General features: G+C 43.0%; 2 protein-coding genes across 2 annotated transcripts; both read left to right on the forward strand.

Moving 5' to 3' along the window:
* Positions 1-4,640: 4,640 nt before the first annotated feature.
* LOC127578794 (acyl-coenzyme A diphosphatase NUDT19-like) lies at positions 4,641-8,281 on the forward strand. The gene is made up of 3 exons (XM_052031248.1): positions 4,641-4,788; positions 5,871-6,025; positions 7,056-8,281. The coding sequence occupies exon 3, from the start codon at positions 7,061-7,063 to the stop codon at positions 8,231-8,233; it is 1,173 nt and encodes a 390-aa protein (XP_051887208.1). The 5' UTR covers positions 4,641-4,788; positions 5,871-6,025; positions 7,056-7,060; the 3' UTR covers positions 8,234-8,281.
* Positions 8,282-15,707: 7,426 nt separating this feature from the next.
* cstf1 (cleavage stimulation factor, 3' pre-RNA, subunit 1) lies at positions 15,708-49,607 on the forward strand. The gene is made up of 6 exons (XM_052031249.1): positions 15,708-15,835; positions 23,696-23,893; positions 28,654-28,931; positions 32,865-33,062; positions 35,769-36,159; positions 47,594-49,607. Exons 2-6 carry the CDS (start codon positions 23,725-23,727, stop codon positions 47,851-47,853), a joined length of 1,296 nt encoding a protein of 431 aa, XP_051887209.1. The 5' UTR covers positions 15,708-15,835; positions 23,696-23,724; the 3' UTR covers positions 47,854-49,607.
* Positions 49,608-72,089: the final 22,482 nt, after the last annotated feature.

The following is a 72,089-nucleotide window of genomic DNA, read 5'->3' on the forward strand; positions in this document are numbered from 1 at the left end:
TGCATTGATGTAGTACAGGTAAAAACAGTAACAGTACAGAATAAAGTGTCACAGCTACAGAGAAAGTGCAGTGCAATAAGGTGCAAGGTCACATCAAGGTAGATTGTGAGGTCATAGTCCATCTCATTGTATAAGGGAACCGTTCAATAGTCTTATCACAGTAGGGTAGAAGCTGTCCTTGAGTCTGGTGGTACGTGCCCTCAGGCACCTGTATCTTCTACCCAATGGAAGAGGAGAGAAAAGAGAATGCCCCAAGTGGGTGGGGTCTTTGATTACGCTGGCTGCTACACCAAGACAACGAGAGGTAAAGACAGAGTCCAAGGAGGGGAGGCTGGTGTCCGTGATGCGCTGGGCAGTGTCCACAACTCTCTGCAGCTTCTTGCGGTCCTGGGCAGAGCAGTTGCCGTACCAAGCCATGATACATCCAGATAGGATGCTTTCTATGGTGCATCAGTAAAAGTTGGTTAGAGTCAAAGGGGACAAACCGAATTTCTTTAGCCTCTTGAGGAAGTTGAGGCGCTGGTGAGCTTTCTCAGCTGTGGCATCTACGTGATTCGACCAGGACAGGCTGATGTAGTTTTGTTGACATTGAGGGAAAGGTTGTTGTCATGACACCATTCCACTAAGCTCTCTATCTCCTTCCTGTACTCTGACTCATTGCTGTTTGAGATACGGCCTACAACGGTGGTATCATCTGCAAACTTGTAGATGGAGTTAGAGCAGAATCTGGCCACACAGTCATGAGTGTATAGGGAGTAGAGTAGAGGGCTGAGGACGCAGCCTTGTGGGGCACCAGTGTTGAGAATAATCGTGCCGGAGGTATTGCTGCCTATCCTCACTGATTGCGGTCTGCTTGTTAGAAAGTCAAGGATCCAGTTACAGAGGGAGGTGTTGAGTCCTAGGTCTCGGAGTTTGGTGACAAGCTTGCTTGGAAATATTGTATTGAAGGCACAGCTGTAGTCAATAAACAATAGTCTAAAGTATGTGTCTTTACTGTCTAGATGCTCCAGAGCTGAGTGTAGGGCCAGGGAGATGGCATCCGCTGTAGACCTGTTTCGCCGATAGGTGAATTGCAGTGGGTCCAGGTTGTCCGGTAGGCTGGAGTTGATGTGAGCCATGACCAACCTCTCAAAGCACATCATGATGGTGGATATCAGAGCCACTGGTCGGTAGTCATTGAGGCACGTTACCTTACTTTTCTTTGGTACCGGGATGATAGCGGTCTTCTTATAACAGGAGGGAACCTGAGATTAAAGCAGGGACAGATTGAATATGTCTGCAAATACTCTGCCAGCTGATCAGCACAAGATCTGAGCACGGGGCCCGGGACACCATCTGGGCCAGGTGCTTTCCTTGCAATAATATCAGCATAATTTCCTTGCTGTTAACATTCTATATCTTGGCTAATAAAGGAAAAGGATGAGAAAATTTGAAATAGAAGCAGCTACAGACCCTTTGGCTCCTCATGCCTTCTGTGTCATTCAATAAAATCATCACTGATCTTTTGCCTCATCACCCCTTTCCTACACTAACCTGATTACCCTTGATTTCCTTAATATCCAAAAATCTATCAAACACTGCCTTGTAAATACTCAGCGACTGAGCCCCTAGGCCCTCTTGGATAGAGCTTTAGAAAGATTCATATACTCTCTAGGAGAAGAAATTTCTTCTCCATGGATGATCCCTAATTTTGAGTCTTACCCACTGGTTCCAGACACCCCAACCAAGGAAAACAACAACCCTGCATCTCGCCAGTCAAGTCATATAAGCACTTAATATGTTTCAATGAGATCACCTCAGATTCTTCTAAACTCAAGAGTGTATAGGCCCAAGGCTTTATCTCTCCTCATAAGCCAAACCTCACAACCCAGCAGTCAAGCTAGTGAATCTTTGTTACATTATCACAAGTATATCCTTCCTTAGGCAGGAAGATGCAGTTTCATTCAGAATCTTATGTAATTACAGGAAGACATCTTTATACTTGCACTCTTGCAATGGAGGCCATCATACTATTTATCTTCCTAATTACTTTCAATACCTCCACATTAATTTTCAGTGATATATGTACAAAGACACCTAGGTGGCACTGAACACTAATGCCTTTCAATCTCTTACCATTTAAAAACACTCTAGCTTTCTACATTTCTACTAAGGTGAATGACCTCACAATTTTCCACATTAGAGTCCATGTGCTGTGTCCTTCCCATTCAATTAGCTCTATATATTCCTCAGAAGTATCTCTACATCCTCCTCACAGCCCACATTACTATGTAGCTTTGCATTGTCAGCAAACTTATACGTTACACCTGGTCACTCATCCAACTCACTGATATATTGGAAAAGTTTGGAACTGAAATAGTTGGGGCCCTCGCAACAATTCCTTCATTATACCACTTGTCACAGCCTCTTAAACCAAAAATGACTCATTTATTCCAACTCTCTGTTTTGTTTCCCTTAACTAATCTGCAATTCCCAACAGTATATTACCTCCAATCCAACTTTGTTTGATAATCTTACAGATGACTTTCTGAAAATCCAAGAACTCCACATCAACTGATTCCCCCTTATTGATTCTGCTAGTTACAATCTCAAAAGATTCCAACATAATTTCCCTCTCATATATGCATGTGACTGCTGAATTCTATTATATTTTCCAAATGCCTTGTTACTACTTTAATAATAGATTGTAGCATTTTCCCTATTGCTGTCGAGCTAACTGCTCTGTAATTCCCTATTTCCCCCCTCCTTTTTAAATACTGGGGTTATAATCTGTGACTATGGAGTTTTGTAGGATGATCTCCATTGCCAGCTCTTTTAAAACCTTGTGATGCAGGTTATCATTTGCTGGGAAAATGTCAATATAATTTCTCCAATACATTTTTTACTAATGCTGATTTATTTGAGTTCCTCATTCATGCTATACCAGTTTTCCATTTGATTCCTAATTAACCACCTTCCCAACCTGTCCTACCTTTAAGAATCAGTGGACCCACACCTAAGCCTCATTTAATGATTCTTCAAACATATGATCCTTTCTCATGGCTGTATTTTTTCACCAATTGGTAAATTGGTTTATCATTGTCACATGTTCCGACATACGGTGAAAAACTTTGTTTTGCATGCCATCCATACAGATCATTTCATTGCATTAGTACATTGAGGTAGTGCAAGGGAAGAGCAATAACAGAATGCCGTATATAGTGTTACTGTTACAGAGAAAGTGCAGTGCAGGCAGATAATAAGGTGCAGGGCCATGACGAGGTAGATTGTGAGGTCAAGAGTCCATTTCATCATACAAGAGCCAACCATCCCCTTCCTATCTTGTCTGAAAACCTTGAAGCCAGGAACTTAAAGCAAGGCACAATTCAGTAAGATATCAAAACTATAATATTTGCCTGTTTATATCAGTACCTTCTGCTCATCTGTCTTATTCACTTAACTCCTTGTATTTAGGTATACACCATTAAATAAAGCCAGGCTCACTTTTTGTCTTTTTTAAAATTCTCTCATTAATTTTCTGACTTCCCAGTTCTGCTTTGTATTCTTAAAGCAGCCTATTTCACAGGGGCGAGAAGAAAACAACAGGTTACTGCTGTGAAGCCCCATTCTCTTAAATTACTAGCAGGAATTACTGGATGGTAATCAGGATTAATGTCTTCCTCTGGTGTGATAACGGATGCTGAAATTAACTGTGAAAGCTTATACTATCAAAGTTCATTCTGACATTTGCCGATGCAATCCCTATGATTTGGCATTCATCTCCAAACCCTTCTACTGCTCTATCTTCCTCACCTCACTTAGACTCTCATTCCAAATCCATCTCCTTGACTAGGTTATAGGCTATTCCGTGCAACTTGGAATCTGATTTTCCTTGACTAATGTGAAACACTTCAGTAAGTTTTTATCCAATATTAATGTAAGTTTTCCACTTGTTTTATACAGGCAGACAAGAGACTGAAAATTGAAGGCTGAAGAATTTCATTTCTTTGAGGGCAGCACAGTGCACAGCTGGTAGAGCCTCTGCTTCACAACACCAGATACCCAGGTTCAATCTTGACCTCAGGTGCTGTGTGGAGTTTGCACATTCTCCCTGTAATCGTATAGGTTTCCTCCAAGTACTCTGGTCTCCTCCCTTATCCCAAAGATGTGTGGGTTGGTAGATTAATTGGCCACTGCAAATTGCCCCTAGTGTGCAGGTGGGTGGGTGGTGGTGGAGTCTGAGGGGAGAATTAAAAAAGTGGGATTAATGTAGTATTAATATAAATAGGTGGTTGATGATCGGCTTGGGCCGAAGGGCCTGTTGCCATGCTTTATCTCTCCATGACTCTGACTTTAAAGTAGTCCCTTTCAAAGTAATCCCGTAATCATGAACCAGGGCAATTAAAATGCATTACTTTTCCCACTATTCAGCATTGCTTACCCGATCATGGTCCTGCTCATCTGAGCGATGCAGCTGCCGGAAGCCATTAAATACGCAACATTGAAAGATCATGCAATTTGCTCTTCTTGCCCGTGCTGACCCGTACTTGGAGTCACGAGTGGGGAAGTCTGCGGACTCCGCCATGAAAACGGCCATTTATATCCTTTGAAGTGTTTGTTTCCGAGCAAAGGAGAATTAGCTGCTCCGCAAAAATATATGCGGGGTGTCTCATCAGTTTTTTATCTGCCCATTGTAGCGAGAGCTTTGACTTTATTAATTTAAGGCTAGGTGGGTGCCAGCGTGGATTAACAGCGGACGATCCCAGCAGCTGAGGAAATTTGGAGTCAACGAAGGAGGCAGCGCAACTAGTTAAGTGGCTTGGTGATCAGCTGGCGACTTGCCGTAACCTCAGTCACACATTATTTGTTGCACGGCCTGTACTGGGGTTCGGGGAGAGCTGGGGGAGTCTGCACAAACGTCCCGCTGCTTGCACTCTCACCGAGCGGGTCAGGCGGCTGGAACAGGCTCCGGCGGGCACTGTGGACAGGGAACCGAGGGGGTTGATTGCCTCCGGGTCTCAGAAAAATCCCGGCTTTAAATCAACACCGGTCCGTGCTTCTTCCGTTCGGTTCCTTATAGCGAAGCCGTTCATCCCGGCTGAAGTCTCCGATTAATGTTGCAGCCCAGAAATTCCTCCCTCCCCCCCAAGAAAACTTTATTCATAAAGTCTAAAGCAGTACAATCCGGACATGTCATTACTTTCTTGCAATATGTTAACATCACTTGCACGTACACTTGCAATATGTTAACATCACTTATGTTCCATTCTCATTCTACCCGTGGAGCGTTTGAGAGGCTGTTACACACGGCCTACACCCTCAGTGTCCCGTAGTGACAGGATCCTCGTCTGTGGCCTTTGCTCAGAGAGCCGTTGCTGCACCGAGCTTCATTGCATCCTTCTTGAACCCTTAAATGTGCCAGTGACAGGATTCTGTTGCGGACATCTTACACGGGAAGCCCAAAAAGTTTCGGCAGACCAAAGTGTGTCTTTCGCCGAGTTGATGATGATCTCCCAAGAAGCAATCAATCTCAGTAGTGTTCCTCAGAACTGCCTTCAGAATACAGAGTAGTTAGTATATTATGCAGCTGCTCAGGACGAAACAGGACAAAAGTCACTGCATCCCTTTCCAGACCTCGGCAACCACACAGCCCCCCAGAAGGTGGGTGACCATCTCATCAGCACCACAGCTGTTTTGATGGTTGTGGGGAGGGGGGGGGGCATTGAAACTCCAGCTGTGCATGAATGATCCAATAGGGAAGGCCCTTCTCACCGCCAGCCAAGCAAAGTTTTGGGCTTGTTTGGGAGTTTAGGTGAAGAGACATTCTGCCAAATGAGTTTGCCAGTCTGCAAGGGGAACAATCCCACAGGTGCCATTGTCTTCTCTTGCAGGGTCTCCAGGATTTTCCATGCTGACCATTGCCTGATTGGCTCGTGGTCAAAGGAGTTTTTCTGCAGAAATCTCTCTACAAGGAACAGAGAGTCTGGCACGGTCTGATTGCATGAAACATTCCACAGCCACAAGGTCATACAAGCACTGGATGCAGGTAGAACCTCAACATGTATTGACCCTTGGTGTTTGCGTATGCAGGCCCTACACACACTTTGCACCCACACACAAAGGTGTCCATTAGGATGAAGGCCATTGGGAATAATTTTCCTCTTTCACTCGGGCCTATACTTCACATCCCTCCAGACATGAACATTTTGAATCATCAGATGAGATGGAAGATGTCTTAGGTGTCTTGATGCAGGACCAGGAAATGGACCACATATGAGTCACGGACAGCAGGATTATGAGCACCGTGAAGGTCCTTTCCTGTCATGCTGTTGAGAGAGATTGCCACTCCTACCTTGCCAGCTTCTATTTCACCTTGGCTATTTGCTCCAGCCAGTACTTGCTGCACATCCCAGATCCTCTGAAACAGATTCCTAGCACCTTCAGGTAATCCTTGTCAGTGGAGGAACAGAACAATGGTTGGATCATTTGCCAAAGAACAACTCCTGTATGGGGCCTTATCAAAAGCTTCTGAAGTCCAAATACACCATATCCACAGCTTTCCCCTTATCAATTCTACTGGTCAGATACTCAAAGAACTGCAGTAGGTCAGTGAAACATGGTTTTCCTTTTGTCAGTCCATGCTGACTATGCTCAGTCCAATTATTCTTTTCAAGATATTCTGTTATTACATCCTTGATTATAGAGTCCAGCAATATCCCTTGTACTGGCAGTAGGCTAACAGGCTTTCTCTCACCCTCCTTTCTTAAGTAGTGAGATTAGATTAGATACCCTCCAATTCACAGGAACAATTCCACTATCTATAGAATTTTTTTAAAGATGATAACCCGAGTATCAACTATCTCCACATCAACCTCTTTCAAAACTTTGGGATGTGGCCCTTCAGGTCCCTGGGATTTATCGACTTCTGGTCTCATCAACTTCTCAGTTCACCCTCTCCACATATCCCTGCAAATTCGTTCCTTTCAATTGAATATGTGGTTCCCGATGAGCTGTATCAAATGAATAGTTCCACCAACTAAAGATACAGTAAATTAATAGGTTATTGTTTCTTGCAGCAAAGATGAATAGAGACTTAAGATACTGGAAGGAATCAGCGACTGTGATCCTGGCTGCTGGTATCCGAAAGCACAGTTTGAGTAAAATCGCTACAAATACGCAAACCTGTCAACCACCACAAGGAAAGAATCCACCTCAGTCACGCTTGGAGAAGTCAATATTTGATTATGCCTTGCTTATGTTACAACGGAATATGAGGAGCAAATTTTTACCTAATATGTATGTGTTCCCAGGAGGTCAAATCAGCCCAGCTGATTTTTCCAGTGAATGGATACAGTTGTTCCATCCTTTTTGCCAGCCACCCAACTTTAAGCTGAATACAGTCAAACAAACTGCTAGGAGGTCTCCGATCTTTGCAGTAGACAGGAGAAAGCTAGGATCTCAAATATCTGGGGAGGTAGCTTTCCGTATTTGTGCCATTAGGGAGACTTTCGAAGAGTCAGGAGTACTCCTTGTGAAGCCAAATCACCCTGATAAAGACTTGAACAGCCAAGGGGTCATACAGCTTACACAATACAACCAAAACAAACTTGCAAGTTGGAGATCACTTGTGCAGGAAAATGCAGTGAATTTTATAAGACTGTGCAAAGAGTTGGACTGTTTACCAAATATTTGGGCATTGAAGGAGTGGAGTAATTGGTTGACCCCCACTTTTCAGGGAGGAAGGAGGTTCGATACTGCATTCTTCATTTGTTGTTTGGAAGAAATTCCTTTTACTGTACATGATGGTTGTGAAATAAGCTTTCACAGTTGGATGACCCCTACTGAGGTGATTGAGCATCACCAATCTGAGAAACTCTTCATTCCTCCCCCACAATGGTATGAGGTAGGAAGACTTTGCCGATTTCCTTACCTCCAAGATTTGGAGCAGTTTAGCCAAGATCGTTCTGTGGAAGGTTGTGAGCGATGGTTTCCAGTCCGTCTACTTGCATCTGATGGTTTTGCTACCTTGTATCCTGGGGATGAACTTTATCCAGAAGATCCGGATTTCACAGGGGAAACAGAAATAAACTTGACTTCCTCCAAATCTCTGAAACAATTACGGCTGGAAGTTACCAGACTGCACCGGACAGAATTGCGAAACCTGTATGATTATACTCTGTATGTGAATATTGAACCCCGATATAAACATGTGCACCCATTAATGATAAACAGTCATCCCAATAGTAATCTCTGAATTATCTGACTAGCAAGCAAAATAAATGAGTCTAAAATAAAATATACATGTCTCTTCAAAACATTCTGTTTAATTTTGAATATTATTTTCCCTCACACAGAACAACAAAGATAGCAATATCAATGAAAAATAGACTCAACGAGGCTAAGGCCAAATGATTCTGTGAATTTGAAAACACTAAGTCTGTCAGAATATTTTAGCAACTCCTGGGGTCTGTACAATATGGAGCATTCAGAGTAGGGAACAAATTTCCTGAGAATATCAAAAGGTCAGAGGAAAGTCCAAATGAGAATACAAAGAAGGCAAAATTTTTTTTAAAACCAGCTGATCTCATTCATACCATCTCCAGACTGTTCGTTTGCAAATGTCCAAAATTTACTCTCTCTCAGCAGGCACCATGTCATTCAGTTTCTTCTGGTCTCCATCCTGTTACAGACATTCCTTTTCTAACTTTTTTCAGTTGTGATGAAAGGTCATCAACCTAAAACATTAACTCTTTATCTCCCCACAGATGTTGCCTGCCTTGCTTATTATTTACAGCATTCTTTCTGTTTATAATACTCACATGCATCTGCAGGCAATGATAATTGAAACATAGGATATAATAATAATGTCAGTGCTCTGGGAGAGTCAAGGGGGCAAATTCCGCTATCCAATGACAAATAAAAGAGATAGATCAATCTCCGCAGAGTGTTTAGCTACACTGAGCTAGTGAGTACAATATCAGCCACTGTATGTAAGGGAGAGGACAAAATTCAGCCCAGCTGTGATGCTGGAATTTAGAATTGGTTTATTTTCAAGGAAAGTAGGATTTATTACCTCCAAAGATGAATTTAATGTCAGAGGTAGTTAACCAGGAATCTGACAACAAGGTACCATCCAGGCTGTGGTCTTGCAAATCCCAACAGTTTACATTGTTTGATTGTTGGATGAGTGCAACTCCTAAGAACACTGAAGGAGCCTGATATTATCCAGGCCATCTTTCTGGGCACATGTTCATGTACTGTATGTGTAATCAAACTTGGTTCCCAATTGTATTGGGACTCCTGCCTTTGGACCAGGGCTTCATTAGGTAGTAGCTGGTGTGCAACAGCCAGACCAAATTAAATAATGCACAAGCATCTTCTCACCAAAATGAAGCTCCACACCTGAAATATTAGGATCATCATGAACAACTTTAATTGTGACGGTCCTGAGCGTTACACTGCTAAGGAACTCAAACACTTCAACACTAACATCACTGCAATCAAGAATATCTGTGGCTCCATCTGTGTGATAAATGTATACCCCATGACCCTTCAGGTCATTCTGTCATGGAGCCAGCAAACTATGGTCATCAGAGCACATTCTGGAATCAACAGGTGTGTCCATAGCGAAATCCTGCTCCAACCGAGGGCAATCCCTGACTTGAATCCAAATGATTTGACACCTTTAACAGAGGAAATATGGAAAATCCTTCTCAAACATAGCTGTTCACTAAACTTTGTCACCATCCTCTGTTTACTCCATGATGAAAGCCATGACCCTTACAAATAGATCCAACGCAGACCCAATGCGAGAACAAACTGGTAGGGCAAAACTGTATTACTGCATCAACTCACCTCTCATTCACTCGTGGTGCAATATTACCTCCAGTGGAGTGTATGCATAGGAATCTGTTCAGCCGTCGTTGCCTCCACTCCAGAGCCAGAGTCACCACATACAGTCAAGTTACAACACCCAGACGGCACTTGCTCATCTGCATTCTCTGAAACTGAACAAACTTTATATCTTTCCTTAGACCAAACATCCAGAAAACAAAAGTTTTTCACCAAGCTGCCCAAGATACACAGTACCACCCCTGACAATCAAGATCCTTGACAAACTCTGCTCAATGTCAATCACTTCCCATACATCAGTAGCCACCTCTCTGACATTGACAATGAAACTCACCACTGTCTCCAATGCTGCAGCACAGCCTCCAGCTGCATGAGGAAGAGTGTTAGAAGATAAAGACCTCAAACATGGCAACGAGCCAGTGGTCTACTAAGCAGCAGTGATCCTCACTCTCCTACAAGAGTCTGAGGCATAGTCAACTTAGAGTAGGTACTTCAAAGCACCGGAGAGATACTATGAGCACTAATTCTGCAGAATCTTTCAAATTCATTGGCAGGATACATGGACCAACGTCAGTATCATCTCCCAGGCCAATACCTCCAGAATTAAAGCTCTGAACACACTCTAACTGCATCATCTGCCTGTTTGACACCAGTCTACTGAGAAAAGCACTTCAATCTCCATCATAAGGAATCAATTCCAAGCGGACAGAGAAAACACCTCAAATCTTCCTTGAAAGAAATAAATCCTCACTGATCCATGGGAATACTTGGCCTAAGACCACTCAAACTGGCAGTGACGCACATAGAGAGGCCCAGGCACACTGAGACTTTGTGGCTGGAGGACACGGAGAACAGATGCAAACAGCGGAAAGGGCACGCAACAATCTGAGCAGCTTGTCACTGGCAGACCCCACAGAACTGGGGCGGAGACATGTCATCCTTGACCCTGAGGGGCTGCCTGAGAAGAGAAAGCTGTAAATCTAAATCTTACAGTAACACAAGTATAAGTGATATCATAAGCAGTGCAGGTGGAAGCAATAACTCACAAAAAGGTACCAATACAGTGAATAGGCAAAACATTTGCAGATGGGCTTCTGTGCAGGTAGATGGGAGACCATCTCATTTGGACCTAACCTGTATAGAATAAGGTACTTCCTATATCTGCAAGCTGTGGAGACAATGGAACTTGAGGTTCGTATATCATATATCAATCTTAAAATTGCCATGGAAAGATATAAAAATAATCAAAATGTAATCCTCTCCTTCAGCATAGTGGAGTGCAAGGGGGTAAGGAAAAGCAGTGCATACCAGTTTTCTAGGATTGTTTCATGAACGATTCAAAACTGGGCGCGAATTATACATGGCGTGGATATTGGTAAGTCTTTCCAATCTGTGGGCTGCAGTGTCCATTCACTGTACAGTTTCCTCAGATATCAAAAACATCCCAGGCGGACTAACTCTGCTGTCAGGCCTGTTGTCCCACACCCCCCCAACCCCCCACCTGCACCACTTTTCACTGATCCTCCACCTCCTTCCTGCTGTCTCAATGCCAGGGATATGTTGGGTATAGGTCAGGAGAAAGAGGGATAGTGGGGAAGGTGGTGAAAAGGAGAGACTGGAGAAGGGGATGAGGATGGGCAAGGGTGCAGGAAGGATAGGGAAGTAGGAAAGGGGTGAGGGAGAAAGAAAGCGAGTAGGGAAGCAGGGCGAGGCAAAATGGGGACAAGGTGAAGGAGGACTAGATAAGACGGAACTGTGGGAGTGGGAGAGATTGGCGTCAGTGGGAAGGTGTGATATGGAGAGAGTGGGGTGAAGAAATAAGAAAACATGGTGGAGTGCAGCAAGAAACAAAAGCACTGGAAGGGATAGAAAGTCGTGTGAGCTAGTGACCCCTGGCGTCTTCCCTCTTCCCCTTCCCTCCAACCCAATAAATGTCTTTCTATCCCACCACTGCCCCTTTTCCCTCCTCCACCCTTCTCTCTCAGACCTACACCAGACCCACCTCTCTGGCTCCTTCCTGCTCTCCCTCTTGTAATCGTCCTGCACAGAATTCCCCAGAGTACATCCATTCCAGTTTTCCAAACCTTGCAGGTGGCAGCAAATTTTCCCATTGTGTAAAGCTCAGCAGTTCTAGGTCATGTGAACAGAGAACAGTGTCTAAAAAGGTGCTGGTGAATTTTTAAGAATTATCTGTTTCTCAAACTGAAATCCAGCAAAAGGGGTGAAGCAGCTTATGTACATGTGTGACCTATACACCAGATACATCACACATGTACAGGTGTTAGGTATTATGCTTCAGCTAAGTCTTAGTTAAACTGCAATTGGATTATGTTGGCCAGTTCCAGGTACCATACCTTGGGAAGGATACATTGGTCTGGGATGGAATGCACAGTAGATTTACCAGGATGATATGTTGTCTTTCAGGAGTTAAGTTACAAGGAATGATTGCACTAATTATGGTTGTACTTTCTACAAATTAGGAGATTGAGGATTATTAAGGGGAACTGAGAGAGAGAAACAATCTTTTTTATTCACAGAATTTGCAACCATGTAAGATGGTACATTCATATTTTATTTTTATTTATTTTATTTTATTTACAGCGTGGTAACAGGCCCTTCCGGCCCAACGAGTCCGCGCCGCCCGTTTTAAACCCAATTAACCTACCTGTACGTCTTTGCAATGTGGGAGGAAACCGGAGCACCCGGAGGAAACTCACGCAGACACGGGAGAACGTACAAACTCCTTACAGACAGCGATGGGAATCGAACCCCGATCGCTGGCGCTGTAATAGCATCGCGCTAACCGCTACGCTACCGTGCCATATGTTTTTATTCACAAGAGAAATCATTTCACATGCAAAGTTTGCATTAAATTGTCATGGCATCATTTTTTCTTTTACATATTCTGCATGACCAAACAGTAAGGGGTTTTACACAGGTTCCAGCTCCTCAGTTCACTGTGGTGGGAGGGCCTTAATCTGTGGCCTTTCCTCAAAGCGACTTCACGGTGGCTGCACCAAACTTCAATGTTTCCTTCAGCATGTAGTCCTGCATTGCGGAGTCAGTCTGCGATATTCAGTCAAAGAGAACTTCTTGTACAAGAGGACCAGCAAATTTCAGACAGACCAAAGTGCAAGTTTCAATGGGTTGATGGCCTTTCAGCAGCAGTCACTGTTTGTCTCAGTGTCTGTCTCTGTAGAGTGTAGAGTGAGTTATGCAGCTATACAGCATGAACCTCAACAGACACTACTGCATCTCTTTCCAGACCTTGACAGGCACAGACTGCGAATGGAGATGGATGATGGTCTCAACCCTATTGATTTGCCTCAGGAACAGTGTGCGATGGGATTAAGATTCAGCCTGTGCATGTAGATTCCTGCTCACAAGCAGCCAAGAAAGATACTGATGCCCATTGTCAAATGGCTCCGCTTAGGGAAGCATCCAACAGGATCCATTATCTCCTTTTCTCATAGGGCCTCGGGGACTTTCCATGCCGACCATTGTGTTGGTCAATGTGTTTATCTGTGCAAACTTTCCTTTGAGGCACAGGTAGTAGGGCACAGTCCAGTCAGACCCATCCTTTGCAACACAGGGGACAGATAGAACCTCAACAAGTAATGATACTTGATATTTGTATATCAGGGTCTGTGCACAGCTTGATGCAGCCACACACAAAGGTACATTTTTTCCCAATTTCTATGGAGATGTATGTACTGGGTCTCTGCAGACATGATCCATTTTTGATCTCCAGCCAGAGTGGAAGGGAGCTTGGGTAACTGCTGTAGCACAGATGTTGGGTATGAGCCAGACATACTAAAAGCACTTTGCACGTTGACTAAGTTCCCTACTCTAATTGAGAGGGAGCACCACTCCCAGAATCCCAGACTGGCCCCTCAAGCATGCCCCGTTCTTCAATGTGATTATGGTTGATCTGTTCCAGGCCTCACCTCCTCTGTGCCAGTACCCCATAGTCCTCAATCCCCTGATCTTTCCAAAATTTATCTACATCCTCTTTAAATAGCTCCACAACACTCTAGGGTAGAGAATTCCACAGATTCACCACCCACATCTTGCCAACAACGGATGTTAAGCCAACAGGCCTGAAGTCACCTGCTTTTTCTCTTCCTCCCTTCTTGAACCACAGTCATATCTGCTGCCTTCCCATCCGTTGATGCTGTCCTGTACTCAATGAGCTTTGCAAAACCTCGGCCAATGGCTTCACTTTCTCTGCGGGTGTTTCCTTTAAACCTCTTGGGTCCAAACCATCAGCACTTGGCGACTTGTCTCACTTGATTCTCATTAGTTTTTCCAGTGCCTCATTCCTTGCGATAGTGAGTGTTATAAATTCCTCCATACAGTTTAAAACTAGCCCATCAGCTATCACTGGATATTTGTACTGTCCTTCACAGTGAAGACTTATGCAAAGTATTGATTAAACCTATCCGTCATTTCCTTGTTTTCCATTATCAATTCATCAGTTTTGCTCTCTAGATGCTCTGCATTTATCCTAGCTACCCTCTTCCTTTTTACATATCCATAGAAACCCTTACTGTTTGTTTTGATATCAGGACCCAGTTTTCTTTCATAATCAATTTTCTTCCTCCTTTTTAACTTTGTAGTTTCTCACTGCTGGTTCTTGTGATAGATTTTTTACATCGAGTTAAGACATAGTTCAGCCATGAACTCATCAAATGTCATAAGAGACTTGAGGGGTTAAGTGATCTATTCCCAGCTTAACACCCTTATGTACCTAAGAGACCTATTGCCATGCAGCCATACACTGCTTTATATTTTCCAGACTTCCATTTCTGGTCCTTTAACATCTTCACAGGCTCAAGCACAAAGGAGGAAGATAAGCCAGTTTCCCAAAATAGTACCCTACATTCAGTGGCAGTAAGGATAACTAGTAACTGAGTCAGTGACAAAGGTTCAGGCCATTCTTAATACTACCTGGTGATAAACTTTGGACAGACCACTGCTTTTCTTCAAACAGTAAAACTTTGAGGTTCCACTATTCAACTATTTGGAAATTGGTAATTTGGTTTATTATTGTCACATGTACCAAGGTACAGTGAAAAACTTGTCTTGCATACCGATCATACAGGTCAATTCATTACACAGTGCATTGAGGTAGTACGGACTACATTAAGGTAGTACAGGGTAAAACAATAACAGAGTGCAGAATAAAGTGTTATAGTTACAGAGGAAGTGCAGTGCAGGTAGACATTAAGGCACAATGTCATATTGAGATAGATTGTGAGGACAATAGTTCACCTTTTCATACTACGGGACACTCAATAGTCTTATAACAGCGTGATAGAAGCTGTCCTTGAGCCTGGTGGTTCAGCATCTGGCTCACTGGGTAATATTTGCTGCGGACTCTTTCCACTCATTGAGGCCCTGGTTCCTGTGCTCCCTTTAACACACAGGGCCCCAGTTTCCATGTCCCTCTTAACACACCAGGACCTCAGTTTCTATGCTCCCTTCCCACTCACCTGGACCTCAGTTCTTGAGCCGCTTTCATTTTACTGGGGTCCTGGTCTCTTTAACACACCAAGGCCCTGGTTTATATACTCCCTGCGGAGAAATAAGCAGAATTAACGTTTCAGATCAATGACGTTTCGTCAGGATTCTCTTTCCAAAGATGCTTCCTGATCTTCTTGAGTATTTCCAGCATTTTCTGCAAATCATAACCCCAATGCAAAATGCATTTAAAAGTTATTTATTATTTAGATCTGCAACGCATGCTGTCATGACAACAAGTTTACTTCTGCATTTGACAAAAATCTCGACTTGACGAACTGTTGACCTTGTCTCGACCGCCAACATTGCTGTCTGACCTGCTGAGTTTTTAGAGCATTTTGTCGTTGCACGGTTGGTTTTGCAGCGATGGGAAGATGCGACCTGTCACCCTGCAGGAATGATTGACAGCGGCGGACTTCGGCCGTTGAGGGGGCTGTGCGCGTGACGTCAGCGCGCCGCAGCAGACGCTGCAGGCCTCGCGGTGAGTAGCCGCCGCTCTCCCGGGTCGGGGCCGGTTTTCAGGGTCGGGGCCTTGTTCGCGCTTGGGGGAGCGGGGGAGCGGGGGAGGGAGGGGGTTATAATCCAGGAGGGTCATGGCTACCGAGTCAGACAAAACCCCGCCGAGGGAGCGATGTGGGACTGGGACAGGCTTAGGGCCTGGGAGGGGGAGGGAGGTAGAGGGAGGGAGAGGGGGAGGGAGGGAGAGGGGGAGGGAGGGAGAGGGAGGGAGAGGGGGAGGGAGGTAGAGGGAGGGAGAGGGGGAGGGAGGTAGAGGGAGGGAGAGGGGGAGGGAGGTAGAGGGAGGGAGAGGGGGAGGGAGGGAGAGAGGAGGGGGGAGGGAGGGAGAGAGGAGGGGGGGAGGGAGGGAGAGAGGAGGGGGGGAGGGAGGGAGAGAGGAGGGGGGGAGGGAGGGAGAGAGGAGGGGGGGAGGGAGGGAGAGAGGAGGGGGGGAGGGAGGGAGAGGGGAGGGGGGGAGGGAGGGAGAGGGGAGAGGGGGAGGGAGGGAGAGGGGAGGGGGGGAGGGAGGGAGAGGGGAGGGGGGGAGGGAGGGAGAGGGGAGGGGGGGAGGGAGGGAGAGGGGAGGGGGGGAGGGAGGGAGAGGGGAGGGGGGAGGGAGGGAGAGGGGAGGGAGGGAGAGAGGAGGGGGGGAGGGAGGGAGAGAGGAGGGGGGGAGGGAGGGAGAGAGGAGGGGGGGAGGGAGGGAGAGAGGAGGGGGGGAGGGAGGGAGAGAGGAGGGGGGAGGGAGGGAGAGAGGAGGGGGGGAGGGAGGGAGAGAGGAGGGGGGAGGGAGGGAGAGAGGAGGGGGGAGGGAGGGAGAGAGGAGGGGGGAGGGAGGGAGAGAGGAGGGGGGAGGGAGGGAGAGAGGAGGGAGGGAGGGAGAGAGGAGGGGGGAGGGAGGGAGAGAGGAGGGGGGGAGGGAGGGAGAGAGGAGGGGGGGAGGGAGGGAGAGAGGAGGGGGGGAGGGAGGGAGGGAGAGAGGAGGGGGGGAGGGAGGGAGGGAGAGAGGGAGGGAGGGAGAGAGGAGGGAGGGAGGGAGAGAGGAGGGAGGGAGGGAGAGAGGAGGGGGGAGGGAGGAGAGAGGAGGGGGGAGGGAGGAGAGAGGAGAGGAGGGGGGAGGGAGGAGAGAGGAGGGGGAGGGAGGGAGAGAGAGGAGGGAGGAGGGAGAGGAGGGGGGGAGGGAGGGAGAGAGGAGGGGGGAGGGAGGGAGAGAGGAGGGGGGAGGGGGGGAGGGAGGGGGAGGGAGGGAGAGGGGAGGGAGGGAGAGGGGAGGGGGGAGGGAGGTTGGGAGAGAGAGGAGGGGGGAGGGAGGTTGGGAGAGAGAGGGGAGGAGGGAGGTTGGGAGAGAGAGGGGAGGGAGGTTGGGAGAGAGGGGAGGGAGGTTGGGAGAGAGAGGGGAGGGAGGTTGGGAGAGAGAGGGGAGGAGGGGAGGGAGGTTGGGAGAGAGGGGAGGAGGGGAGGGAGGTTGGGAGAGAGGGGGGAGGAGGGGAGGGAGGTTGGGAGAGAGGGGAGGGAGGTTGAGAGGGAGGTTGGGAGAGAGGGGAGGGAGGTTGAGAGAGAGGGGAGGAGGGGAGGGAGGTTGGGAGAGAGAGGGGAGGAGGGGAGAGAGGGGAGGGAGGTTGGGAGAGAGAGGGGAGGAGGGGAGGGAGGTTGGGAGAGAGAGGGGAGGGAGGTTGGGAGGGGGAGGGGAGTGGGGGAAGAGGGGTGAGGGGAGGGAGTGGGTTGGAGGGGAGTGGGTGGTAGAGGGGTGAGTGGAGGGGAGTGGGTACAGGGAGGGGAGAGGGGGAGGGTGAGAGAGGTGAGGGAGAGGGGAGTGGGGGAAGAGGGGGTGGGTGGAGAGGAGGGTGGTCGAGTGGGTAGGGGGAGTGGGGGAAGAGGGGTGGGAGGAGGGGAATGGGGGAGTCGGAAGAGGGGAGTGGGGGTAGAGGGGCGAATGGGATTGGGTAGATTGGGGAGTAGAGGGAGGAGTAGGTGGGAGTGGGGGAAGAGGAGGGGAGTAGAGGGGAGGGATTAGGGGGTTGGAGGGGGAGTGTGGGGGGGAGGGGAGTATGAGGGGAGGGGTGTGGGGGAGTGGGGGGAGAGGAGGGGAGTGGAATGGGGTGGAGGGGTGGGGGAGGGTGTAGAGGGAGTTGGGGAAGAGGGGAGGAGGGGAGTGGGTGGAGAGGGGAGTAGAGGGGTGTGGGGGAGGAAGTAGTGGGAGAGGAGGGGAGTTGGGGGAGGGGTGTGGGGGAGAGGGAGGGAGTAGGGGGAGGGGAGTGGGGTGGAGGGGAGGGGAGTAGGAGGGGTAGAGAGGGAGAAGAGGGGAGGGGAGTAGGGGGTGGGAGGGGTGTGGAGGGGAAAGAGAGGAGGGGGAGGGGTGACTGGGGGAGGGGTGAGGAGGGAGGACTGGAGGGGGAGGGAGTGGGGTAGGGGTGTAGTGGGGTGGATGAGAATAGGGCTCTAGTGGGGGGTGGGTAGGGGTGTAGTGGGGTGGTGTGGGTGAGGGGGTAGTGGTGTAGTGGAGATGTACGGGTAGGGATGCAGTGGGGTCTGTGCAGGTGGGAATGCGGGTGGGGTGTAGGGTTGTTGTGGGTTTGTGTGTGGCTGATGGGTGGGGGTGTAGTGTGGGTGTGCACAGCTGATGGGTAGGGTTGTAGTGGGGGAGGGGTGTAGTGGGTGGGGTGGGTGAATGGTGGGAGTGGGTGGTTGAGTAGGGTGTGAGGGTGGGCTGGGCGAAGGGTTGGTGCAGGATGAGGTGGGGAGGGGAAGGTTTGTTGAGGTTAGAAGGGATGGGGCAGGGTGGAGTAGGTGGGTGGAAAGAAGTAACAACTGGAGTTGGCCATCCAGTTCTTTAAACCTGTTCTGGCAGTCATTAGATCTTGGCTGATCTTTTGCGTCAGGACCATTTTCCAGCATTAACCTTATATCTGTCACTCCCCTTGATCCCTATAGATCTCTGCATCGAACAAACACAATGACTGAGGCTGCAGTGCCCTCTAGGGTAGAAAATTCCAAAGGTTCACCACCCCCGAATAAAGAAAATTCTGTTTGGTGCTACATAGGCTACTAATTATTCTCAAACTGTGTCTCCTGGTTCTAGACTCCTCAGCTGAGAAACCTCCTGCCTTCATCTATTTTGTACATTCTAATTTCTGCAGAATGCAGTCCCAGTCTAACTGCTGTTCTCCCATACAGAAAAGCCACTATCCTTTGGAACGAGTCCACTGAGTCCTCTGTGGCAATTACATCCTTTTTTTGAGTGAGGAGCCCAAAACTATGCACAATATTCCAGGTGCAGTCTTACCCAAGGATTTGCATAATTGCAATAAAACTTCCTTGATCGTGTATGCAAATCTTCTGTAATAAAGGCTAACATACCATTTGGCCTCTTGATTGTTTACTCACCTGTGCATTGGTCATAACTAACTTGTGTACAACCATATCTAGATCCCTTTGAATATCAATACTACCCAATCTCTTGCAGTTTGGCAAATGGTCTGTTTTTACGTATACCAAAATGGATATTTTTGCATTTTTAAAATATTTCTGCCGTGTTCTCACCTACTCACTCAACTTGTCAATTTCCCCTTGAAGTTTCTTTAAATCCTTCTCAGTACACACACAATCCCACCTAATTTAGTATCATCATAAGATATTTGGTCACCACAGCAAATTGTTGATGTAATAATGTGAATACTTGGTACAAAGTGTTGTGTTGTTCCACTAGGCACAGCCTGGCAACCTGAGCAGATCTGCTTCTATCCACTCATTGCTTTGTGTCTGGTAAATTAGTGTCAATATACTGTCCCTGATTCCACGTGCTTTCACTTTGCTGACCAGTCTATTGTGCGGAGATTGCCTTCCAAAAATCCAAATGCGTTACATCCACTTAGGCTGAGGCGAGAGAGGGACGAGGAGGAAGGGAAGAGATGCGAGGGTGGGGAAGGCGGAGGAGGAGGGGTTGGAGTGGTCATCAGAGCTGAGCCCCAGCTGTGGGGTAGGGCTGGTCATGGTTGGGTCCTGTGTGGAAGCTGGGCTAGATTTATGGATAGACATGGGGAGCTGAACCATGAAATCTTCCTAGACAAGGGCAGTAGGAGTTGGGATGAGGTCTTTTCCCTCATTTCTCCAAATGATCATCTGTAACTGAGCTTGAGGTTTAGGCTGATCTGCAATGCTGGTCAAAGGTTACCTTTGGATTGATGCTGCTTGGGCAAGGTTCTGCAGCAAATGTAACAAGGAAATGAACCAGGAAAACTATGGACTTGTTTGTTTTCTGCAGTCTTGTTCAGCGCTATTGCTGAATTTGAAGTGGGCAGGCCCCTGAGATCTCCCTGTGCCATTGAGGCTATAATGTTGCTGCTGAAGACCTATGGGAATCAGGGAATATAGATCCTAAAGGCACAAATGAGAAAATCCTTTATTACTGGAGGAAGACTGATGGAAGGAATGTAGTACCTCTCATCTGTGTAGATTTTCAGATGTATTTGACCAATTTCCATATTGGTTTATTATTGTCACTTGTATTGAGGTATAGTGAAAAACTTGTCTTACATACTGATCATACAGGTCAATTCATTACACAGTGCAGTTACATTGGGTTAGTACAGAGTGCATTGAGGTAATACAGGTAAAATCAATAACAGTACAGAGTAAAATGTCACAGCTACATAGCAAGTGCAGTGCAATATGGTGCAAGGTCACAGCAAGGTATATCGTGAGGTCATAGTCCATCTCATCGTATAAGGGAACCGTTCAATAGTCTTATCACAGTGGGGTAGAAGCTGTCCTTGAGCCTGGTGGTACGTGCCCTCAGGCTCCTGTATCTTCTACCCGATGGAAGAGGAGAGAAGAGAGAATGTCCCGAATGGGTGGGGTGTTGTTGGTTAACAAAAATCAAAGCCATGAAATAATTGGGTCAATGGCAGCACAGATAAAAGGTTCATGGATGGTTGTTTTTTAGATGGTGATGGTAGAAAATTGGATTCCCCAGGGATCAGTGCTGGGATTACTAATTTTTCTGTTAAGAGTCATAGAGCACAGACACAGGCCCTTTGGCCCAACGAGTCCATATCGACCACATTGTCTACCTAGCTAGTTCCAATTTCCTGCGTTTAGCCCATATCCCGCCAGGCCCATCCTCTCCATGTACCTATCCAAGTGCTTCTTAAATGATATTATTGTGTCTGCTTCAACCACTTCCTCTGGCAGCTATACTCACCACCCTCTATATGGAAAATGTTGCCCCTCACCCTAAATCTATACCCCCTAATTCCCCTCTTGCCCTAAATCTATACCCCCTAATTTTGGACACCTCTACCCTAGGGAAAAGACTGTTACCATCCACCTTATCTTTGCCTCTTACAATTTTAAACACTTCTATAAGGTTGCCCCTCATTCTCCTACGTTCCAAGGAATAAAGACCTAGCCTGGCCAACCTCCCCCTATAACTCAGCCCTGCTAGTCCTGGTGATATCCTCGTAAATCTTGTCTGCACTTTTTCCAGTTTAACCCCATCTTTCCTATAACAGGGTGACCAAAACTGTACACAGTACTCCAAGTGTGGCCTCACCAATGACTTATACAACTGCAACATAATGTCCCAGCTCCTATACTCAGTGCCCTGACTGATGAAGGCCAGCGTGATAAATGCCTTTTTCACCACCCTTCTACCTGCGACACCGCTTTCAACGAAATATGCACTTGTACTCCTAGGTCTCTCTGTTCCATTACACTCCCCCAGTGCCCTACTGTTCATAGTATAAGTCCTACTCTGGTTTGACTTGTGCATATGCATTAATGACTTGGATGTAGATGTGCATAGCAGAATTCCAATTTGCAGATGACATCAAAATTGTGATAAACAGGACAGTAAAATACTGCAAAGGCTAGCGGAATGTGCAGCTGAGTGGCAAATTAGATTTGAGGGAGAAATATGAAATTAAGTCGAGGAAGCACCATTGAGACTAAGTGGCACAGTTTTAAAGGGTGTATGTGAACAAAGGGATAACCAACTTCATTACATCATTTGCCTCTCCCTGTAACCTCTCATCAACTATGGAAAATTTCACCCATGTATTTGTTATGTCTAGACTTGTGTACTCCAAAAATTTTCTGTCAAGACCTTGTATCATCCTTGAACTCAAGATCCACCAAAATTTTGCTGGTCATGTCTTAATTTGCACCAGGTCCCATTCATTAACTCTCTCTTAACTCATAAAGGCAAATATTGATGAAGCAGCTGAAAGTGCTTGAACCTGGATATTGCTTTGAGGAGCTCCTGCTGTGATGTCTTGAGGTAGAGATGATTGGCCTCCATTAACCCAATAGTCTTTGTGAGGGTGTGACTCCAGCATTAAATTTTGATTTCTGTTGAAATTTACTGAGGTTCCTTGATGCTAAATATGGTGAAATGCTGCCATGAATTTTGGTTGTCTTGTTAATGTTTCAGCCAAGGCTGTAATGAAGTCTGGAACTGAGTGGTCCTGAAGGAACTGAGTATCACTCAGCAGGTTGTTGTTCAGTGCAGTTTTGTGGAACTGTCAGCAATCCCCTTTATCACTCTGAGAATAGTATAATGTATAAGTAATTGGCTGGATTGATCAGCTTTTTGTGGATGAGTCATATCTGTGTAGTTTTCTCATCTGTAAGATGAATACCTGTAAGGTAGTTGCACAGAAAAGGCTTGGATAGTGCCATGGTCACTCTGGTTTTACCCTGTCAGAGGCATCCCCTCCTCCACCCTCCCTGCAGCTTTTGAAAAGACTTTTTAAAAGCAGAGTACTTTGTTTGTTTAAAGCTCATCACAAGCAGAAGAGGGCTAAGGCACACAAAAAGGCTATATATCCAGAGACTAAATGGGTGACTGGGTTGGTAAATGTAAAAGGTCATCTAAATAGTATGGAAAATGTAGATTTGGAAAATTACTTCAGACTAACTTGTAAGAGAAGGACAATGGATTGCAGATTCCATTTGGTTAAATACAAATGCAGGGCAATCATCAGGAACTTTATTGAATGTGATGAACAGTGCCATGTAAAGGAGCTGCCTACCCTGTAATTGTTTAAGAGATGGTTGGATACAGAAACAGTTGACTTTTTCCATGGAAGGATTCACAATTTTAAGTTCTATTAATACTGTAATGTAAGCCGCAACTGTTACAACTGCAAGTTGCTCGGTCCAGATGAAGGATCTCAACCCAAAATGTTGACTGTCCATTTCCCTCCACAGATGCTGCCTGACTCACTGAGTTCCTCCAGCATCTTGTGTGTTACTCCCAAGTTGCTGATCATTTTCCATTGATATTTCATTTTCAACTCAATACCTAAACAAAAGCACATAATGAACATTAAATGTTTAGAATATTGAGTATGCTTATCATTCAAAAAAAATTCAGATTAACATAACTATTAAATAGCAAGCTGACAATATGTTATTGAAACATTACGTTATTAACAATTTGCTGACTTGAGTTTTTCCCACTGATTTTACAAGGTCCTTTCAGTTTTTTCCACTGTTTGTGAAAACAGTTTGCAAAGATCACCTAGTTAGAGTTAAAGGAAGCAAGGGAAGGGTTCCATACTTCCATATCTTTAGTCTGAGGAGAATTGGATCCTTAGAATTAAGAAGGTTTGGTATACAAATGAATGTACAAGATGAAACTAATGAAAGCTGTTTGAAACAGATTTACTTTCATGATAACTTCATAATGTTTCATAATTTTTGATTATTCTTTCAAATCAATTATTTTTATTTTTACTTAATTTATTGTAATTGTATTAATTTTAATTTTTATATTAAAAATACAAATAATTGTAATACATTTTAAAAAATGTATTTAATTAATATATTTTTGGTCTTCCAGGTTAATTAGATGCAAGGGAGACACAAGAAATGTATCGACCCAAGGTTACCCTTAAGGATCGGCAGCACCTTTACCGACTTATTATTGGCCAACTGCTTTATGATGGGTACATGAACATTGCATCAAACCTTATCAATGAGATCAAGCCACCATCAGTTTGCTCACCCTCTGAGCAACTACTACATCTTGCCAAGCTCGGTAGGTACCTTGTGTAAACTTCAGTTATCTCACCTTTTGGCTCCTCAGAGTCAGAGGTGATAGATGACTGCCTCTAGGAATTATTCCTAGAAACATAGAAAATAGGAGCAAGGAAAGGCCATTTGGCCCATTGAGCCTGCTCCACCATTCAATAGTTGAATTTCGGCCTCCATTCTATAGCTCTTCCCATAGCCTTTGATGCCTTTTGCATCTAGAAATTTAAGTCACATTAAAAATATTCAGTGACTTTGTCTCTGTGATCCTGTGTGGTAGCAAATTCCATAGATTCAGCGTTCTCTGAATGAAGGGACTTCTTATTTCAGCTCTAAATCTTAAGATAAGATATCTTTATTAGTCACATGTACATCAAAACACACAGTGAAATGCATCTTTTGCGTAGTGTTCTGGGGGGCAGCCCACAAGTGTTGCCACGCTTCCGATGCCAACATAGCATGCCCACAACTTCCTAACCTGTATGTCTTTGGAATGTGGGAGGAAACCAGAGCACCAGGAGGAAACCCACGCAGTCACGGGGAGAACGTACAAACTCCTTACAGACAGTGGCAGGATTTGAACCTGGGCTGCTGGCGCTGTAGAGTGTTACACTAACTGCTACACTACTGTGCCTGCCCATACCGTACCGTGCTTGTACCCTGTTACCAGAGATTGTGGCCTTGTGCAGGGAAAGCCTGGGGAAACATCCTCACATCAGAGCGTGCAGTCCTGTCAGAACTTTTTGTCATTTTCAATTGGATCATACATTCTTCAGTGAAGTTCCAGTGAATACATATCTAGGCGACTTAAGCTCTTCTCGCAGAACAGTGCTGCCATTTCAGAAATCTGTCTGGTGAATCTTTGCTGCACTCCCTGTATAGCAAACATATCCTTTCTGAGGAAAGGACACCAAACTGCACACAGTACTCCCAAATATGGTCTCATTAAGGCCCTGTATAATTGTAGCAAGACATCCTTGCTCTTATACTCAGATCCCCCTGATGTGAAGGCTAACCTACCATTTGCTGCACCTGCATAGTTGTTTTCAGTGATTGGTACAAGAACACTCGTCTCTTTGTACGTCAATGTTTCCCATCAATCTAACCCCATTAAAATAACATGCTGCCTTTCTGATTTCCTGCTGAAGTGGTTAACTTCACATTCATGCTCTTGTACCGTATCTTCCATCTTCTTGCCCACCTGGGTCAGTCACCTTGAAATCTCTTTGTCTCCTCCTGACAGTTCATAATCCCAATCAGTTTAGAGTCGATGGCAAAATTTCATCAATATTTGATATATTAAGAATAGCTGAGGCCTAAGTTCTAATTGTTGTGGCAGTCCACTGACACTTTAATTCCTACAGTTTTCTGTTTATCAATTTTCAATCCATGGCAATACATTACCCTGAATATCATGTACTTTTAGTTATGTACACTAGCCTTTTTATATGGGATTTTACCAGAAAACTTTGGATTACTGTTTCTTTCATATCCTACCAGTTACAATCTTTTATACCAGTCATCAGTTATCCTTCATACCAGTCACTTTACTGATGTTAGGCTAATCATTGCGTAGTTTCCTATTTTCTCTCTCCCTTTTTAAGTAGAGGGGTTACATTTTTCACCTAATTTGCAGGAACCATTGCATAATTATAGAATTCTGGAAAACGAGAACTAATGCATCCATTCATTATTTCTTCAGCTGCCTCATTTATTACTCTGGGATGCAAATAATCAGACTGGAGGGTTTACCAGCTTTCGATGCCAATAATTTCTCCAGCAATATGTTCTTACTTGTACTGATTTCCTTTAGTTTCTCGCATTCTTAAATTCTTGGTTCTCAGCAGATCAAGGCAGCATCCGTACAAATAGAAACAGAGTTACTGTTCCCACTTGAAGCCCCTTCATGAGAACTGGAAAGAGAGAAAATTTTTACTTAAGTTGCAGGGAGGGTGGGGAAGGGATATGTAGGGAAAAGGGAATATCTTTAGGGTGGGGTTAAGATGGTTGTGGTGTTAAGTTGTTGATAAAGCCATCTAGTTGATACATTAATGATGGAAGTTAGAGAGAAAAAAAAGGATATATAAAAGTTGTTACAAATAGATCCCAGCTGTAAGAAACGCTCAGCAGGTCAGGCAGTGTCTAATATAGCTGGGTAACCTGTAAATAAGCTGTCCAGTTCTGAAACATTCACAGAAAGCAAGTTACTTGAAATAATCGAATTAGATATGGAGCCCTGAAGGTTGCAATGTCCCTGTTTGGCAGATGAGATGCAGTCAAGGGCTTTGTCAACTATGGTGGAGGGGAAAGCCACAGTTAAGGAAAAAGAAAGATGTCTTGGAGGCACCTGTATGGAAAGACTTGACACTGGAGCAAATACAACGGTGACAGAGGAACTGGGAGAATGGTGTGGAGCCCTTACAGGAGGAAGTATAGTCAAGATAGCTGTTTGAATCTGTGCATTTGTAATGGACATTTGTTGCTGACCTATCCCATGGGATGGAAACTGAGAGATCCAGGAAGGGAAGAGTCAGAGATGGAACATGTGAAGGTGAGAGCAGGATGGAAATTGGCAGCAGAACTAATGAATTTTTTCAGTTCTGAATGAGTGCAGGAAGCAGCACTAATAAATTGTCAGCGCACCGGGAGATATGGGGGGGGGGGGGGGGGGTGGGGGGAAGATAGAGAGACGCCTGAGTAGAATTGAAACAAGGACTGTTCTGACTATTCCAACTGTCCCACAAAAAGTAAGGTGTAGCTTGGGCCCATGTGATTTCCCATAACTACACCTTTGGTTCAGAGAAACTGAGTGGAGTTGAAGGCGACGTTGTTCAATGTGAAAATAAGTTGAGCCAGACGAAGGTGTGTGTTGGTGAAGGAGAACTATTTGGGCATCTTTCACAGAAGAAATGGAAGTCCCTCAGACATCATGATATGGGATGGAGGTGTGGAAGGATTGTATGCCCATGGTAAAGATGGAATGAATAACTGTTGCAGTTCCTGCATTCATTCTTTACGTGTTAGTTATTGCCTTTCCCACCAACATGCTTTTTAATTAAGCTCCAAAATCTATCATAGCCAACTCATCCTCATACTTTTATCCTTTTCTTTGCTTAGTTTTAGAACTCAAGTTCCCAATTGAACTAATTCACTTTCTATCTTAATGAAGAACTCTTATCATGTTGTGAGTACTCTTTCCCAACACACACACATTAATTACAAAACACAAACAGCTAGAGGAACTCAGCAGGTGAACAGCATTCGTGGAGGGAAAGGAATTGTCGATGATTTGGTTTAATACTTGAGATATTGAATGCCTCATTTCTCATAGGATGCACATCTATGACTACCAAGTTTTTTTCTTGTAGTGTTGCTTTGCAGTTTTTCAGTGCTTTTAATAGACAAAGTTAATATGGATAAATTCTGAGAGTATATTCAAGGTTACAGCACTGAAAAAGATGCAAACAGGAATGGCATTTATTATCCATTCCTTATTGTCCTCTTAGGTCTCTGCATTTTTAAAGCCTCTTTAATATTTTTTGACAGTGCTCTTAGCAACTTTCCTCCAATAATCTCATATGATTTTGCTTACAGTATATCTGAATCCCTTCCATAATGAATTAAAACGCCTTGGTACCTCAGATGGCACCTAGCCTGATCCTGTCACAGTTAATACCTAGACTCGTGCACTTCCAGCAGGAGTAGGTGATAAGCAAACCTGATCGATTTCTCATCTCTCTGTCCGAAACCAATTTTCATAACCGGGGCAATCAAGGCTAAATGTTGCATTCTGTCACTCTACAATGAGAGTTGGGGAGTCAATCTGAAACCTCTGCTATACTTGGTTCAACTACTTGTTGAGCTACTAGGATAATAATAAACATAAATAGAGCGCATTTCAAAGGCATAAAGGTGGTTAGCCTCCTACTGGTTTTTGTTCAAATTCTTTTGTGGCCGTGCGCCACCCTACCTCTGTAACCCCCTGCAACTCTCCAGGATTCTCAACAATCACCCCTAAATTCTGTTGTTCTCTTCCTGAGCTAAGCTCTTGCAAGATTTTCCTTGACATCTACCACTTGAATCAGGTTGTTGGTCTGCTGTCAAAATATCTGTTTATGTGGCTTGATTTTGATTTTGTTTGATAATACTCCTGGGATATTTTCCTGTGTTAAAAGGCTCTGCACAAATGCAAATTGTTGCCTAATTGTTATAATATCCATTTCATAGTCATTAATACAGACATTTTATAATCTTCTCACAATGCAGTAACTATTTTAGTTATTTTTCTAAATCAACAGAACATTGGAAAGACTAACAAGATTTTTGAGTTAAGCCATCTTGTTACAAATTTAAAAAAAACTGGATGCTGGAAATCTGAAATAAATCAGAAAATGTTGGAAACCCTCAGCAGATCAGACAGCGTCTGTGGAAAGAGAATCAGAGTTAAAGTTTTGAGTCGTTTCAATGCTGCTTCATATCTCTATTTAATACCTGGTGTCTTAAGTCATTCTTTGAGCAGTGCAAGGTTTTATACCTTCAGTGTACACCCTGCATGGTATATAAAGTTTTCAATAAATGATTATATAGTCAGTCTTGTAAAAGAGTTGGGGGGGGGGAGGGGGCACGAGAATGTGAGACTGGGTCAGAAATTTCCAAGTTATGTCAATGAAAATTACTGTGTTATTGTGATTTCAGGGTGTGGATCTTGCTCCAATCCTGGAATAAGGCTGGTTTGGTTTTATCTTGTATTGATTTTGGTATTCACAGGAATGGAGAATGATGACAATACTGTTCAGTATGCTATTGGGCGCTCAGACACTGTGGCTCCTGGAACAGGCATTGATATGGAATTTGATGCTGATGTTCAGACTATGTCCCCGGAAGCTGCTGAGTATGAGACATGCTATGTGACATCGCACAAAGGACCATGTCGAGTTGCCACCTACAGCCGAGATGGACAGCTGATTGCTACAGGTTCTGCTGATGCATCCATCAAGATTCTGGATACCGAGAGGATGCTAGCAAAGAGTGCCATGCCTATTGAGGTATGTGATTAAGGTAGACATCTGTTTTGCACAAGTTCAAATTTAGTTAAGTATGATATCTTTTTCTCTTGCAGGCATTCCTCATTCAAGAAGCAATTATTCATGAACAAAGAGTAGCCTATGTAACACTTTCTTTAATTATAGGCATATACTGAAATCCAGTATGGGATATGGAGATTTGGGGCTTATGGAGTCAAAGAAGGTTAACCACACAGCCTATTGTGTCTGCACTTGTTGGGGAAAAAATGCTACTGTTCCTTCTAGCACAGTCCACACTTCTGAATTCTAATGTGCGTTTAGAGTGAAGATGTTGATGGTTTCTGCTAGTACCACCCTTTCGGGCAATATTCCAGGCTCCTACTACACTCTAGGTGGGGAAAAGTCCTAATCCTCCTATCAGTTCAAATCCATTTTTTTTAACCACTTCAGCTTGTGGAAATAGGTCCTTATTTATTGTATCTCTGTCATAATTTTATTTACCCCAGTTGAGTCACCCCTCAGTCTCCTGTGTTCCAAAGGAAAAAAATGCCCAAGCCTATTCCATCTTTCCTCCCAGCTAAAATTTTCCAGTCCTGGCAACATCCTTGTAAACCTCCTATGTATCCTCATAGATAAGTTTTATCTTTTCTATAATTGGAACTGTACACAATACGAAACCTGTGGCCAAACAAGCACTGAATTTAGTTCCAGCATTGTCTTCCTCTTATTTTCTCTGCCCCAGTCAATAAAGGAGTATCCCACATGGCTTTTTAACCACTATTTCTACCTATTCTGCTACCTTCAAGAAACTGTGGGCTCAATCCAAGATCCTACAGTTCCTCTTCACTCAGGATCCTCCCATTTATTGTCATAGAGTCATACACACAGAACCATGCCCTTTGGCCTACCATGTCCATGCTGACCATCATAGAACACGGAACTAGGAACAGGCTCTTTGGTTCCCCCATGTCTTTGTTGACCATGATGCCCACCTAAACTAAACCTATCTGCCTGCATGTGGTCCATATCCTTCTATTCCCTGCCTGTTCGTTTGTTTGTCTAAATACCTCTTGGGTGTTGCTATTGCATCTGTTTCTACCACCTACACCTGGCAGTGGGTTCCAGGCACCCACCACTCTGTGTGTAAGAAAAAAACTTGCAGTGCATATCTCCTTTAAACTTTCCCCCTCACCTTAAATCTTTAGTAGTCCTTTAGTAGTTTACATTTCCACCTGGGGAGAAAGACTCTGACTATCTACCTTATCTATGCCTTTCATAATTTTATATACTTCTATCAGGTCGCTTCTCAACCTCCGACACTCCAGAAAAAACAACCTAGGTTTGTCCAACCTCTTCTTATAACTAACATCCTAGTGAAATTTTTCTGTACCCCCTTCAAAGCCACCACATGCTTCCTATAATGCAGCGACCAGAACTGCGCACAACACTCCAAATGTGGCTGTACCAAAGTTTTATACAGCTGTAACATGACTTGCCAACTTTTATGCTCAGTGTCCTGACTGATGAAGGCAAGCATGAGATACATCTTCTTTTACCACCCTATCCACTTATGTTGCTCCACTTCAGGGAGCTATGGACTTGCACACCAAAATCCCTTTGTGCATCGATGTTCCTAAGGGTCCTGCCATTCAATGTATACTTCTCTCTTGTACTTGACCTCCCGTAATGTATCACCTCACACTTGTTCAGATTAAGCTCACCACTTCTCCGCCAAAATTTCTAATTAATCTATATCGTCCTGTATCCTTTGACAACTGCAAGCTTACTAATTAGACCACTTACATTTTCATCTAAAGCATTTATATATATATTACAAACAATGTATATTGATTCTGGAAAGGTTCCTATAGAATGGAGGGCATCACTTGAGCTGATTCTGGCTTCCACAGGACATTAATACTTGGGGAAATTCATGCTGCTGAACAGCATCACCCATATCCAAAGAAAAGATGCAAATAGAAAGGTGCTTTTACTTTCCAGCAGGATGTATTGAATAGGGAATAGAAATGAAAACCCCTTTGTTCCCTTTGTAAGATACCAATTATTATCCTAGTTGATATCTGCTAGCTTATCACAACTTGGTCCAACCTTCGCGGCACCAACCCATTGAGTAAACCGTTACTATTTGATGACTAACTTAGAACTTTGTCTTATGACGTGTCTTATGAGCTGGGTTCTCTTCAGTATATATTTTAGCTGTTCCTCACTTAGCAGTCACGTGTTTATTTGTCATTAGATATTTACAAAAATCTTAAGTTTAAGGAGAAATGGATTTTTGCCATAAGGTGTAATTTAAATATACAAAGGCAAGGCTGTACAATGTGGAAAGATTGTAAAAAGTCATGGAGTTAACAAGACATAGAAAAATATTAGAAGTTATTTTTAAAGTCTTTCCACATTGTAATTGCTTGATAATTTAAGAAATCTTTAAATTAATGAGCCATTTAAAATCAGCTGTTCAGATGTCTCACAGCTACTTATGTCAGATTCCTCCATTAAAATCTTCTGCCTTGGGCAAACAAGCTCAGTGTACTTTGTCAAACCTGGCATAAAATCTAATGCCAAGTGAAGCTTGCAGGTGGTTTAAATTAATGCATGTTCATGCTGCCATAATTACAATGTTACCATCTTCAACATCTTCACTAAACTACTGACAGCAATTTTGACATTTTCTCATTTAAGCACAAATTCATAAGCTTGTGTCAGTTTCCCAATGTGATAAAGGTGAATACTGCTATCTTAGACTTCTGTTACTCCGGCAAAATCCAAGCCAATCTCAGGATGTAAAGAACGATGGTCTCCTCTTTCTGATTATTCTTAAGGATGCTGGTTAAGCATTTATAATAATTTAACTGGGAAAGATTAAATAAGCTGAATCATTCTGACCCAAGAGCTACAAGATAGTGGGACTAGTTAATCTAAGTTTGGGCAAAGGGTGAAAAAAATCCACATTTCATCTCAGTATCAGAGTGAAATAATCATTTAGCATTTCGTTCCTGCTTATTATTTAGTAAACCGAAGCATAGATGGACAGTACATCCATTAAATTGAGATGAAAGCAAGATTGGATTCAGCTGTGCAGATTTTCACAGCCAAATAGTGAAACAATATACCAGCAAGAACTGGCCTTTATAAGAGGAGAGAAAATTAACAGGAGTAAAATCAGTAGACTAAAATATTTCTCTTAAGGTGTACTGACACCCAAGCCAGGAGGAAAGTAGAAGCGTTTTGTTTTCTTTAAGCGTTGCTTCGGATCCTTATTGAACTGGATGTGCTGAATGTTTTCACAATGGGAATAATTTTCCGATTTAAAGGGACTTTTGTTTAAAGATTTTATGCATTCTGGCATTGGTCTTGATGCATTCTGTAGTTTTAGTTCAATTTAGAAATATTGAAGGTAATTTGTGCTGATGTTATGCTTAGGAGTACAAGTCCTCTTAAAGCTATGAGATCTTTGGTATCAGAAGCATTTAAAGTTATACTTGTTATTTTATTATGAAACTTTGTGTACTGCACTTCAAAAGCAGGAAGGGGGCACTCTGACCCAAGGGTAGTGTGTGCAGAACAACTTTGTCCTAAACAGCAGTAATTCATTTGCATAATGTGTGATGGATTCATTCATTATTTCAAGATTGTCCCACATTTTTCCTGGGCTCAGATAAATGTTATTTAATGTAGTCTTCATTTCAATTTTTTTTTGGCTCAGTCCATTCACTAATTTGGTCTGAGAGTCTGGATGAGTTTTTGAAGGCTTCTTATTAATGTGGTCATGAGAAGTTGTCACCTGTAGTTTGGTGCATAGATGCTGGGTAACACAACTTCACATAATGAATTATTGCATCCATACTAAATGGAAATGAACAACAGCAAAACATGTTATTTAATTGCAAGAGAAAATTGTTTGTAATATAATATTCTAATTGTTTTAAACAGGTGATGATGAATGAGACAGCACAGCAAAACATGGAGAACCATCCTGTAATCCGCACGCTATATGATCATGTGGATGAGGTCACATGCCTTGCTTTCCACCCCACAGAGCAGATACTAGCATCGGGGTCAAAGGACTACACACTGAAACTTTTTGATTATTCCAAACCTTCTGCCAAAAGGGCATTCAAGTATCTTCAGGTGAGAGATCAAAGTCCATTGTTGCTTCTATTGTGATTTGGTTTCTAATCCCATGATGAGCCTGAGCGCTTTGCACTAGTGAAATCCAGTTTTAATTTAAGTATTGTTTTTCATTAAACTAAGTTTTGTTTATTGATTAACATGATATAAAAGATCACCTAATATAGTGGAGTGTTCCCAGGTTTCCAGCCTATTACTAAAGTGAGATTATCTGTTATTTAATTATTATCTGTTCATGGGATCTTGCTGCCTTTGGTAATCTGATAGCAATGACATTTCAATATAATTCATCCTTTTTAGGTTCTTCAGATGCTCCTGAACAAAAATGGATGTGGGTTATTTCATAACTCTTAATTTTAAGGGTAGTAGTTTTATTTTTCACTTTTCAGCATGTGGATATCACAGACAAAGCCAGCATTTATTCTCCATCTTTAATTGCCCTTGAGAAGGTGGTCAAACCACTGCAGTATTGCTAGTGAAGGTAACCTGTTTCAACACAGTGACGATGCAGAAGCAGTGATATATTTTCAAAACAGCATAATATGCGGAGGTTACGCACTGGGTCCTACTGTTGTTTAGAATGGGGATGTTTTTGGAATTGCATCATTCCATTAATTGATTAATTGTCCACTCCTCATGAAAAGACATGGCAGGACAATAGAGCTTTAATCTGATCTGTTGATTCTGGACTCACTTAACTCAGTCAATTGCTTATTGTTCAATAAGAAAGTATTCCTTTATTGCAGCTTTGCCAGGTTGCCATTTCATTTTTAGGCATCCCTGGTGTCGATCCCAGCATGTCCTTCCGGACTCCTTGAACCACAGTTGATCCCCTGGCTTAATTATAATGATAGAGTGGAAGCATACATCAGGTCTTGAGATTACAGGTTGTGGTGTTGCTGCTGGTCCACAGTGCCTCACAGATGCCCACTTTTGAGGTGCCAAATCTGCTTTGCGTCAATCCCCTTTTAGCACAATGATGGTGCCACACACCATGATAGAATGTGTCCTCAGAATGAGAATGTGACTTTGTCTCCACCACGGCTCCGGAGTTGTCATCCTTTCCAGTGCCGTTGTGGGTAAAAGCGTCTTCAAAAGTAGATTGGTGAGGACAAGTTGAAGTAAATGTTTGGATTTTGGTTCAGTTTTTAGCTGCTGCAGACCCAGTCTGACAGCTATAGTATTTGGGATTCAGCCATCTGTGCTACTGACCCACTTGTGGTGATGGCTATTGAGGTCCCCTACCCAGAATATGTTCTGTGTCCTTGCTACTTTCATTGCTGCTTTGAAATGGTGTACAACTTGCAGGAGCACTAATTCTTCAGCTAAGAAAGGGTGATTGATGATAATCGGTGTTTCCTTGTATTTATTTGATCTGGTCCATGAGATTTTGTGGGATTTGGAATTTGTTGAGGACTCCCAGGATTACTCCCTCTCAACAGCATACCAATGTAATGCCACCTCTGAGGAGTTTGTCCTGTGTGTGAGACAGGAGTGTGATGGAGGAATCTGGGATGTCGTTTGTAAATTACAATTCAGTGTGCGAGACCACATCAGGCTGTTACTTGTTTGGGGCAGGCACGGTAGTGTAGCGGTGATCGTAACACTATTACAGTGCTAACGACCCAGGTTCAATGCTGGCCGCTGTTTGTAAGGAGTTTGTACGTTCTCCCCATGTCTGCATGGCTTTTCTCCGGGTGCTCTGGTTTCCTCCCACATTCCAAAGACATACGGATTAGGAAGTTGTGGGCATGCATTGTTGGCGCCGGAAGCGTGGCAACACTTGCGGGCTGTCCCCAGAACACTACGCAAAAGATGCATTTCACTGTGTGTTCGATGTACATGTGACTAATAGAGATATCTTAATTCATGGGATAGCTCTCCCACTTTAGACACAGGTCCCCAGATTTTCACAAGAATAAGTTTGGAAGGTTGAGCGACCATGGAGCAGCTGTGCCATGTCTGATGCTGGGCACTCTGTCTAGCTTTATCCTTTCTTTTATTTTAACATAGCAGTTATGGTACAACGATATAGTTTTACAAGCCATTTCAGAGCTGCAGATGACTCCAATGTTTCTGTAGTTCTGGAGTTGCATTTAGGCCAAATGTAACAATGGGAAATTTCCTTTCCTGAAGGACATTGGTGAACCAGATGGATTTTTTGAATCTAATATTTTCGTGGTCATCTTGATGAAGGTTGGTTTTTGTGCTTTTTTTTCTTTTAAATTCCAGATTATTAATGAATTTAAATTTCACAGCTTCTATGTAAGATTTGAATTTGTCTCTGTGTTATTCATCCTGTAACTTGCCGACTGCACCGCCCCATTCCTGTGGTCTAATAGACTAATCTTGTTCTCTTCCTCCCAACAAACTGTTGAATTTTGGTGAATTTCAGCTCCACAGTTGGCAGAATTCCAAATGGATATTTTCTGTGGAGGAGCCTTCGTAACTAATCGCTGAGCATTTCAACTAATCCATTTCTCTGCCCAGCCAACCAACCCCTATATTTTCAGATTCATGAAACATTGTCCTTCTCTCCACAGATGCTGTTTGACCTGTTATTTCCAACTTTTTCAATTTTTATTTCATACTGTGTGACTGTTTTTCCACTTGGTACCTGCAAGATAAAGGGAATTGGAAGTGGGCCATGTGGGTTCATGTAATTGTCTGTCAATCATCTCTGCAGCTTACCTTTTATGTTTTTAGGAAGCGGAAATGCTGCGCTCCATCTCTTTTCATCCTTCTGGAGATTATATTCTTGTGGGAACACAGCATCCCACTCTGCGATTGTATGATGTCAACACCTTTCAGTGCTTCGTGTCGAGCAATCCCCGTGATCAGCATAAAGATGCCATCTGTGCTGTGAGCTACAATCCCAGTGCCAATACATATGTCACTTGCAGTAAAGATGGCAACATCAAACTCTGGGACGGTGTATCAAACCGCTGCATCACAACTTACGAGAAAGCCCATGACGGTGCGGAGGTGTGCTCCATTATGTTCTCAAGAAATTCAAAGTATGTTTTGTCAAGTGGAAAGGATTCTATTGTGAAACTATGGGAAATATCAACTGGACGTACAATGGTCAAATATACAGGTAAGAAGAGCTAACTGATTGTGAACTGAAATTTAACTGCATGGTCCATCACTTGCTGTGCATCTCATCTTCAGCAGATCATCACATTGATAATAGGTTTCCTTTTTCCTTGAAGAGGACACAAGGTAACTACAAAGGGAAATGGCTAGATTAAGTGAATGAGCAAAGATCTGGTAAATGAAGTATAGTTTGGGAAAATGAGGATTAAAAAGCATTGTTTAAATAATGAAAAATTGCAGAACTCTGAAAATCCAGGTAACCTGTTGCCTTATGTACAAAAGGCTAGAATGCAGGTACAACAGGTAATTAGGGAAGCTTACAGGATGTTCTCATTTTTTGCAAGAGGTATTGAATACAAAAATGGGGAGATTATGCTTCATTTATATAAGGCCTTGGTAAGACCGATGTACAGTGTTGGTCGTCTTATTTAACGCTTTGGAATGGCAAACTGGAATGGGCAGGTTAAGGAACGTTGGCAGACTAGGCATGAACTTTCTAGAGTTCAGAAGAATGAGAAATGACAATTAAAATATGCAAGATCTTGAGGTGCCTTGGCAGGATGGATGCACAGAGGATGTTTCCTCAAGGAGAATAGGAACTCATCCACTTAAGACAGAAGTGAATTTTTTTCTGTGGGTTGTGAGTCCTAAGAACTCTCTCCCTCAAAGGATGTAAAAGTTAGAGTCTTTGAATTTTTTTGAAGCAGTGTTGGTTAGATTGAGATAAGTAAGGAAGTGAAAGATTACTGGCGCTAGTTGGAAATGCAATGTTGAGGTTACAGTGAGATCAGCTATGGTCTGATTAGCCTGAATCAGATCATGGCTGTACAGTGATGCAGCAGACTCCACTGACCTGGTTCAACTCCATTGACCTGGATTCAGTCATGACTTCCAGTGCTGTCCTTTACCATGGATGCTCCAGTTTCCTTCCACATCCCAAAGACATATTAGTTAGTAGGTTAATTAGTTTCTATAAACTCTTCTAGTGTAGGTGGGTGGTAGGAGAATCAGGATGCAGTTGATGGGCAGGTGAGAGAAATATTAAATGATAGAGTAGGATTAAGAGGCAGGGAGGCCTGTTCCTACCCCTAATTTGTATGTTGGTATATAGAATGCTGATCGATGTGACTGGGTTTTGAGATGCTGTTTTGCTTTTATAGTTTATTAAAATGCCCAAGACTGAAATGAATAGAAAAAATGGCAAAGTAAATTTTGAAAGTCTAATACTAAGTTTGAATTCAACAGAACAAACCTCAGTAATGGAGAGCAGGGGGGTGCACAGGTGGGTGGGGAGAGATTGTATCCTAGGATGCCAGGAGTAGCTATGGAGGAAATAGCAAAAACCACTCACTATTGTTTCAGAATTCCATGCATACAAGCATGATTCTAGGTCAGTGGAGTACTGTTAATGTTGCGTTGCTTTTTAAAAAAGGATAGACCAATTAATTAAAGACCAGTCAGCCTAACCTCTACAGTAAAAAGATTATTGGTTTAAAAAATTTTTATGTAGAGTACTAAATCTTTTATAGAGGTACAAGTTAATCAGAGGTGTTCAGCATGGATTATCTTACCATCATCAAATCTTTGGAGGCGATTGCACAGATAGTCAATGAGGGTAATACTTTTAAAGTCGTCTGTGTGTATTTTCACTAGACTTTTAACAAGGTACCACAGGCAAACTGGTCAGAAGATCTACTTTCATGATGCTAAACCCTTAATATTTCCTGTCACTATTTACCCATCCAAAATTTCCTTCTGCTCTTCGACAATATTTGGATTATCTCTAATTTTGAAGATGGCACAAATTGTTCATGAAGATCCATGCACTTTCCTCCACATGCAGGGCAGCTTTTTGGTCTCCAGTAGTCCCTACTTGTTCCTTAGTTAATGAAAGTCAAAAAACCTGCAGATTCTTAGTCATCGTCGTGCTAGCTATATGTTTCTGGAACACCTCTGCTTTTGATTTTTTTTCTTGGTGTACTTTTGTGCTCCTTTTTGGTTGTCCTCATTTCCTTTTACTTTCACACAGCACTAGCTATCAGCTCTTGGTATCTGAAGTACTGTTCTTTTTTTGTCCTGTCCCAGACTGTACACTCAACATCTATGGGACTAGTTCTTGCGACTTCACATTTCTACATTGTAGAAATATATGTGCTGAGCCTCACTACATCCTTGAATGCTTTTCAATGTTCTGACATTTATTTTCGCACAGCTGTTTAAAGTCCCCTTTTGCTGAATTGCATTTTATTTTTGTAAGACTAATATTTCTATAATTGAGAACCTTTATTTGTCATCTTTGTCCTTTTCCATAATGATACTATATCTAATTGAATTACCTTCACCAAAATGTACTCAAATGCATACTCTTTCCAAGTGCCCAACTTCATTTTCAATAACCACATCCAGAACTCTTGTCAGGCTTGCTATGTGGTGACTTAAAGAAAAACTTCCCTGAATGCATTTTAAGAATTTGCTCCATAAGAGCTGTTTCTGAGATCCCCGTCATGGAAGAAGCTGATTTTTGGCCAATTTGATCACTCCAGATGATAGCAAACAATGGCTGAGAGCACTGGATACTGCAAATGCTGTGGGAGTTGACAACATCCTGGCTGTGGCACTGAAGGTTTGTGCTTCAGAACCAGCCACGCCTTGAGCCAAGCTGTTTCTTGGAGTTTAGAAGCATGAGGAGTGACCTTATTCAAATATATAAGATTCTAAGGGGGATTGACGGGGTAGATGTGGAGATGTTTTCACTAGTGGGAAAGTTGTGAACAAGTGGACGTAGCTACAAAATAAGGGGCCAGGTGCATAGAAATTTATACCTTCAGAGGGTAGTGAGCCTTTTGAATTCTCTGCCCCTGAGGGTGGTGGAGATCAGATCATTAGATATATCTAAGGTGGAGATGGACAAATATTTGAAAGATCGAGGAATTGAGGGTTATGGGGAACTGGAAAAGAAGAGCTGAGGCCAGCATAGCTCAGCCATGATCATATTCAACAGCAGTGCAGGCTTGAGGGACCTGGTGGCCTACTCCTGCTCTTTATTTTTTGTGTTCCACTATAATGACAACACTGGCACCTGCCAAACAATGTGGAAAATTTCTCAGCTATGTCCTGTTCACAAAAAGCAAGACAAAATCCAATCAGTTTGCCCTCAAGGTGATGGCAGGTATTGGTGACAGTTCTATGAAGTGGCACATACTTGCAAATGATCTGCTTACTAATGTCTAGTTTGGGTTTCACCTGGTCATCTTGGCTCCAGATCACAACCTTGGTCCAAACATGGATCAAAGAGATGAATTCCATTGGTGAGGTGAGAGTAAGGGAGCCTTTGAAAGAGCCACGGAATATCTGAAGTCAATTGGCACCAGCAGCAAAATGTTCCAATGATTGCAGTCATACCTTGCAGCAATGAAGGTGGTTCTGTTTGGTTAGCGGTCCCTGAACATTGCTGCAGGAGTTCTTTAAGGCAGATTTGAAGGCCCAGGCAATAACAGTCTTCCCATCATGAGGTCAGAGTGGGAATGTTAACTGATGATTTCAGTATTCAATTCTAATTATAACTCCCAGTAAATGAGTTAGTCCATGACTGCATTTCAGGTATGGGTTGATAAGTGACAGTAAACATTCATACTCTAAAGTTACTGTCTAACTACTTAACATTAATAATCAGTGACATTACTGTCACCAAGTCCCCACTATCAATGTACATGAGGGTTGCATTGACCAGAAACTACTGAGCCTGCCACCTGTTCTGTGGCTACAAGAGCAGAGCAGAGGCAAGATATCCTGCAGTAAGTGCCTCACCTTCTGACGTTTTTTCAACTATAACACACCCATCAAGAGTTTGATGGGATACAGTCCACTTACATGAATGGGTACAACTCCAGTGATACTCAGAACTTTGACATCATCCAGGATAAATTAGCCTGCTTGATTGGCACCCCATCCATGTTAATTACATCTACCACAAAATGCACAACATTTATTCACCCAGGCTATTACTGACAATACCTCTCAATCTCACAACTTCATCAAGTGGGACCTTTATAAAACACAAGTTTCGACTGCAGCAGGATTACTATGTTCATCTCTGGACACCGCACTTCAGGAAGGATGGAATTGTTTTGGAGGGAGTGAAGACAGATTTATTAAAACAATTCAGGGGGTAAGGAACTTTAATTTTGTTATATGAACTGGAGAACTTGGGATTGTTCTCCCAACAGGTTGGAGGAGGTTGTGAGGAGATCTGATAACAGGTATTTAAAATTATAAAGAGAGCAGATAGAGAGAAGACAAAGAAATGATGGTCATTGGCAAAAGAAAATCTTATATTGTGAATTGTTACAGTCTAGATTGCACTGACATGTTTAGTAGTGGAGTCTCATTAAATTTTAGCATGCAAAAGGTTGTGTTAGTACTTGAAAGGAAAGGTTGCATGACTGTGGCGAAAGGGCAGGGTTGGTCTTGTATAGAGCCAGTCCAAACTTGACAGGCCAAATATTTGCCTTTTTTACTTTGTAAGGATTGTGATTCTGTAATCTCTATCAGTGAGAGGATTAAGGATGTTAGAAAAATGTCAGAACACAAAAAGAATTAAGAGGAAAGGCCAGTCATTTTATCCATCCTTGATAACTACACAATTGCCATTACTACTGTTCTGCATGTGTTAATGTAATTTGAGGACAGAATTTAGCTGTCTGCATGCCTCTGAATGTTGAAAGTTTTATCAGGAACAGACAATAAGAGTTGGGGGACCAGAGACTTGACTCTGCCCCAAAAAAAATTGCAATATATTATTCCAATATAAATTATTGCCTTCAGTCAGGAAGGCAAAACACTATTGATAGTGCATGGTTTGGATTCAGCAAAAGACCAAAAACCTTTTGCTTAATGAGATGTCTGTAGTAATATCCCAGCTCCCCTATGCTCAACCTTTACTTTGCTGTGCAGATCAGCATCATGCACAGATCTGGTTTGACAGCGGACAAGTAAACAGTTGCTGAGGGAAAAGCTTTACAGGTAGCTCCTGTAAATATTTTAGTTTCCCTTCCTAGAAACTGGCAGATGCTAGGAGTATGAGGTGTCTTTGCACTGTTGCACCTGGGATCAATATATGTCTAAGGTGGGCAAGTGTCTGCCACACAGATTAGAGTGAAAAAAGATAGTCTGAAGGATAAAAGTGGGAAGATGTAGAATTGGTAAAAATGATCAGAAAAATTAAGAAACCAGAAAAGGGAAGAAATGTGAGAAAGGGGAAGGAAAAACAGGAAGAAAGTCTGAGGTTTAAGCCAACTTTTAAATGCAAAAAAAAGGAAATCAGTTTGTCAGTGTAAATGTAAAGAATGTACAAAGAAAAATGAATGAACTGCTAATTAGGCTGGGGAAGAGGCTGTCAGGAAACCTTGGTCTGAACCCAAGTTTAAAATACTGTCATGTATTTTTGGTTTAAAGTCTCACCAAATTCTGTTTGTTGGTATTGCAATGTGACCTCATTTGAGGTTTAAGTAGGAACTCAGAGAGTGAGGCTATGGTTGAAGGAACACCTGTCAATGGTAAGGTAAGGGAAATAAAGGTGGGGCAATCAAAAGTAGAGAGAATTTGGAGAATTGCAAAGATGGAGGAGGTTACAGAGATTGAAGAGAAGAAATGTCGTGGAGGAACTTGAACATAAAATTAAGAATTTTAAATTTGAGGAATTCGGTCAGTGTAGATCATAGAGGATAGGTGTGACTGGTGGGGGATCATTTGGTGTGGATAAGATGGAGTTTTGGGAAAGCTGAAATATAAGATGATGCCATATTGGATATTATTTCCCTGTGATTGTTTTCAGCATAAGGCATTTATACCTCCTGAAGCTTGTGTTTCAAAACCATGCATAGACAATGTGCAGCAAACAAGCTGAATATTCTGAGCCACAGGGCCCCTGTTTCAAGATATGAATGCATATGCCACGTTGAAGTTTGTGTTATGAGGCATTGTCATACTTTGAAGTGATGTCTTTCATATTGGATGTTAAACAGCAAGATGCTTCTGCTTCCAGGTGAATAGACCAAAAATAATTGACTTGAAATTTTGAAGAGCCTAGTGTACTGGCCAATATTGTATCCATAAACCAAAATGATGATAAGTTACCTAGTCAATGCCATTGTAGTTTCTGGGCTTTGGTAACTGCGCTTCAGAATGACTTAACTGGTTATAAAGCACTTTTGAACATCCTGTAAATGCATGTGCTTTTTATTGAATTTAGAGAGTTGTGAAATTTACAAAGCATGAGAAGGTCTGGTGCAAGAAAAGTAACTGACTTTACACTCAGTACTGTTTTTTTTTCCCAAAGTGAAATTAATTTTGCAAACCGTGAGCTGGTTACACTTACAAAAATTTTGGGCACCTTTGATTTGAAGTTTTATTTGAGCTTTCTAAATTAGTGTGACTTTGGAAGCCATCCGTAACCAATCTGCAGACTGGTAATGCATAATTGGACTTCCTCAGAATCCTAAAACATGTTAGTTCCTGATTGTCGTATAACCATAGAACCATACAGCACAAAACAGGCCCTTCGGCCCACCATGTTGTGCCGTCCATCAAACCACCCTCACACTGCCTAACCCCTTCCTCCCGCATATCTCCCCAACCCACACTCCTCCATATGCCTATCCAACAAGCTCTTGAACCTGTCCAATGTATCTGCCTCCACCACCACCCCAGGCAGTGCATTCCATGCACCAACCACTCTCTGGGTGAAAAACCTCCCCCTGACATCTCCCCTGAACCTCCCACCCATAACCTTAAAGCCATGCCCTCTCGTCTTGAGCATTGGTGCCCTGGGAAGGAGGCGCTGACTGTCTACTCTATCTATTCCTCTCAATATTTTATATACCTCTATCATGTCTCCTCTCATCCTCCTCCTTTTCAGTGAATAAAGCCCTAGCACCTTAAGCCTCTCCTCATATGCAATACTCTGTAAACCAGGCAGCATCGTGGTAAATCTCCTCTGCACCCTCTCCAACGCCTCCACATCCTTCCTATAATGAGGCGACCAGAACTGAACACAGTACTCCAAGTGTGGCCTAACTAGAGTTTTGTAAAGCTGCATCATCACCTCGCGGCTCTTAAGCTCAATCCCGTGATTTATGAAAGCCAACATCCCATTGGCCTTCTTAACTGCTCTTTCCACCTGAGGCAACTTTCAATGAATTGTGAATATGAACCCCCAGATCCCTCTGCTCCTCCACACTGCCAAGTACCTTGCCATTTACCCAGTACTCTGCCCTGGAGTTTGTCCTTCCAAAGTGTACCACCTCACACTTCTCCGGATTGAACTCCAGCTGCCACTTGTAAGCCCAGCTCTGCATCCTATCAATATCCCTCTGTAAGCTCCGACAGCCCTCCACACTATCCACAACACCACTGATCTTAGTGTCGTCCGCAAACTTACTAACCCAGCCCTCCACCCCCTCATCTAAGTCATCTATAAATATCACAAAAAGTAGAGGTCCCAGAACCGATCCCTGCGGGACACCACTAGTCACTGCCTTCCAATCCGAGGGCACTCCTTCCACCACAACCCTCTGCTTTCTACATGCGAGCCAATTTCTAATCCACACAGCCAAGCTTCCTTGGATCCCTTGGCCTCTGACCTTCTGAAGAAGCCTACCATGAGGAACCTTATCAAACGCCTTACTAAAATCCATGTAAACCACATCCACCACACTGCCCTCATCGATCTTCCTGGTCACCTCCTCAAAGAACTCTATTAGGCTTGTGAGGCAAGATCTTCCCTTCACAAAGCCATGCTGGCTGTCCCTAATCAGTCCATGATTCTCTAGGTGTTCATAAATCCTATCCCTTAGAATCCTTTCTAATAGCTTACCACCACAGACGTGAGACTCACCGGTCTATAATTCCCTGGCCTATCCCTATTACCTTTTTTGAACAAGGGGACAACATTCGCAACCCTCCAATCCTCTGGCACCATCTTTAAGTTGTACAAAGTGATCCAAAAGCTGAGGTCCATTTCATCAATTAATTATTGGAATGGAACATCAGCAGACTGTAATTTGGGATTGGGGCATACAACTGTTGAATTTTGCTTTCTGCTTGTAGCAAGGCCTCTTGAATACAAATTACACATACATGCCTGAAACTGACCCTCAGAAGGTTTGCAGATGGGTGTTCATCTGATGCCTGTTTCTATACATTCTATGCTTTCCCCATTTCCTTAAATTGTTGACTGCACTGGAAGGCAGTGGCGCTGAACTAAAAGATGATTCTTCATATGTTAGCTTTGGATGCTGTCAGACTGGTTAACTGTGGGGAATGGCATATCACAGCCTATCCTGATTCTTAGTCAATGTCCACATACCCTCTTTCAGCAGGATCAGAATTCAAGATTGATAGCTGATCTCATCCCTAAACACTGGGTACTAAAATGAAATTGATTGAAAGTGATTGATTTCAGCTAATTTAACTCTAGGTCCTTGGTTAGTTTAGCTGAGATCAAGTAACTTGATGCAGGCTGTAACAGCTATTCCATAAGGTTAAAAAACATGATGGAACTGAAGTTACATTGTAAATTGTAAGTACTCATTAATATTAGACTGGAATTGTTCTAGAATATAGAACAATTACAGCACAATTCAGGCTCTTCGGCCCACAAAGCTAGGCCGAACATGTCCCTACCCTAGAAATTACTAGGCATACCCATAGCCCTCTATTTTACTCAGTTCCATGTACCTATCTAAAAGTCTCTTGAAGGACCCTATCGTATCAGCCTCCACCACCATTTCCAGCAGCCCACTCCACGCACTCACCACTCTCTGAGTAAAAAACTTACCCCTGACATCTCCTCTATATCTACTCCCCAGCACCTTAAACCTGTGTCCTCTTGTGGCCACCAATTCAGCCCTGGGGAAAAGCCTCTGACTATCTACCCTATCAATACCTCTCATCATCCTATATACCTCTATCAGATCCCCCCCTCATCCTCCATCTCTCCAAGGAGAAAAGGCCGAATTCCCTCAACCTGCTTTCATAAGGCATGCTCTGCATTCCAGGCAGCATCTTTGTAAATCTCCTCTGTACCCTCTCTATGGCTTCCACATCTTTCCTGTAGTGAGGTGACCAGAACTGAGCACAATACTGCAAGCGGGGTCTGACCAGGGACCTATATAGCTGCAGTAATACCTCACGGCTCCTAAATTCAATTCCCCGATTGATGAAGGACCATACACCATATGCCTTCTTAACCACAGAGTCAACCTGCGCAGCCGCTTTGAGCATCCTATGGACTCGGACCCCAAGATCCCTCTGATCCTCCATACTGCCAAGAGTCCTACCATTAATACTATATTCCGCCAACATATTTGACCTACCAAAATGAACCACTTCACACTTATCTGGGTTGAACTGCATCTGCCACTTCTCAGCCCAACTCTGCATCCTATCTATGTCCCTCTGTAACCTCTGACAGCCCTCCAAACTATCCACAACACCCCCAACCTTCGTGTCATCTGCAAACTTACTAACCCACCCCTCCACTTCCTCAAAGTGGTATTCTGCTATCTCACCAGTCAACCCAATATCCTTTTCATATTCCAGATTTTGATGTTCTTTGTGTTTTAATAGTTTCAAAAGAGAATAGGGTTTTAGCATTTACTAAAAGATGGTAAGGTTTGTTTTTATGACCAGTTTTCTTCAAAGTAATTTGCTATAGTTTGACTGAAAGTGGCATTTCTCTAATAGCTTAAGGGAGGTTCAAGCTTTTGCCTTGATACTAGTGTCATGGCTTAGAATTTGTGCTGTATTGTTGGATAAATCCTAAAAACAATTTATTTCAAAATCTGAAGGCAATTCAATGAAAAAGAAAGTTAAACTCAAATATAACTGAATTGGCTGGGCTTCAGGCACTAGACAGCCAGGTCCTAAAGGTTGTATGTAACCCCAGAACAGCAGGTGGACACCACTGCAGTTGTCTAACCCCTTGCCATTCTTCATGCATTCTAGAAAGTTAGTGTTGGGAGCTCCTTGGATTATTTGAGATGGCAGGAGAAATTACATCTGAGCCCTCAACTAATGACCTCAATACAGATCAGTAGGAATCCCTAGAAAGCGAAGAAATGAGAACTCTGGCAAATTTTGTTCTTGTATACTACCGTCAATTTAAAATTCAGACCATCTTGGTAGAATGACTCATTACAGTCTTTGGAACTTTGAATTTGCTGAACAGCTTCATTTCTTTTTGTAATGAGTATGGCGTATGATGGATTAAAATCCACAGTCAAGGAATATTTCCTAAAAGAGCCATGGGAGAGTAGTAGCAGTATTAGAGGAATTACAAAAAGCCACTTATTTATTTTCCAGGCATGGAAAGGGCAGAAGTTATTGCCTATCACTTCCTACCCTTGAGTAGATGGTGGTGAATTGCCTTATTGAACTGCTGCCATCCTTCTGGTGAATTCTGATATTCCCACAATACTATCAGGACAGAAGTTCCAAGATTCCTAAGAGAATAGTTTGCAAAACATATCAAATGCTAGATTTCATGAGTACAAAAGCAGGGAAGCTAGTATGCTGAAACTTCATAATGTTTTGGTTAGGCCATGGTTAAAGATTTGCATTCAAGAAGACAAACAAATATCTAGTTAGAAGATAAAGTAGTGGATTGGAATCAGACTACTAGAAGTACTCTGAAGGTGCCAGGGCCCAGAACATTGCAGGTTGTTGACTGCAGTGGTATCCAGAAGGGCAGATTAACATTACATTAGCCACGGGGATAATCATAGAAATAATTATTATATAAATGGTTGGAGACTTGGCATTCAATTCTAAACTTATTTGCCATTGTCCAAGATTAGTTAATAATCACAGTCTTCAATATTTGGGGCTTTTGTTTAGGTATGTTTCCAGAGATTTCCATGACACATGACACTGGTCAGAGTTGAGGCAAATATAGTGCACCAAGTGCTGATGTAGCTACTTCAGTACAGACCTGGGATTATATTTGGAACTTTCCTGTTCTCTGTGGCTCGTTTTCACTTTTACTGACTGAACTACACTTTTTTTTTAAACCAAATATTGAGCTTCTTGGCCAGTATGAATTGCATGCAATTTGGGAGGGGAAGGGAAAAATGGTTTCATTGGAGATAGGGTTTTAAAGCTGAGAAGGACCCTTTTAACACATTGTGCCAGTCAGCTTAATGGAACTAGACACAAAAGTATTAGAGAAACAAAGGACTGCAGATGCTGGAATCTAGATGAAAAGCACTATGATGCTGGAGGAACTCAGCAGGCCAGGCAGCATCCATGCAGAAAAGCAGGTGGTCAATGTTCCGGGTCAGGACCCTTCTTCAGTACTGAAGGTGGGAAAAGGGGAAGCCCAATATAAAGCAAAATTATTGATTGCAGTCTCTTATTTGTATTTTTTTTCCATCTAGGAGCAGGATTGAGCGGTAGACAAACACACCGTACCCAGGCAGTTTTCAACCACACTGAAGATTACGTGCTTCTCCCTGATGAAAGAACGATTAGCCTTTGTTGCTGGGATTCACGTACAGCTGAGCGCAAGAACCTCCTGTCTCTTGGTCACAACAATATTGTTCGCTGCATCGTGCATTCGCCTACCAATCCTGGTTTCATGACATGCAGTGATGACTTCAGGGCTAGATTCTGGTATAGAAGGTCTAGCACTGATTGATTGAGACATTCAAAGGGAAAGGAATGAGGAAGTAGAGAAGCTCACAACCTGGTTCCTATACATTGAGAAAAAGTTGGGAAGTTTGTAGGAATTGAAGTTTTTTCAACTTGGTCATCTCTCCTCTATTGTGTTCTAAACTTTCGTCTAAATTCATGCTAAAATATGGTATTACCCAGTTAGTTTTAAGGTGCCATGCTGATTGGCCTCCGCAAGTCAATGGGCTGTTTGGCCCATGTTGGTTTTATTCACTTTATTCCTGAAAGAGAGACATCTTGCAACATGAGGAATGACAGGTTTGTGTTCTCATGTTATCTTCCTGCAATTTAAACTAAAAAAAATCCTAGCTTTGAGTCATGGGACCAGTAAAGGTATTTCAATCTCAGAACTCAAGCCATTGCTTTCATCACTTAGATGATGCAACACCGAACTTTAACATGCGAGGTTGAAGTTACTGGTGTGAAAGATCACTAAATTAGCCCAGAATTCTTTCAGTTTAGGATTTGGCAGAAATTGAACTTTGTGTGTACTCCTGCTTTTTAAATATTTCTTGATATTATTAGATTGAATTTATTTTCCAAAATATTAATCATTGGCATCTTGCCATAGTGTCTGCTCTTTATACGTAAACTGCAGGTTGAATGTTGGCAGACAATTTACTCAAGTGGGCATCACAGTGAGAACAGCTGAGTTGAAATTAGTGAAGCACCTTTGGGACCTTGTCGTTTACAGTTCACAAGACATTGTCTTTACCGAGTGAGCTACTGGGGTAGACCTGTTTAAAAAATATGTATCGGTCTGATTCTTGAGTGATATTAACTCATTGTCTCGCATTACTACCCAAGCATTTCACTCTAGTTTTGTAAAGTTCAAGTTGTTTCTCCTGACTGGACTTCTGTTTGGAAGGACAAAATCTATAATTTGGGCAGCTAGATATTGATGACTGTTTGATTGGATGTAGTATGACATTTGCCATTGCCACAGTTGAATATTCTTGAAATCCTATTTACCTGTTATAGCTGACCTGTAATTTTCTTATCTCAGTTTGTGAGGCAGTGGCCTGTTACTATTTCAGGATAAAGTTTTTCTTTCTCACCAAAACTATCATAGCATGAAACCTGTTTAAAATGGAATGCCATGTCCCTGAAATTTACAAAATGAGAGCATGGAGCTTTTAATTTGCTTTAGTATTTCCAAACTGGTGGGTGTAAATGCTAGTGTCATGAAATGAATTTGGATTATCCGAATGTAGGTCCTAATAAGCTTGGACCTAGAGCATAAAACTGCTACTAACTTAGTACAAAACTAATATTCTCTCTCAGAATGATTCAAGGCAAGTCATGTGAAAGATGATGAGCAAAAATAGCCTCTGTCCTTTCCTGTATTTCACATATAGTCTGAGAAGAATGTCACTATTGAACATAAATTTAGGGTGAATGCTGACTCTACACTTCCATTTGCTTAATGATCAGTGTTGCTTATAAGTCAGTATTTACATGTAATCTCTACATTCTTTTTGGATGTTCTTGTCCCAGCTACCTTTTTGATATGTTTTAAGTCAAAGTTGGCATCTAATAGTCTAAAAATTGATCCTATTTTCATATTAATAAAGTCTTACATTTATAATATGCAAGATCACTATGAAGATAGTTCATTTTTCCTTGTGATGTATTTGTAGCCTATCAGCCATACAACGTTGTGGCTATATTGTTGGCAGCTTAATAGTAATGAATAAACTTGAAACTGACTACTGTTTACTATTGTAGTTGTTATGAACCCCTTCAATTTCCTCTCAAATGACTTCTGAGCTAAGGTTCCACATAATACTGTACAAAGTTCTATTATTTGTGAATAACTCTTGAATAATTATTGTGTGGATGAACTAGTGTACCAAATTGACCAAAGTTCCTTCTCTCCCATGATATTTACACACAGCCATTTGCCAGTAGGGGGTCATTGGATCAGGAGCTAAAAACGTCTACTTTTACCCTTTTTTTCCCGTGGAATCCCGTGGCAGATTTGAGTATCCTCACTGTCTTTCCAGCTTACCTGGCAGCACTCTCAATTCATTCCCTTCCCAGAATTCGAGTGCTTAATCTAGACTGACACTTGCACATGGTACTGATGGGTTGTTGCATTATTAGGTGCAATTTTTCAGGTGAGTTATTAAATTGTGACATCAGATAGACCCATGGGAACTTTTAAGAAAAATATCTTTCTTTGGTGTTATGGTCATCCTTAACAAAACCAGAAACACTTTGATTTTTAACAATTCCAGTTGGGATTTTTGATCATGTCAAATTTATAATTCTAAGCATTCGTTCCCAAAGATCTAGTCCTTTGAGAAAGTAGAAACTGCTGCTGCCAAAGCAAGTGGATCTTGGAATTTCAAAGATAAATGAAAGGTTCTCCATTATAACTTTTTAACTGGATGACAATGGCTTCCTTCTGTGCAATCTATGTGTGACTCTCTGCTCTGACCTGCAGACTCACTAAAGGGAAATTTGTTAAATTAAGGGTAACATTTCATTTAAGATCCCCTTTGAGAGATTTCCCTGTAGGAGATGCATCCTTGTGTAAGCAAATTGCAATCTACAGAGCTGACAGATATTAGTATTAGTGATCAAGAGCCCTGTGATGTGCCTTTCTCTAGCTTGGGCACAGGATACAATTGTAAAACCTCAACTCTACATAGCTACCACAGTGTTATGACAACCAAATGATTTCTTCATGTGTAAACTGGGATAAAAGTTTTCAAAAGTACTTGTCCATGAGGAAAATTAAAACCTTACCCAGTGCTGACCTCAGCTAGTATCTGCGCAGACTTGTCATCATCACCAGATGGCTGTTTTTTTTCTCTCTTGCCTTTTTGAGAGCTGCTGAGACTGATATCAGATTTGTCGATAATAGCACATCTGTCAGGAAATGAAATTGGAGGAGGAAGTACTGAAGTTACAGAATAAAAGGTAAAGCATATCTAAGAAGGCTGAACAACTGCTAATTGACAAAGGAGACAAAAGTCCAGGAAAGAAAGTTGATAGACAACTAGAAGTCCTAATGGATTCAACATGTCCAAGATAGAACAGTCAGCAGAACTGACAGAACATTGAACTGCATGGCCAAACAGAAGAATGCGAGTTGGGGAAGGTAGTGGTTAAACAGTACAGACTGCCCTTGAATACTTCCCATGGATTAAACACATGGAAAAGTTTACTCAGAAAATTACTTGAAATTAAAGCTTAAGAGTTAGTTTTAATGGAGTAAAAGATAAATATAGGATTGATAGGAAAAATGTGTGTGAAATATATTTACCTGGAGTGATAGTGGGAATATCTACATCATTTGAAGTGCAATTGGATGTGCAGAGATGGACACTGACCTCTGATATCATTGGTGCACCTACACGGCACAGTAACACCCCCAGCGAGCTATGCCAAAGCATAGTCTAGACTGGAGCAGTGGGCATAAGGTGATCATTGGGGGACTGTCACTGTTGCGTAGCACTGTCACTGTCAGAGTGACGTCACTATCAGAGCACTGTTGGAATACTCGATCAGAGTATTGCAATGAGAGTGATGTCACTGATGTTGCCATCAACAGTAGTGCCATCTTCGAGTGCTGTGGCTTTCTTCAAGAACAACAAAACAACCAAAATATAAAATGCCCTCTACAACCACTAGGGTGTCCAAAGGCTATGGAAGGCCTCATGAGTAGCCATGACCATGATGTGCTGCCGCTTCAGGGGCAGCTAGGCATGAACATAACCTTGGAAGAGGGCAAGCATCCAGGACGGACAGACCTTCTGATGACCCATTGACTGGAGCTGTGAATGACCGCCTTAGCCATTGCTTTTATTGTTGGAGTGTTGCCTGATTGGAGTGTTACCAATTGTGAAAACTGGGAGACTATCCCTTTTGGAGTACGGTTCCTGTCAGAGTGCTGTTGCTGTCAAAGTGGCTCCATTAGAGCATTTTCACTGTCAGGGCGCCCACTTATGGAGTGCTGTCCCCTGTGGAGCACTGCTTCCATCTGCATGCCTGAGCCCTTTGAAGCTCTGTCTCTGCCACTGTGAGAGTGCTAGATCTCCACTATTGCCTGAGCACTTGTGGTAGATCACTCTTGGAGTCTGAGGAAGAGTGAAACATGGCTCCATCTGTTCCCCTAGTGTCATTGGATTTTATGTCCACCCATTTCAAGGAACATTAGAGGAACCAATATTTAAGACTGAACCAAACAAATCAAAAGTCATTAATTGGTTTTAATGATTTGGGGAAGTCTAAAGTAATCAAAGTCACAATAAAAAGGCCAAGTTCTTTCTTTATAAAGCTTAATATCTAAAGGTTAGGTGAGAAGAGCACAAGGAAACTTTTTGATTGGAACTGTACTAAGACCAGAACCATCTGAAAACAAGTGAGTGTCCTCCAACAGTTTTCTCCATTCAGTTTTGAATGCCTGCAGTATGCAAGGGCATAAAACCCTTTCGTCCCAGCTGCAGACAGCAGATGGGTATGCTGAGCAGAACTGAATTTCTCCAATTTCATAAAAGTACTTAATGTTTTGGGGAAAGACAGGATCATTCTCCATCCTTTTGTAAAATAAACCTCTCTTACTCTTGAAAAAGGATAAGTATCTCATCAGTTGTGATGGAAAGTTTTTTTTATCCATTCTAAGGACGTAAGTTGTGACTTGAATTTATGCCATTCTGTTTTCAGCAACCAGGTGACTGGCAGTGTGAAGTATTGGGTCACTTGTGATGATGATTGAGTTAAACAAGCCTCTTTTAAGTTTTCATGTCAGTCAGGATCTCACATTAATGTTTTATATTGTGTTCCTTTCCCTGTACTTCACTGGCTGCCTTAAGTGTATCTGTGCTACTCACGTCAATCACTTCCTCTGGTAGCAAATTCCCCTTTTACAGCATTCTTCAAGTTTGTCCTGATTTCCTTATAAAATTTAATACTAGCTATATTCAACATATAGCCCCACTGTTGGATTCCTCTTGTAGAACAATATCAAACGGGTTTCAATAAACACCCAAGGTTAGTTCCATACGTGATACGAGTTAGCCTGTTACTTGGGTGGTAAATATAATGAAAGTAAGTCCAAAGACGTTTTGTATCTGAGCCCTGTGGGGATCAGAGATGGTGGGGAGGAGGGGGAAGAGAAGGACCAGTGAGATAACCTACACATAGAAGCAAAGGATATGGGGAAGGCTTTTATGAAAATTTTGAGGCTGCTCTCACATAGTCTTTATTAGTGGTTACAGTCCTATGGTGTGCATCCTTATTATGAGAATGGATTGCATTCATATAGCATGTTTCATGATCTCATAACACATAAGAGTGCTTTATAGTGACAGTAGTAGTTTTATAAAGTTGCTTGTGGAGTAATTACTGACCAGCATCCTGGGTAGAATTCCTCTCCTTCATTATAGGACCACAGGATCTTTAAAATCCACTTGGGAGAATCATGATTAAACATCACGTTTTAACTCCCAAAGTATAGTATTCCCTCCATACTTAGATTCTCAAGTTTTACTAGTGGAACTGGAATTCACAATCTTCTGACTCAGAGGTGAGCTAATTGAAATGATACCACTTACTTATCTGTACAGTGTCCAAACCAGCTGTGTTGTGCCATTTTTGCACCGATGGAGTTGCAACCTACTAGAAGCATGCACTCTCACTGCAGTGTACCATAGGTATGGAGGGGTTTAGGGAGAGAGACACTGGTGGTGGAATGATGAGTATTGGGGATACACAAATGGCTGAGGGCAGAGTTGTAGGGTTGCACGGGGTTACAGGGATATATAGTGGTGAGGGAAGGGAGGAATTTTAAAACAAGGATGAGAAATCTAACTGGACTGAGAATGAATGAAGGTCACTACAATGATGACAAATGAACAGGAATTGGTTAGGGAAACAGCAGCTGAGTTCTGAATGCATTCTGTTTCTTGCAGGACCTAACTGAAGAGTGAAAATTGACCGATCAATATCTTTCCCCTCTACAAGTGCAGAGACTAATTGTTCTTCCTCCCTGATCTCTCCTCCCACCACCCTCACCCCCCCACCCCACCCCCACCCCATCTCCTCTGCCAGAGAACAATTCATTGATGATCAACTGTGAGCCTTTAAGGGTTGGTACTTCACATAGTTGTGAGTCCTCTTTGTATTCATATGAATTCTGTATACTGAGCATAAAGCTGCAGCTCAGGAAACCACCAGAGCCATAAACTTCCTTAAAACAGTTCCGCGAAACTTTACACAATCCTGAGACAAAGAAGTAGTTGGAATTTAAATGGCAAAGTTCCACTATTAACATGTAGTGGGCTTTCCTATTCACTATTTCTAGCTATAAGTGTAACGGAGTTAGAAAGTGGTATGTTTCAGTACCTGTGCACAGTTGCTATTCACCACTGTGGTTGCATCTGCAGTCCAGATAGTGGTTAAGTATATTTTGGAGGAGGGAACTGTCTTTCTCTAATTAACAGTGACGTTTGGGTACACAACTGCTGTTTTGAATGTCTTTCAAACCCCAATGTGACAGTGATCATCAAGGATACTCAACAGCACTAACCATACAACTGCAGTGGGTGCTTCTGACTCCTCTGGTACCCACTTCACACACTGAATTCAGACACCAGTCTGGCATGTTAAGTGTATGGACAGTGGAAAGTTCCAGTTTAAGAAGAAACCTGTTTTGAAGTTGTTTTGATTTTTGTTCCTTTCTCGCTCACAATGGCAGAAATCTCTGGATCCATTACACCAGGTGATCTCGGTCTCCAGGTATGGACTTTTATTATTCAAAATGTTACAAACACATTGAGCTGTGGCTCTTGCTGTTGCTTCTGTGTGAACTTAGCTGCCAGCTTGTAACTCTGTGGGTTCTGCTCTGCCTACTATTAGTTCTTGTTTTTGCTCATCCTACTCATTCTGGTACCCCTTGTCAGACAAGGCTTTAAGTAGGGAGTTTGAGGAATTCAGGTGAATATGAAAGGTCCCATTTTGATCAGCAAAAATTACCATTTTCCAGGTATCCACATAGCATTTGTCCCTTAGCTGGTCTGGAGGTGTCCACACATCAGGCCACAGCTGTTGGTTGGGGTGCAGTGTTGGTGGGGGGATATGGATGGGCAGCTCTGCCCTGCTGGGTGGAGAGGAGGAGTGGGGGTGGTGGGGAAGAGAACAGGAAAGGCGATAGGAGTGTGGAGCTGAGGGGACACTGCAGTAGCGGGTTTGAGAAGGAAGGGGAGGGAGTGAAAGGGGTGAGGGAGAGGGGAAGGAGGGGATTAGGCAAAAGGAGACCGGTGGGTAAGAGAGTGGTTGAGAGAGGGGGCTGAGAAAGAGAGGTGTGATAAGGGCTTGTATGTTTGCGCGCATCTATCTCTGTCTCTGTGTGGTCAGAATGTGATACAGCTTCTATGTTTATCTGCATATGAGTGTGCTAAGTCCATGCAGTGAATCTTGGTCTTCACTCGCCCTGGACCTCCTTGGCATGGGGTTGAGACCTTGTCTGCATGATAGCTGGTGTGAATCAGCCACCCCACATACTTCCATTCTTCACTGCAGTGGAAATAAGTCATCCTTATCACTGAATGACTGCTCAAGAAGTAAAATAATGTTACTCAACAACAGATTAATTGGCCATTCATCTCACTGTTAATTTTTAGAAGCTTGCTATACCATTATATCTGGATCAGTGATAACGTTCCTCAAAATTTAATGGAACCGATAAAAAGAAAGGCATTTTCTGGTGTAAAACTCGCTTGTTAAGATCAGGCCTAGTTTCCCCTCTTACAAATTCTGTTGTAAGTACAATTATCATCCTGTCTGAAAATTCCTAATCCACCCCTAATCCCAGACCTCTGAGAGAAAATGGCACTGGGGTCCTGCAGGTATTGAGCGTAGTGTGGTTCCCTGAGTTCCTACCGCTTTTGCCAAGGCTCACAGGAGCAAATTTTCACACTTATTGTAAGTTAGAAAATGGCCATCAGCAGACTGGTTTAATCCCTCCTCCCTCTTGGTTTCTATTCCCAGCGGACATTAGCAGATCAGATGTGGCTTTGCCTCTTAATCCCTACTCTATTCCCAACCTCAGTGGCACCAACGGTAATTTGTATTTACATAATGTTGCAAAACAACCTGATGTGGTTCATGGTGTCTAATGCTGGGTTCCATAAGGAGATATTAAGGCAGAGTTGCATGAATAGCACAAGTAGGGAGGTGGTCACTCACAGGTGTGAGGCAGGGAAGGAAGAGGTGACTGCTTGAGGAACAAGGGGGAGCAGGCAGGTGGTATCAGATCGAACTCCAGGACTGTGTGCCGTGGGACGCGCTGAAGTTTGGTGCAGCCACTTCATGGAGCCCTAAACTCCACACACTCCTTTCTCCCCAATCCTCTTTCACACCGGCTTTCTCCTCCCTCCCAGTGAGCTGGTCCATGCATGGCACCATGCAAGGTTTAGGACTCTCTTGCCATTGCACACTTAATTATTTGAAATCTACTTGCTTTAGGATTGCAAATGAATGTAAACTGATGATGTACTAATATTAAATTATGGGAATGGTGTGACGTTATGAAAATGTCGACTTGAATGTTCTGTATTTTTTTTGATAAATAAATTTTATTTTGAGATAAAATAATCTTACTCCCAAATACAGTTGGGGAGAAGAGCTAGAGTTAAGACCATGGCACCATGCATGGGCCAGCTCACTAGGATGAGATAAGTGTGCAAAGAAGTGGAAGGTTCAGGGTTTCTGTAGCTGCAGATATCAGGCTGGATAACCTGGAGCCAGTGTGTCACCTCCTAGTGCCTGAGCAGCTGCAGATTCTTCTGGGGGGAGAGGGTGAACAGCGGGAGGTTGTAGTCCACATAGGTTCCAGTTTTACAGGTAGCAAGAGTGATGAGGTCCTGTGGGCAGAAAAGGACAGAAAACCAGGACCCCAATCTATTCCTGCCACTGCCTCATACCAGTGAGTGAAGAATCAGAGGGTAGTGTAGAAAACAACGTTAGACAGTGGTGGCCAAATTATTGGAGGAAATTCTGAAGGAGAGTTTAAAAAGCCACAGACTAATTAAGGACAGACTTCACGGAGTTATGAAGAGATATTCCTGTCAGACTAACTTGACTGATTGTCCCTGAGAATTTAACAAGGTGAGCTAGTGGAGGTAAAACATCTGTCATGGTCTTCATGGATTTCAGCAACATCTTTGCAAAAGTCCTACATGGCCAATTGATCAAACAAATAAAAGCCCATGAGAACGAAGGGAAAGTAACGAGTCGGAATATATCTTTGATGAGAATGATAGCATTTTTCCATGAATATATGCCACTGTTTACCTTTCAATGTATTTTCCCATTTAGTTTAATGGGTACATTTTTGCCAGGGCATGATGGAGAACTACACTGTTTGTCCTTAAGTAAAGGTATGGATTTGTTTACATCTACCTGATAGGGGATGCAGGGTCTTGGTTGTGAAGACTAGACCTCTATGCGTGTGGTTCCATCGTACTGTACTGGAGTGTAAACCCAGTGTTCGGTCTCCTCAGTATGGGAGACCAGAGCATTTGTGAGATGGCTGTGACTGAGCCCCTAGACTTTCTTGTGTTATTGAATCGTAGAATTATAGAAAATTTTAAAAATGTGGCAGGAGAAAATTCAACCCATCATGCAATCCATGATGAGCAACATAAACAATTAATTAGGTTTTTCCAAAGCCTAGTCAGTCTGGAGCCTTGTAGAGGACTGCATATATGGGTCCTTCTTCAATTTTTGAGGATTTCTGCCTCGCGCATGCCATGAGATTTGAACCCGTGACAAGCTTCCCTCAACTCCCCTCTAATCCTTCTGCTGACATGTCCCTGAGATTTTGACCTCAGTGCGAAAGGAAAACAGTCCTTCCTCTTCACCCAGAAGAACAGAACTACAGAATGGTTGCAGCATGGATGGAGGCTGTTTGGCCCATTGTGACCATGCCAGCCAGTCCACTCCCCCGCCCTCACCTCATGTTTCTGGAAATTCTTATCTATCCAGCTCCCTTTCAATCACCACAAGCCTGTGGAATTCCAGGCTCTAACCACTTGTTTCATAAAAGCAATGTCCTCGTGTCCCATTTGGTTGTTTTGCCAATCACTTTGATTTTTTTTGCCCTCTGATTTTTGACTTTTCCACTGATGGGAGCAATCTATACTCCTCATGATTTTAGATACCTTTATCAGATCCCCTCACAACCTGTTCTGCTCCAAAGAGACCGAGCCAGCTTCTCCAGCCTACCTACATAACAAAGGTCCTCATCCCTGTTAAATCTATTTTGTACCTCTCCAAATCCTTCACACCTTTCCTAAACTGTGGTGCCTCAAATTAGACAGAGTACTTCAGTTATGGCCAAACCATGAAGGTTCATAATGACTTCCTCGTTCTGGTCCTCAATGCCTCTATTTATAAAGCCCAGTATCCTTGTGTTTTTTTTAACCATTTTCTCAACCTGCCCTGCTACTTCCAATGAACAATGCACATAAACCTCCAGTTTGCTCTGCTCTTGTACCTCTTTGAAATTTGTGCTCTCTGGATTGCATTGCCTTTCCCCTTCCCATCAAGGGTCTCTGAGCATTACATTCCAACCACAAGTTATTAATATATATTTTTAAAAAATGGTCCTAGCGTCATCCCTGGTAAAAATCCACTGTATACTTCCTTCCTGTACAAAAACTGACCCTTCACTACTTCTGTTTCCTGTTACTTAACCAATTTCTTTTATCCATTCTGCCACATCCCCTTTTAATCCATGGCCTTCAGTCTTGATGATATGCTTGTTATATTATCACATTTCAAATGCCTTTTGAAGTACAGAATTGGAATTGGTTTATTATTGACATTTGTACTGAGGTACAGTGAAAAACTTGCCTTGCGTACTGTTCATACAGATCAATTCATTACATGGTGCATTGAGGTAGTACAAGGTAAAACAATACAAAATGCAGAGTAAAGTGTTACAGCAACAGAGAGAGTGCAGTGCAGGTAGACAATAAGGTGTAAAATCATAACGAGGTAGATTGTAAGGTCAAGAGTCCATCCTATTGTACTATGGAACCATTCAATAGTCTTATAACAGCGGGATAGAAGCTGTCCTTGTGCCTGGTGGTACGTGCTTTCAGGCTTTTGTATCTTCTGCCCAATGGGGGAGGGGAAAACAGAGAATGTCTGGGGTTGGAGGGGTCTTTGATTATGTTGGCTGCTTTACCAAGGCAGCGAGAAGTGTAGCCAGAGTCCATGGAGGGGAGGCTGGTTTCCATGATGTGCTGAGCTGTGTCCACAACTCTCTGCAGTTTCTTGTGGTCACGGGCAGAGCAGTTACCCAGGGGTCGTGGTGGAGACAGATGTGACAGAGGCACTTAAGAGGCTCTTAGGCACATGGATTTGCAGAAAATGGAGAGATATGGACCATGTGCAGGCAGAAGGGATAATTGTAATTATACAACATTTGTTTAATTAGTTCAGCACAACATTGTGGCCTGTTCTTGTGCTGTACTGTTCTATGTTCCATGACCTTCCCTCTTGCATCTTCAAAAAACTCTACAGTGTTAGTTGGACATAATTTGCCTTTAACAAATCAATGCTGGCTTTCTCAAATCAATACACATTCTTTTCCTGATTATTGTTTCCAGAACTAAGATTATCTAAAATTACAGCAGGATCTAGATCAACTGGGAAAGTGGGCCAAGGAATGACAGATGGAATTTAACTTGGACAAGTGCTAAGTGATACATTTTGGGAAGTTAAACCACAGCAGGAGTTACATAGAATTCTAGAGAGTGTTGTAGAACAGAGAGACCTAGAGGTATAAGTACATAGGTCCCTGAAAGTGGTGACACATCAGTTTAAGGTGAGAGGGGAAAGATTTAAAAGGGATCTGAGGGGCTAATTTTTCACAAGGAGGGTGGTGGTTTTATGGAATGAGCTGCCAGAGGAAGTGGTAGAGGCAGGTGCAATTGCAATGTTTAAAAGACATTTAGACAGGTACATGGATAGAAAAAGTTTAGAGGGATATGAGCCAAATGCAGACTAGCTCAGTTAGGCACCTTTGTTGGCATGGGTGAGCTGGGCCGAGGTATCTATAATTCACCTCGCCACTGAGATTAAAATAGTTTGTCTATAGTTACTAGGTTTAGCCCCACACCCTTTTTTAAACAATGGTGCAACATTTGCAATTTACTAAGGCACTGCTTTGATAAGGTACTCTTTTAGTACCTCAGCCATACTCTCTACCTCCTTGAGTAGATTTTGGTTTCTGACACGCTCCAACTTTTCCTTTCCGCATACCAACCTTTGGACTCCCTTTTCTCTTGTGAATCATAGAATGATACGGCAGAGAGACTTGTCCTTCAGTGCACCATGTGCATGCTGACCAATCTGCTGTCATTCTCCCAGTCTTTTCTCATGGTCTCTCTTTACCTCTCTATTTTATTATTTCCGCTCTGAACTTTCTGAAAACACCCTGGTTTTAGCCTTGGATTTTACGATTTAAATCTCCTCTCAGTTTAATATTTTTCAAACAAGACCACATCCTGACTGGTCTCTCCTTATAATTAGAATTCTCATGAATCTTACCTTGTTTAGAGTTCTCACTTCCTTCCTGTTAGACCAGTGATCAGAACTGCACATGGTTCTCCACTTGTGACCTGTATTTGTTGTAACTGTATACAAGGCACCAGATTGACCAGTAAAGGAGAATATTGTGTCTTCTGTACCATGTTATCTACATACCTTGCTTCCTTCAGGAATGTCCATTGCCATTTACAGTGAATTCTGTTGCTCTGAGGTAAGGTGAGTGCCTTACCTCTCTGTACTAAATTCCATTGCTCCTTTTTTCCTCATTTAACCAGATGATTTGTGAGCCTACGACCTGTTTCCTCACTATTAATCCCACTGCCACAAAGTTATTAATATGGCCCTGTTTTTAAGACCTGATTGTTGATACGTTGTGCAAAAAAACAAGGAACATTTCACTGTGCACCTTAAACTGCCTTCTGGTGTCTAGAAAACATGTCAACTTTGCTTTCTGGAGCTGAGATAGTTTTAGATCCAGTCTAATCCCTTCCCATGAGATATCCTATTGGCACATGGAGGAAAATTTGGGGTGTGTCAGAAACCATAATCTACTCAAGGAGGTCTTTTTCCCAGGGTTGAAATGTGCAATACCAGAGGGCATGCATTTAAGGTGAGGGTTGTGTGTGGGTCAAGTTTTTTTTACACTGAGAGTGGTGGGTGCCTGGAATGCACTTCCAGGGGTGGTAGTGGAGGCAAATACGATAGAGGCATTTAAGATGCTCAAAGATAGGCACATGAATGTGCAGAGAATGGAGGGATATGGACATTGTGTAGGCAGAAGGGATTAGTTTAGTTTAGCATTAAATTACTAGTTTATTTATTTTGGCACAACATTGTGGGCCAAAGCGCTTGTTCTTGTGCTGTACTGTCCTATAAGGTAGAGAGTATGGTGAGGTACTAAATGAGTACCTTATCTAGATTCAAGGTAGTGCCTGAGCATTGGTAAATTGCAAATGTTCCTAAGGGATATTGTCAAATACTTTGTTAAAATCCATGTATCTGATCAAATGTACTTCCCCTGATCCATCCAATTGTTACCCCCCTCAAAGAATTCAATCAAGTCACTTGGATATGAACTTCACTTAACAAATCAACCCTGACTTGCCTTGATAGATATGCATCTTTATACATGACTTAAACTGCTTTTCAGGATTTTTTTTTCCAATAAATTGCTCACTACCGATTTTAGACTAACTGCTTTGCAATTACCTGGTCTAGCACTTTTTAAGCAACAAGGCAGCATTAAGAGTCTTGCAGTCCTCCAGCATCACACTTGCAGCCAAGTGTGCTGATTTATATGGTAGCGGGGCAGACAAACCAGCCGAGGCAGTCCTGATACAAGGCTTGGACCTGAAATACTGACTATCACTTTGCCTCCACAGATGCTGCCTGCACACTGAGTTCCTCCAGCAGTTTGTTTTTTGTTTGAGACAAACTGTTTGACCTGTTGGATCCCCCACATGTCATATCTTCAGTTTAAATATGAAAACCTATGAAATAAGACAGAAATATAAATGGAAAGCCTTGCACTAATGCAGGGGTCTTCACGTAACTCAGAAAATGTGCAACTTAGAAGGTCTCCTAGCCCATTGTGTCTGTGTCAGTTCAAAAACAGTTTCTCAGCCAGGTCACAGCCAAGTACTGATTAAATATGAGGGTTTCTGCCTCTATCACTCTTTCAGGCAGTGAGTTGCAGACTCCCATCACCCTCTGGATGAAAACAATGTCTTCATCTCTCCCCAATCCTTCTGATTATTCTGAATCTCCCTCCCCTGGTTTTTGACTCCTCTGCTAAGGGAAATAAATCCTTCCTAGTTTCACCATCTTTCTATCTTGTAATCTTATACACCTCAGTTAATTCTCCCTTCAGCCTCCTCTGTTCCAAAGAAAACTACCCTAACTCATCTAATTTTTCCTGATAGGTAATTTTGAACCAACCTGCACAACCCTAATCACTACCTCAGTATTGCAGCACTAAGACTACTTTGCACTACAATGGATTTTGTTTTTTTGTGTTCTAATTGTGTTCTATCTTGTATAATTTAATTTGTTTTTCTTGTGAATGTTGTGTCTCAAATGCCACGTGCCAGTGATGCTGCTGCAATTAAGTTTTTCATTGCACCTGTGCATACATGTAAGCTATCTTTATTAGTTACATGTACATCAAAACACACAGTGAAATGTATCTTTTGCGTAGAGTGTTCTGGGGGCAGCCCGCAAGTGTCGCCACGCTTATGGCGCCAACATAGCATGCCCCCAACTTCCTGACCTGTACGCCTTTGGAATGTGGGAGGAAACTGGAGCACCCGGAGGAAACCCACACAGACACGGGGAGAACGTACAAGCTCCTTACAGACGGTGGCTGGAATTGAACCCAGGTTGCTGGCGCTGTAATAGCGTTACGCTAACCACTACACTACCATGCCTGCCATGTACTTCTGCATATGAAAATAAATGACTTTGACTTTCCAGTGGGATACAATTTTCCTTGGTGAGATCAGGAAGTTTCATAGATCTTTATAGCCAAATAGCTTTGAAGGATCATTTCAGTTGCAGTGCAGGAGATGCCACATCCAGTTGTGCACAGAAGTACAATGATAATCTGTTGTAGTGTTGTTGGTTCGGGTTGCAAACTCCAAGGACATTTCCCCACTCTTTGGCCTAAACACGAACGCGATTGAAGATAAAAAATAACGCATGATTTGGAACTCGTTGCTCATTTGTGCTGCTAAGAAATTATTTAATTTATAAATTGATCAGATTTATAAAGTCTGGTTTGGAGGGTAATTCAATCATGTTTGAAAAAGTGGTTCTTTAACCAATGAACTGGGTCAGCGGGAGATTCCACTAATGAGAGTCCAGAAATAACCAGTTTGATAAAACCTCATACCTTCATTCGTGGGTTATTTTTGTTACAGTCATGTATTCAGTTTTACTGTAAATTTTGTTTTTTACATGAGTCACACTTGTCGACTAACTACTTATAACCAACTTCCATCAGCAAAAATCTGCAAAATTGTTCTAACTATAGTTTCCAAGCAGTGAATTAATATCTGCCTGAGAAAGGCAAAAGTGGAAATTATAGGCAGGAGACAGACTATGTTGGTTGTTCTGGCAATACAATAACAGCACGGATAATATTCTAATATTTTAAACAGAAGGGCAGAGTTTGAGCTCCATATCATTATGATGAAGGTCTAACACTACAGGGGAAATGCTGCTTTGCCAGAAGTGCTGTCCTACAGAGAAATTGTTCAAAAAAGGCCATCCTGTATTTGAGAAAGGGGCAGAAAGTTCTAAACTAACGCAATGACTTGAGTGATGTTTTATTTAATTTTCTGTTTGTTTGCAATCATATTTCAAATTAATACCTGTGAAGGCAGCTCATGAAAGCAACAAATTAATATATTTTTCCTCATAAGTACTAGTGATATCATCCCAAATGCTTGGATGGGTCCATGGATAATATTGACCCACATTAAGTAATACTCTTTCCCTTTAGTCCTAATCTATCAACTGATTTTAATTCTTTTTCCTTTGCTACTTTAGTTTGAAGGTCAGGAAGATCAAACCCTTCCCCCTAAAATTTTCATGGTCCCTCTTTAACAGAAGATCCTTTTCCAGAAATGACAATTTTCCTAACCCCACAAGCCAATTTTAAATCCAAACCCCTGTTTTATGTATACAAAACACAATCTCTTCAATGACCAGGCAGATATTGGACCTGTTGTATGCTACTCAGGACAGGGGCCGGGAAATTCTGCCTCATTATATATATTTTGGGCATTAAAACTCCATTGTGAGAAACTCTGATGGTGTTTGTGAAATTCATGTGACTATCAGAAACTTCGATTGCAAGGTTCACAAATGAGATGGTGGGTTTCTCTGTGTAACTCTGTATTAAAACTGTCATGTCGGTTTTAGTTCAGCATTCCCTAGCGATGTGATGCAAGTTCTTACAGCTGTCAGCATGTAGCCCAGCAGGTGCAATCTTTTCACCCAGCATTTAAAGGGCCAGGCCACAGGACATGCAACACTCTTCTGGCTACTGGAGAATGTTGCTGTTGAATGAATGGGTCCTGAAATTTTGGGTTGGGTGTGGACAAGTGCCCCAGAGAGAACAAAGGTATCTGGAGAGGCTGGTGAAGAACAGTGCCCACAGGAGATGTGTTCTTCCTGCAAGAGGGTCACAGAGTCCATCAGACAGGATGCTGTGTAAGGACAGGAGAACTGTCTATAAATGTCAGGCAAATACCGTGCTCATTCTGTCTACTCCTGTGGGCGGAAGAAAAATCGATGAAGTCTCCTTTCGTAGGGATGAGCTCCAGTGAGCTGTGGGCTGCGAGGTGTGGCAGAGATCAGTGGCAGTTACAGCCTGGAGTGGTCCTGCGGCTAGGGAGTTGAACCCAATGTCCCTGGGCACAGCAATCCAGGCGCACATGTGAGGCTGTATTTGAGATAGTGAAAGGTCAGAGATCCCAGGACAAAGGATGCAGTTTGAGTGTTGGCCCTTTAAACAGCACGGTTCCTAGGGAAACAGGGTTAGTAAAGTCCTGACCCAAACGTTGACCATCCTTTTGCCTCTATGGATAATGCCTGACTTGCTGAGTTCATCCAGTAGTTAGTTTTTTGCTCCATCTGCGGTCTCTTCTATCTCCTTAGATCTTGTCATTGACTGAGTAAGAGCTGTCATCTTTTTTAGACCAGTAACATTGAAAAACTTATGGCAGATGAATTTTGATCTTACACTCCTGTTGATGTTATTTACTGGAGTTTTATGCCGGAAAGAAAGTTCTGGAGGAACAAAGGTCCCACCGAATAACTTCTTGATGAGCAGTAATGTCCACAAAGTCGCTCCATTGCACGTTAAGCTGATTTTCAGCAGCATGATGCTGTTTTTCCTCAGACTTTTATGGACCAAATTCTACCTTAGTAACTTCTTAAAGGGCAGGGGTTGGATTTCACCACTCAGCAGACCACTCGAGCTGGAATCCCTTTGAACCACGTAACACTTTGGTTCTAATTTTGCCCAACCTAACAGATTTATTAGTTTATTAATTTATTTCCAGAGGGCTTTGATAAGGGGCTGCATCAAAGGTTACTGGCAAAAATAACTGTTCACTTTGTAGGATGTGTTAGGTAGCATGGCACAGTAGTGCAGCGGTTAGCGTAACGCTATTACAGCGCCAGCGACCCGGGTTCAATTCCGGCTGCTGTCTGTAAGGAGTTTGTACGTTCTGCAGTTTCCTCCCACATTCCAAAGACGTACGGGTTAGGTAGTTGTGGGCATGCTATGTTGGCCCCGGAAGCGTGGCGACACTTGCGGGCTGCCCCCAGAACACTCTACGCAAAAGATGCATTTCACTGTGTGTTTTGATGTACATGTGACTAATAAAGGTATCTTATCTTATCTTTTCTCAGAAGACTGGGTGATCAACAGGAAACAGATAGGCATACCTGGCTTCTTTTTCTGGTTACAAGGATGTAACAAGTAGTGAGCCACAGGAACTGCTGCTGGGGCTTCAACTTCTTGCTAACGGTACAAAGATACGTGGGAGAGTAGATTGTGTGACAGCATAAGGAGGTTACAAAACGTTAGAAATAATTGATGTGAGTGGCCAAAGATCTGGCAAATGGAGTGCAATGTGGGAAAATGTGAATATGTCCAAATGGCAGGAAAAATAAAAAAGAAGCATATTTTCTAAATGGTGAGAGTTTTTGGTGTAGTTAGGTTCTAGTGCATGATTTGAAGGAAGCTGCCTATGCAGGACCAGCAAGTAATTAGGAAAGCTAACAGAGTGTTATTGTTTGTTGCAAGATATCACACCAGGCTGAGCAGTGCCACGACAACAACCTCTCGCTCAATGTCAGTAAAACTAAAGAACTGATTGTCGACTTCAGGAAGGGGAAGGAGGGTGAACATGCGAACGTGCGCCAGTCTACATTGGAGGATCAGTGGTGGAGAGAGTCAGGTTTAAAATCCTGGGCGTTAACATATTGGATAACCTGTTCTGGGCCCAGCACTAAAGATGCAATCACAAAGAAGGCGCGCCAGCATCTTTACTTTCTTAAAAGGTTAAGGAGGTTCAGCATGTCACCAAACACTCTAACAAACTTCTGCAGATGTACTGTTGAAAGTATCCTGACTGATTGCATCATGGTCCGGTACGGTAATTTGAATGCGCAGGAATGTAAGAAGCTGCAAAGAGTAGTTCAGAGAGTCACGAGTCTTTGGAACTCTCTTCCTCAAAAGGCGATAGCAGCAGAGCCTTTGAATGATTTTGAGTCAGAGTTAGATTGATTGAAAGAGTGCAGAGGAGATTTACTAGAATGTTGCTGGGTCTTCAGGAATTGAGTTACAGGGAAAGATTGAACAGGTTAGGACTTTATTCCTTGGAGCGTAGAAGAATGACGGGAGATTTGATAGAGATTTACAAAATTATGAGAGGTATAGACAGAGTTAATGCAAGTAGGCTCTTTCCACCTAGTTTAGGAGAGATAAGTGCAAGAGGACATGGCTTTAGGGTGAAAGGGGAAAGGTTTAGGGGGAACATTAGGGGGAACTTCTTCACTGAAAGAGTGGTGGGAGTGTGGAACGGGCTGCCATCTGATGTGGTAAATGTGGGCTCACTCTTAAGTTTTAAGAATAAATTGGATAGATACATAGACGGGAGAGGTCTGGAGGGTTATGGACTGGGTGCAGGTAAATGGGACTAGCAGAATAATGTTTTGGCACAGACTAGAAGGGCCGAATGGTCTGTTTTCTGTGCTGTAGTGTTCTATGGTTCTTGATAAGCTAGGAAGGGAAAGGCTATCTTGGGTCTGATTGTAACCTCAACACAAGACAAATACAGACAGAGCATTGAATATAAGAGCATTCACTTGATAAATCCGTATGTAAATTTTATTTTAAACTATCACCTGAATGAACACACTGGCCCACTTTGAAGAACTAACACTTCTCTGTCCCCCTCTGTCTATTCCTCCAACTATTTGTATCTCTCTCTCTCTCTCTAACACATCTGTCATTCTTTTTGTCTCTGGCTCTATTTCTCTCACAAATGTTATATATAACCTTCTTCTTGGGCAGTCCTTCAGAGTTGAGGTGGCTTACTTCCTCTGCAGTTCTGTGGGTTCTGAGGAGATTGATGTGGGATCCACACACTCTATGGAACAGTGTGTACCTGACAGGGTGAGTGGGTGGGTAGATTGTGAGGCGGTGGATGGTTTGTCAGGTGGCATGTTCCTCCTGCCGTTCATGCAGGGCTTCTGAGTGCTCCCGATGCAGGGACTTGAGGTTGTCAATACTATTCTGAATGCTTCTCTCCACTTTGGGCAGTCATTGGCCAGGGATTCCCAAGGGTCAGTGGAGACGGTGAATTTTTTGAAGGAAGCTTTGAACACATCCTTGAATCCCTGAAATTGGTTTATTATTGTCACATGTACCAAGATACAGTGAAAAGCTTTTCTTTGTGTGCCATCTAGACAGATCATTCCATACGTAAATACATTGAGGTAGTATGAAAGGAAAAATAAACAGAATGCAGAATATAATGTTACAGTTACAGAGAAAGTGCAGTGCAGGTAGACAAAGTCCAGGGGCCACGATGAGGTAGATTGGGAGATCAAGAGTTCATCTTTATTGTATAAGAGGGCCATTCAAGAGTCTTATAACAGCAGGATAGAAGCTGTCCTTGAGCCCGGTGGTGCGTGTTCTCAAACTTTTGTATATTCTGCCTGATGGGGGGAGGGAGAAGAGAGAATGTCCGGGGTAGGAGGGGTCCATGATATATGGCTGCTTTCCCAAGGTAGCGGGAGGTGTAGACAGAGCTGATGGAGGGGAGGCTGGTTTGTGTGAAGGACTGGGCTGTGTTCACAACTCTCTCCAATTTCTTGCGGTCTTGGGCAGAGCAAGGAAAATGAAGTGTGGGATAATTTAGCAGTGTTCTCAAGCTGTCCAGTAATCTCTTCCCATGACAGAGTTCAGGATAGAGTGTCTGTTTTGGGGGTCTGGTGACAGGTATGTGGATGATGTGGCCTATCCATTGGAGCCAACTGTGTGTAATTATGGTCTGAGTACAGGGGATGTTGTCCTGGGAAAGGACACTGACGTTGGTTTGCTATCATTGTTGTCTTCATCTGCCCACTCAAAAGAGTGTCTAATAATCGCATCTTCAGACTGTTCCAAGGACTGGCGCTTCCGTATAATCGCCAACGGGATCTGTATTTCCAGTCTCGGCAGACACAATCCTCCATCTCTTGATCTAGAATATAACAGCCCATTTGTAGTGTCATTCGGGAGATGGAGAATTTCTTTAACTGTTGTTCTCACCAACCGATCAAGATCCACCAATTCATTTTGAGAGGCCTCCGTTAAGATAAGTTGGTAGTAGACCCTCGGTATAATATAGGTCTTCAACAGTTCGACTTTCTGTATCGGTTTCAATCTTGCCCTCCGCAGGGCATCAAACCATTGCTTCAACTTGGATTTAACATCCTCGATGGAAATGCCACACCATGGATCGATTCTTGCTCCTAGATATTTTTCAATCTCTCCAGGTGGGATATAAGCGATCTTATCAGCTCCGAACTGCCATGGCTCTTTCAGATTGTACACGTGGGTTTTTCGCCCACTCAGGAAGTGAAAACCTTTCGTTTTCCTCACATTGACCTCCAATCCAGTCGCATCACAGAACTTGCTCAGTATGTTGATATTTCTGAGCATGCCATTATATGACTCACTGAGTATGGCAATTTGGAGGATTTTGTGGAGACAGTGTTGGTGGTATCTCTCCGGTTCTTTGAGGTGCCTGCTGTTGGTGGTCCAAACCTCAGAAGTGTGCAGAAGGAGAGGGACCACTGCGGCTTGGTAGACCAGGAGGTCTGTGCCAGGTGTGAGGTCTTGATCTTCAACAATTCTTTCCCTAAGTCATCCAAAGGCCATGCTGGCACACCAAAGCTTCACCGAGAGGTCACTCCCGAGATATGGGAAGGGATGCACTTTCTCCAGAGTCTCAGCATGGAGCCTTGTTGTCAGAGGACAGTGTTGTACAGCAGGGGCAGGTGGGTAGAGAACATTCTTAAGGGGAAGGGAGAGCAGCCAGAAGTCGTGGTACACATTGGTACCAATGACACTGATAGGAAAAGGGATGAGGTCCTGAAAGGTAATATAGGGAGTTAGGAAGGAAGCTAAAAAGCAGGACCTCAAGGGTGGTAATCTCTGGACTGCTGCCTGTGCCATGCGCCAGTGAGAGTAAGAATATGGCAGACAAATGCGTGGCTGAAGATTTGGTGCAGAGGACTTGTGCATCACTGGGATCTCTTCTGGGGAAGGTACGACCTGTACAAAAGGGACAGGTTACACCTGAACTCCAGAGGGACCAATGTCCTTGCAGGCAGGTTTGGTAGAGCTGTTGGGGAGGGTTTGAACTAGGTCAGCAGAGGGATGGGAACTAGAGTGATAAGTCAGATGATGGAGCAGTTGGTGTAAAGGTAGATGCATTATGCAGAGAGACTGTAAGTAAGGATAGACAGTGGATAGGTCATAAACGCCGTCAGTTGGATGGGTTGAAATGTCTTTAATGTGAGAAGTATTAAGAACTCAGAGCATGGGTCAGTACATGGAATTACGATGTTGTGGCCATTACAGAGGCTTGGTTGTTGCAAAGGCAGGATTGTCTGCTTGATGTACTGCAGTTTAAATGTTTCAAAAGGGATAGGGAGGGAGGTAAAAGAGGAGGAGGGAGGGGCATTGCTAATCAGGGATAGTATCACAGCTGCAGAAAGGGAGGACGTCGTGGAGGGATCGTCTACTGAGTCAGTGTGGGTGGAAGTTAGAAACAGGAAGGGAGCAATCACTATTGGGAGTATTCTACAGACACCTCCAATAGCCACCAGGACACTGAGGAGCAGATCGGGAGGCAGATTTTGGAAAGGTGCAAAAATAACAGGGTTGTTGTCATGGGAGACTTCAACTTCCCTAATATTGATTGGCACCTCCTTAGTGCAAAAGGTTTTAGATGGGGCAGAGTTAGGTGTGTCCAGGAAAGATTCCTGACACAGTATGTGGTCAGCCCAATTAGAGGAGAGGCCATACTGGATCTAGTACTAGGCAATGAACCCGGTCTGGTGACAGACTTCTCGGTGGGCCAGCATTTTGGAGATAATCACCACAACTCCCTGACCTTTTGTATAGCCATGGATGGGGATAGGACCAGATGATATGGGAAAGTTTTTAATAGGGGAGGCTTAATTGAAATGGTATTAGGCAGGATCTTGGGAGCGTAAATTGGGAACAGATGTTCTCAGGGAAATGCACAGAAGAAATATGGAGGTTGTTTAGGGAACACTTACGTGGAGTTCTGGATAGGTTTGTCCCACAGAGACAAGGAAAGGATGGCAGGGTAGACGAGAGGTGAAATATTTAGTCAAGAGGAAGAGGGAAGCATACTTAAGCTTTAGGAAGCAAAAGTCAGGCAGGGCTCTTGAGAATTATAAGGTAGCCAGAAAGGAGCTTAAGAAGGGACTTAGGAGAGCTAGAAGGGGACATGAGAAGGCCTTGGCGAGTAGAATTGAGGAAAACCCCAAGGCATTCTACATGTACGTGAGGAACAGGAGGATGATTAGAGTGAAGGTAGGACCACTCGGGGATAAAGGGGGAAACATGTGCCTGGAGGCAGAGGAGGTAGGGGAGGTCCTTAATGAATGCTTTGCTTCAGTGTTCACTAGGGAGAGGGACTTTGACGAATGTGAGGTCAGCATAGAACAGGCTAATGTGCTGGAGCATGTCGAGGTAGTGTTGGAGCTTCTGAGAAACATTAGGATAGATTAGTCCCCAGGACCGGACAGGATATATCCCAGGTTACTATGGGAGGCAAGGGAAGAGATTGCTGGAGCATTGATGATGATATTTGCATGCTCCCTGGCCACAGGAGTGGTACCAGAGGATTAGAGGATGGCTAATGTTGTTCCCTTCTTCAAGAAAGGTAATATGGATAATCCTGGGAATTATAGACCAGTGAGTCTTATGTCAGTGGTGGGCAAATTATTGGAGAGGATTCTTGGGGACAGGATTTACAAGCATTTGGAGAAGCATAGTCTTATTAGGGATAGACAGCATGGCTTTGTGAGGGGCAGGTTGTGCCTCACGAGTCTAATTGAATTTTTCAAGGAGGTGACAAAACAAACAGATGAAGGTAGAGAGGCGGATGTGATGTTTAGTAAAGCGTTTGACAAGGTTCCCCAGCGTAGGCTCATCCAGAAAGTCATGAGACGGGATGCATAGAGACTTGGTTGCATAGATTTGGAATTGGCTTGCCCACAGAAGGCAGAGGGTGGTGGTAGATGGAGAATATTCTGCCTGGAGGTCGGTGACTAGTGCCATCCTGGGACCCCTACTCTTTGTGATTTTTATAAATGACTTGGATGAGGAAGTGGAGGGATAGATTACTAAGTTTGTGAATGACATGAAGGGGTTGCGGATAGTGTAGAAGGTTGTTGTAGGTTGCAATAGGATATAGACAGGATGCAGAGCTGGGCAGAGAAGTGGCAGATGGAATTCAGTCCGGAAAAGTGTGAAGTGATACACTTTGGAAGAACGACCATGAAGGCGGAGTACAAGGTTAATGGCAG

This window comes from Pristis pectinata, chromosome 16 (genome assembly GCF_009764475.1).
Source record: "Pristis pectinata isolate sPriPec2 chromosome 16, sPriPec2.1.pri, whole genome shotgun sequence".
NCBI lineage: Eukaryota > Metazoa > Chordata > Chondrichthyes > Rhinopristiformes > Pristidae > Pristis > Pristis pectinata.

Excerpts from the sequence above, each read along its gene's own strand:
- cstf1 (XM_052031249.1), top strand. The coding sequence starts at position 23,725 with ATGTATCGACCCAAGGTTACCCTTAAGGATCGGCAGCACCTTTACCGA. Across the intron at positions 33,063-35,768 it reads GGGCATTCAAGTATCTTCAG|GAAGCGGAAATGCTGCGCTC; the intron begins GTGAGAGATCAA and ends TTATGTTTTTAG. Across the intron at positions 36,160-47,593 it reads TACAATGGTCAAATATACAG|GAGCAGGATTGAGCGGTAGA; the intron begins GTAAGAAGAGCT and ends TTTTCCATCTAG.
- LOC127578794 (XM_052031248.1), top strand. The coding sequence starts at position 7,061 with ATGAATAGAGACTTAAGATACTGGAAGGAATCAGCGACTGTGATCCTG.